Below are 72,089 nucleotides of genomic sequence, written 5' to 3' on the forward strand. Positions count from 1 at the left end.
AGAGGGTTTCAAACTTCCATGATTGGAATGTGAAAACCCTCATTAGTGTTTTGCTCGCACCTGTGTTTATTCTGCCTTTTCGACACAAAATGGCCCCCGTGAAAAGGGTCTATTGTAAAAGAGATTTCGTATCTCAATTGTTTTTATCTGGTTAAATAAAGGTTTAAAAAAAATAACATGTTTTTGTTTTTTCATCACTTATTTGTAACAGTGGGTAATTAGTGGCCGGGCCAGCGAAGCGGCAGGGCCACTGCTTGTATTTGCCTGTATTATTCTTCTTCTTCTCCCCAGGAAGTCAGCCTTCCCATGCATGAATATAAACCAAACTTTGCACAAAGGTCCAGTCCCATGCCAAACTAAGTTGACGTGAATTTGGCACCTATAGTCCTGATGGTGGCGCTACAGCGACTGTCTAAAGTTTCAAACTTTGAAAATTCATAACAAATCAGGCATTTGGGCTACGGCTTTGCCACTTTCACCGAAATGTGTGCCCAAATGAGGAGAAACTTTTGTACGCTGCAACCTATGGCCAATTATGAAGTCTAAAGACCGCAAAACTGCAAAAACTAATTAAACCCTACTCCTCCCACATTTTTTCTTCAAACGACACCAAACTCCAGCATCTGCATCGGTGGACTGTCCTCCACAAAAGTATCAAACAGATTTTTGATAGATCAAAAATTGAGCCCACAGTGCATCAAAATGTTTTACTGTAAATGGTACTTTAATGCAAATTCTTGCTAAATAAAGCTTGAATCTCCACTGATCACTGATGATGTCATCAGTGATGTCATCAGTTTTGTGACATCACTGATGATGTCATCTATAAATCGCTCAGCCTTCCTCTCCATAACATCAGCTCTGCCTTCTGCCCCAGCCCTGTCATGAACTGCAGTGTTCTAAGCAGACTGGATTGCATGCAGCAGATGATAGAAAGCTCATCCATAAGAGACTTGAGACTTGACTTGGACTTGTGACTAAAGACTTGAGACGTGACTTGGACTATAGCTAAAAGACTTGAGACTTGCCCGGCCACGACCCATTGCTGCGCAGCAGCTATAATTTTTGTTTGTTTTTCACCAAGATCATGTGATGTCCATGTGACCAGAGCTAGGCTAGGCTATTTAAAGATGGCTCTTTTTTCTTTGTGTCTGTAGAAGAGCAGGAGCTTGAGACGTCACATCTGGGTTGTTGTTTTTTCACCACTTTATTTGGCAATTTTCATAACACCAAAAAACAAAACAAACTCAAAGAAAAGAAAAAGCATAGAGTTTTTCATGACAAAACCTGCAAAAAATAATAATAATAAATAATATAATAAATAAAACATGCAAAGGAAATGCATGTTATGGCAATTTAGCTGACAGGCCTTCTCACAAATGTAAAGATTAATATTTCCAAATAATGTATTCATATTATTATATTCAACAGTAGGTATCAACAACCTTTTAACAACAATAACAATGATTATCTCAAATTCTCAAAAACTTTCCAGGCAGACTTTGAGGCAAATTTGTAGAGCAAGATCAGCTGAACATGTGTAAATGTAACTAAGTAAGGGGTTTAGTATATAGTAAGTCAGTGTAACCCCAGCGTGAAGAAATCAATAATTTGACACAAAATAAGTATTTCAACATGATTTTATTTTTATTTCCTTCAGATTCTATGATCAGAACTGCGTTCATACCGGTCTGTTATTCATAGCAGCCATCAGCATTTCTGTGAAACAGCCGCAGCTCTCATCCTGTGTCACACCTTCTCTGTTTCCCAGCGCTGTGACACAGAGAGGCGTGCATCTAAAAACCTCATCCTGTGTCACACCTCTCACCCAGCGCTGTGAGGCAGAGAGGCGTGATCACGCCTCTGCGTCTAAAAACCTCATCCTGTGTACCAGAGCTCTCTTGTTTCTCAGTATTGCTCAACGTTTCCTGCCTGTCAGTCTCTCTCTCACACACAGTCACATGCAAACATCACACCTGGCTTAAGCATATTTTTTATTTATCATAAGTAGCCTATCTAATCTTGTAATCAATGTAAGTTCAGTAAATGTAAATGTAAGGGGGAGTGTATCTGTATCTGTGCCCGGGTGCCATTTATCTCATAATCTGCCTATATGCTTCTACCATAACTAGAAGTGTAGTTAAAGTTGCTGTAAGTGGTATTAATATAAAACTATAAAATCATGTGTTAAATAGCTCTACTTGTTTTGTCAGTAACATGGGTCCTCTGCTCTGCAGTACAGAAAATACATTTTCCAGGATCCTATCCCACACTCATCCAATCAGGAGAGAGGATTCCACAGATTCCTTTTCTGTTTACTGCAGAGCGGAGGGAGTGGGAGACTTAAGGTTACTGACCAAACACTCTATATCAGTGATGGCTGTCGGAATATAGAGCTGTTTAACAAAACAAAAATAATAATAATAATAATAATAATAATAATAATAATAATAATAATAGTAACAAAATAATAATAATAATAATAATAACAATAATGCTTTCTTTGTTTTTCTGTTTTAATTAAGCAATATTACACGAGAGGGTTTGCTTTACCATCATTATTAGCACAACAGTGATGCCGCAGTGCCGAGGTCCGTACGCTTCAGCGTCCTGAAGGTGTACAGGTCCTGAAGGTGTACAGGTCCTGAAGGTGTACAGGTCCTGACGGTGTACAGGTCCTGAAGGTGTACAGGTCCTGAGGGTGTACAGGTCCTGAAGTGCAGCTGTACCTATACTGCTATTGTAGTGCTAATCTAAGTAGCAGTGAGGGATGTACCGCAGGTCCTGAAGGAATGGTAGGCTGCACCCGACCACCTTTTCAGTTCGGGGGATGATGCGTTGAGAGTGGCAGCAGCGTGCCAGACGGTGATGGAGGAGGTGAGGATGGCCTCGGCAGTGAAGGTGTAGAAGTGCATCATCGTTGCCTTTGTCAGCCGCCGCAGGAAGTACATCCTCTGTTGTGCCTTGTGGTGAGAGCTCTGATGTTCAGCTCCCATTTCAGGTGATGAATGAGCCTGGGAAGCGAAAGGCCTCCACAGTGTTGACTGGGGAGTCACCCAGGCTGTCCTTTGAGCGTTGAGCTCCAGGTTGTTTTGACTGCACCAAGTCATCAGATGGTCAATCTCCTGCCTGTACACAGACTCGTCACCATTAGAGATGAGCCCTATGAGGGTGGTGTCATCTGCAAACTTTAGGAGCTTGAGGGACTGATGGCTGGAGGTGCAGCTGTTGGTGTGTAGGCCTACAGGGAGAATAAGTATGGAGAGAGGATACTCCCCTGCATGTGTAGCTCCAGTGCTGATGGTCTGGGATTCTTCCCCAGCCTTACTTGCTGCTTCCTGTCAGTCAGGAAGTCTGTGGAGCATCTGTAGATGTTGTCGGGCACAGCGAGCTGGGAGAGCTTCTCCTGTAGCAGGGCAGGGATGATGATGATGTTGACGTCTGAGTCCACAAACATGACCGTAGGTTCCTGCAGTGTCCAGGTGCACGGGAATAGTGGAGGTGCATGTTTATGGCATCATCTACAGACCTTTTTTTAAATATAGACGAGCCACACTTCCATAGAAATACTTGCATATTATCACCTGTGTGAGTATGCATATATATATATATATATATATATATATAATTGTATTCTATTTTTGTATTTTTTGTCATACATTATTTAATTATTAATTTAATATATTTTGTTCTTTTTAATTCAGCTCTGTAGCTTTTTTAGTATGAAAAGTGCTATAGAATTTAAATTATTTCTAGTATTGTTGCTGTAATTCTACCACCATAAGTTTGACAAGTGGACAATAATAAATGGATGATGATTCACCAATGAGTGAGAGAAGTGAGAGCAACAAGATGAGACAGTGTTTCTAACGTCGTTCTTGTATTTGGGTTGTTGTGGCAGTTCTGTCAAGATGTGTATCGGTCACTCTCTGTTTCTGTCCTCTCTTGATAGAGTTCATTGTAGAAAATGATGACTCACATACATGAGTACGTGGAGGGGAGCGTTGTGCGGAGGAACATTTGTGATTTCCCCCGCAGGCCATATTGTTCTTGTTTTAGGAGACTTACTTCATTCAGGTTCTGACAGACGAGACAAGGCGAGCTGATGTGATGTGACTGAACAGTGTTTGTTTAGAGGGGGAGAGGGTCATAGCCAGGTCAGTACTTGTGTGTGGGGTGAGGTCAAAAGCAGAGTAGAGCAGCGCAAACAGTATTTTGCATGTTGCGGTCAGGTGCACTGCAATTTTTTTAATGTTTTTATGCCTCCGCCGGCGATAGCCAGGCCGGAGGCATTATGGATCCGGGTTGGCCGTCCATACTGTACGTCCGTCCGTCCGATGTTCGTTAACGCGATATCTGAGGAACGCCTTGACAGAATTTAATCAAATTTGCCTCAAACATCAACTTAGACTCAAGGATGATCTGATTAGATTTTGGTGGTCAAAAGTCAAAGGTCAAGGTCACTGTGACCTCTCGAACGCCATTTTCAAACTTGTTAATGCAATATCTCACGAATGCCTTGACGGAATTTCATCAAATTTGCCTCAAACATCGCCTTGGACTCAAGCATGAACTGGTTAGATTTTGATGGTCAAAGGTCAAAGGCCAAGGTCACTGTGACCTCTCGAAGGCCATTTTCAAGCTTGTTAATGCGATATCTCAGGAATGCCTTGACGGAATTTAATCAAATTTGCCTCAAACATCGACTTGGACTCAAGCATGAACTGATTAGATTTTGGTGGTCAAAGGTCAAGGTCACTGTGACCTCTCGAACGCCATTTTCAAGCTTGTTAACGCGATATCTCAGGAATGCCTTGACGGAGGTTCATCAAATTTCCCTCAAACATCGACTTGGACTCAAGGATGAACTGATTAGATTTTCGTGGTCAAAGGTCAAAGTCACTGTGACCTCACTAATGCCATTCCCAAGTTTGTCAAAGCGATATCTCAAGAACGGCTTGATGGAATTTCTTCCAATTTGGCTCAAACGTTGACTTGGGCGCAAGGATGAATGGATTACATTTTGGTGATCAAAGGTCAAAGTCACTGTGACCTCTCCAACGCCATGTTCAAGCTTGTTAACGCCATATCTCAGGAATGCCTTGACAGAATTTCATCAAATTTGCCTCAAACATTTACTTGGCCTCAAGAATGAACTGATTACATTTTGGTGGTCAAAGTTCAAGGTCACTGTGACCTCACGAACGCCATTCCCAAGTTCGTTAACGCGATATCTCAAGAACGGCTTGATGGAATTTCTTCTGATTTGGCTCAAACATCGACTTGGACTCAAGGATGAACTGATTCGATTTTGGTGGTCAAAGTTCAAGGTTACTGTGACATCACGACCGCTCGTTTCATGCTCGTTAACGTGAGATCTCAGGAACGCTTTGACGGAATTTAATCAAATTTGCCTCAAATGGCGATTTGGACTCAAGAATGAACTAATGGCGGAGGCATAAATTTGAGGTGCGGTCGTTCTAGTTTAATAAATGCCAGCGCGGACCAGGCAGTTGGCCATGCAGCCCGCGGGCCGCTATTTAAGGGACCCTGGCTTATACAATCCAATTGGATGTTTTTAGTGCAGAGTTATGGGGGAAACTCCACGGGAGAACATGCAAACTCCACACAGAAAGACCCTTTCTCACGTGATAACCCACCTGGGCACCAGGCACCGAAGTGTCTATGTGTCCCAAGCAGGAATCGAACCGAGGACCTTCTTGCTGTGAGCCAAGTGTGCCACCTACTACCACCTGACACAAAACCTGTCATTGTAGATGGCCTGCATTTATATAGTGCTTTTATCTAAGGTGCTTTTACAATAAGTACGTAGGCTACATTCACAGACCGAGGGGGGCAGGGTGCTCGGGAGCAATTTGGGGTTCAGTATCTTGCCTAACACTTCGACATGGAGACTGGAGGAGGCGGGGATCGAACCACTGACCTCTGTTATCCATAGTTATTATTAGTGGACGACCGGCTCCACCTCCTGAGCTACAACTCTATCATAAATGTTGCATGCACCTGACAATTTAGAAAATAAAATATTGCGATACCTGGCATTTGTGTGATATGATATATTGCCACACAAACATATTGCGATGCTATGCTGTGTTGACCCCCCCACCCCACCCCTAGCCTCCACCAGCTAGATGGGTTTCCTGTTTGTCGTATATGTAGGCCTATACTGTATATAGCTGAATAACATTGTTTTATTTTATCTTAGCTTTTCAATAAATGTTATTTGATCAACTTTAAAGTCTTTCAGCTATTTATCTGTAAATGTGAATAGTTTAGCTTCAGCTGCATTAATTCCCACAGACCTCTGTTGTACAGTATTAAACTTTGAGGTTGTGAAAACAAAAGACAGACTACTATAGTGATTAGGATTGTGCTGCCATCTTGTGGCTGTCCATGCTACTCATTATGACTGGTGTGTTTTAGATATAAATCATTGACTCTTGTGCCTTGTGTTATGGTCTCTTTAGTCTCTCCCCAGACTCAAATATTATGTTCAATCGCGCTCCGCATACTACATAAATGAGTCTGTGCCACTTCACAGCCACTGCTGGTTTTTGAAGGCGGGTTGAAATTGAATGAATGACAGGTTGTAGCACCGATGAGAGAGCAGTTCGAAAAATGGGCTGCGCCTCCCTGATCACTCACTGATTGCAAAGTCGTTACTGATTGGAGAGGACTGAATCCACCACTGACCAATCACTGGCCAAGTGAGCGGTTCCCTCCCATAATCAGCCGGTGGAGGGAAAGTGTCCCAGACCCAGAGAGAGCTCTGCAGCATGCAGTAACGTAGTGTATCAGCATAAGAACTCTTATGGGTCTGGCGTTGAGACTATGGTCTCTTATGATGGGAGGACTCCTGAGCTATTCTGGATATTGGAGATTCCTCTATATATCTTAGGGACATCCCTTTTTAAATATAGATAGTATAGTATAGTACCTCTATTTAGATTTAGCCATATTGAAGGGATGACGGCTACTGGCCTGATGTCATTGTCTCATGTGCAGTGAGGGCCTTATTGATATTCTGTTGTTTTATATAGCCTATATGTATATATTCTACTCTATCATGCTGCTTTCAGATATACATGTAACTCAGGCTTCAGGACCCATCATTTCACACCGTACAATCTGGTCGGATGGTCCTCCCTTGCTATGAGCAGGATGCAGCATTGGTATTTTTTTATGTATATGGCCATTTTCGGTATTGCCTTTGTATATGCTCTAAGTGTTTTTAACCTGTGTACTGTTTTTACTGCTATTTTAAATTCTATTCGTTTTTACCTATTTTACTAAATACAGAAGGCTATAATGTTGTGCAATCTGGGCAATGTGCAATTCTGTTTTTAGCAAATATATCTTTTAATCTCTTTTATGCATTGGATTGTACTTTTTGGGCAGTGTGCAATTTTGCTAACTGCAATAGTCCTGTTGTATGTGCTGTATGTATTGTCTGTATGTACGTGTTGCCTGCCAAACAGCAGCCATAAGGTGTATGTCCAAGACAAATTTCCTTCGGGACAATAAAAGTCTATCCTATCCTATCCTATCCATTTCACACCGTACAATCTGGTCGGATGGTCCTCCCTTGCTATGAGCAGGATGCAGCATTGGTATTTTTTTATGTATATGGCCATTTTCGGTATTGCCTTTGTATATGCTCTAAGTGTGGGTCTGTTAATAACTCATACAACCTCAGATCTAGCAGTTGGTAACATTTTAAAGTGCCACCTGTGCGGATTGAGGCTGGAAAAAATTATATTTTATTTTGGTCCTTGGTCTTGGAATAATCTCTGGAGACAGACTTTCGACTTGCATCGAAAATCTGTGAACGTGACCGAGAGTCAACCGCTGTGTAGTCAAAACTGACCATTTTCAGAGTATAGCAAGTTGCTACTTGCTTCTAGCAACGAGCTGAGTTGTTATTGTTGTTTCATAGCGATGGAGCGATTTGAGAGCAACACGCAGGGAGGGGAAAGGAAATCCACAAATGGTCAGAGCCGGTCGGTTGGAGCCAATGGCAGAGCTTGCAGGGAGCGGAAAGGGATTTCCTTCCGCTGCCGTGCCGACGGAGCCCCTTGAGTTCCGTTTATTCAGACATTGAAAGGAGCCTGAGGCCCCCAGAGGTTAGATTTTTTTTTTTTTTTTTACCGATGCGTTCCCAGATTGGTCTTGGAATGACCTGCAGACTCGTCTCAAATTGGTCTCCCTCATTCCGTTGTTCAGTTTTAAACAAAAAAAGTCCTCACCACAAGCTGCTCCTGCTGCAATGTATGAATTTTCCCCTTGAATGTCATGCCTTCTGCAACCCTTAAAGGATGGCTTTACCGATTATCAACCCACTTGTATCATATATAATCTCTGTAATATAAGCACATGGGCAGTATTTACCTTCTCTCTCTGTTTACCTCACAGAGAAAAATCCTCCCTTTCTCTGCCTGCAGAAACTCCACCCCCGCCAGCTGCAAGTCATTAAGGCTCATTAAGGTTGTTGATGCGATTATCCGGATTATCCGGATGTGCACGTACTTAAAAAATAAAAATACGGTAAACAACAGCCGCCCTCAGAGCAGATTAACGCGTCTCGAGGAGAACTTCCGCAGCTCCATAGACCCTTTTACAGTTTGTAAACAAACAGCATGACGTATTTCGTGGGCGGAGCTGAATTCATTGCAGAAAGTTACAACTTTAGAGCTAAATATGGAAGATCCTGACGCCTCCTTCACGTATTGTAAAGCTTCACCTGCAACAGACAGGTTATCTTACACAAATAAGCTAACTCTCTCAATGGAGTGAGGTTTCTTGACCTGTACTCACTGCCAGGATGGGTCTAGGATCCACTACATCGCCAAAGTTGCAATGCCGGACATCGTCATATTCCTAGTGGGAATGTCCAGCGTCTCATACGCATACGGCAGAAGACGTCTTTTTCCTGTATTCCGGGATCTCCCTCATTTCGGCTTGAGTTCCGCAGAGTTGTGCATACCGCGATGCGTGCGCAACTAACCCTGTGACCCTGTAAAAGGGTCTATTGTGACGCATTGTGCCGTAAAACGCGTCACAATGCAGCATTTTGCCAGAGGAGGAAATGGGAGATCTCCATGAGGAAAACAGAGAGAGAAGGTAAACACATGTGCTTATATTACTAAAATTATAATGATACAAAGTGGGTTGATGTTTTGTGATTTTATGATTGATGTCACATACTACTTCTTTTGTATGTTTCATACCACTTGTAATGTCACACAGTGTTGATAGTCTTTGCTCTATTTGTATTGCTGCATTATTTGTAAATGGGTCCCAGATAATTCGATTTTTTTTAAGTGAGTTGGTCCTCAGGAACCTGAGTCTCACCATCCGTATAGCAGAGATCATGTCCACCAACTACAGCTGAAAAGAAGGTGGAGAGGGGGACTTCCATTCCTGAGTTTCTTGGCGAGAGCTGTCCCCTGTGTCAGAGACTGTTGCACAGCTGTAGGGAAGTTCAGAGAGGACTCCGAGCAGCCGAAGATGGCAACTTAGACCGATCAAATATTTTGGCCCAGAATCCAGATAGTGAAGGGCAAAACCAAAAAGCATCGGCTAGCATACCCTTTAACACCTGACACCTTGTGCAACCTGGACTTGGAATAATGAAGACGATGAGTGACTTTAAATTGGATCAGCTGCCTGCTGTTAATTGAGTAGAGTTGGACCAGACTCCTGTCCCATATACTTTCAGACAAGTCAACATCAAGTTCCTCCTGCCACGCCTCCCTAATCACCATATTACCATATCCAACATCTAAGACCATAGTCTCATATCACCATATCCACCATCTAAGACCATGTCTAGTCTCATATCACCATATGCAATATTGCATATGCAATATTCCATGCAATATTATTGCATCCAACATCTAAGACTAGTCTCATATCACCATACTGATATAATTTTGATATATTGGGCAGCCCTAACCAGAAGACCAGTCAAGTTTCAACTATTTTATTCATGCAGCAAGTCAAGTCTCAAGCAATTAAAGCTGAATTGAGTCCTCACTCTGAAAATAATAATGAGACGAATAAGAATGATAGTCACTTCCAGGGGTGGCTAACACACTAGGCTACAAGTAACACACATGAGTAATATGAATAACTGTACTCTTATACTGGAGTATATTTTGAGCCAGTAATCTACTTGGTACTTCTCTCCATGTGTCCACTCTGGGTAGCCACATAGAGAAAGAGAAGGGTAGGCTATGTGTGAAGAAGAGCTGGAGAGAGAGAAAGTGTGAGATTGTTCATATCAATTGTAGGCTATTTATTCGTTTGATTAGCCTACCTGCTCTACTTCATTAAAAAGTTTATCAACAAGTGTCGTTCTGTTGTTGTTGTTGTTGTTGTTTTCAGTATTTTTGATTTGCCCACACAAGTTTGAGTAATTTATTTACTCAACTTTTTTTACTTTTGCTTTTGCTAGAGCAGGTTTCTCAAATGGTCATTTTCACTTTTACTTTAATAATTTTTCCATTGGAGTAATAGTACTTGAGTATAGATTTTCAGTACACTATACCAGTGGTTCTCAAATGGGGGTCCGGGGACCCCCAGGGGTCCGTGGCACTTTGCAAGGGGGTCCGCGAAAAGTTTTCAGGAAAATAAAAATAACAACTTTTTTTTTTGCAAAAGCTTTATAGTTCAACGGAAAAACAATTATGCTTAAATCTAAAAGGGTTCATGGATTACATTCTAATCTAATCTAATCAATTTAAAAGTCAAGCATGTTACCATGGAACCAATTAAGCTTAGCTCAAAATCACAAATCAGAATGAGGCGGTCCCCGGTATATTTTTTATCTTGTAAGGGGTCCTTGGCTGAAAAACATTTGAGAACCTCTGCACTATACCACCACTGGTAATTTCAAAACACATCATCCAGGTGGGAGCACTAGATGGCGGTGTTGAGCTAAACATGAAGTGATGGATTTACAGCTCTCATCAGACACACAGCCTGTCATTAAACTACAGTGTGTTTACATCTGCTCAGCCTCTGAGCTGACACAGTGCGAGTTATGTAAGATGTGAGACATCGCTTCTGCTTTACAAGTCTACTGTAGGCTACAGTCTATTCAATGTGTATAATGTGTCCATCTAATAGCAATATAATCCAATCAAACAAATAGCCTACCTGTAATGATAAATGATGTGTATGCTATAAATGTAAGATAAGGGGAAAAGTTGTGATATAAAATAGGCCTAGATATCAAGCTATGTGTGCAATCAACATAATATGAATACCCACAGGCTAATATTGAATAATAATGACATTAATAAGAATAGCCTACATTTTATTTATAGGCTACAGCACTTATCTAACTACCACAATGAATTAACAAAAGAATATGAAAATATATCAGAAGGTAGCTAATAAATAGGAAACATGTAAAATAACCTACATGTAATTAAATGAAGCATAATTATGCCAATAATGTTTCTTGCTGCAGCTGGATGCGCATTAATGTTAAAATGAGTTTGGCTCAGCTCAGAGGGAGCGCGCAGCGGGCCGGCGGGTTTATTCTGGGTGGTTATTCTCTGGATAACGGACCAGCCGCTTCCTGTCTGAGCGGCTGCCCGCTTCAAAGATGGTCTATCGAGAAGAGGAATCACTCGGGAGTTAAACACTGGAACAACTTTCAGTTTGTGGGAATGATAGGGCCAAGAGGACCAAAGCTAAAGGAATAATGCACCCAAAAATGCAAATTCAGTCATCATCCTCATGCAGTTGAACCAGCGTGAGCAGATGTTTTGACAGTATGTGGACAAAATTGTAAGTCACTTTCAGCAGAGTTTTTCAGTTTGTATGACTAGGAGTTTGTAATCAAGAAAATAGAGGAGATTCATGACTGCACACATACAACACCTCCACCTTGACCTTCATGCCAAATTTCAGCCTCCTGCTTCTGCCACCCTGCATTTTGAAATGTGCCCCCCCTTTTAGCAAATTGGCATGAACACAAACACACACCTTTACACACACACACTTGACCTCCAGCTCCATGCCACATTTCAGCCTCGATCCTAGCGGGGAAACTGCGGCCACTAAAGGCTGGTGAACTTTTTGTGGACCGACCAACCAACAGACTTATAGAGCTTCTGGTCGCAGCTAAAAACAGCAACCTGCTCAGCTGACAAACAGAAAGAAATTGAAGTCTCCCCCAGGAAATAATCCTTCCTCAAAACACTTTACTGTCAGGGCATGTATTTTAGGCTATTATTATTATATTATTATTTTTAATGGCAGAACATAGACTATTTAAAATATAATCATACGTGATATTCAATGCAAAATGACTGGAGCAAAGTACCACAAGAGTCCGGAAGACCTGGATGTTAGCACTTCCGGTTCCTATGAGTAAAAGTCAATGGGATTTTTGTATGGGGATTTTGGTTAAATGCTTGACAAAAGGTCTCTTGGTTAGGAAGGTTATGAAACAGCGAAGATTGTTCAGCAAGATCATCTTCAGAAATGAGGACCACTTTTATGATTTTTGAAGGGGAGCCTAAATGCGGTTTTTTTTTAACACGGTTTTCAGAAAACACTTCAAAAGTCAACACAAACCACTTTTTCATAAACTTTTGTTAACCACAGAGCTAATTTCATGCATGTAACCGGAATTCCCATTCAAAAATTCCATTGACTTTTTACGCGTAGGACCTGGGAAGTGCAGGGACCTCTGGGGAAGCCTACAAAAATAGGTCATGCGGCAGCGGTACTCAAATAGACCCTTCTCACGGGGGCCATTTTGTGCCGAAAAGGCAGGTTAAACACAGGTGCAAGCAAAACACTAATGAGGGTTTCCAACTTCCATGATTGGAATGTGGAAACCCTCATTAGTGTTCTGCTTGCACCTGTGTTTGCCCTGCCTTTTCGGCACAAAATGGCCCCCGTGAGAAGGGTCTATTGAAGCAGAGAGCAGGCTCTGGTCCGCCCTCCTTGTGGTACCCTGAAACGGAGGCAGAGTGACGCCTCGTCGCTTTCCCTGCTCTCTGCTCTGCCCATATGTCAAAGTCTTTGTGCTTTTCAAGACAGCGAGGCGACAGAAGAGGAAAAAAAACACACAGCTGGATCCAGACTGTAGCTAGCCTCCAGCTAGCTCAGCTGCTTCTGCTCGACCCTCTGCCTCCGGTAAGAACAACACATCTCCCCCCAGAAACAGCTCTCTGTGTCGGCCTACCTGGCTGTCTGTGTCGGCCTGGAAGACGTTTTGACCTGAGCCGTCTGTTCTCACCGCATTTCGCAACTGGCTGCCTTGCCAGTTAGCTTCCAGCTAGCTTCTCTGTCTGGATGCTGATTAGCCAGCTAGCTTAGCTAATTAGCCTGCTCCAGGGATTAGCGGATTTTTGGCTACATAAAATTATATAGAAGCAGATGATGCTGATGATGATGGTGACAGACACATTTTCTCACTTCACACACCTTTTCTGTGTGAAATAGAGTTTGCCCCTTTATAAACTAATGTAAACATCTATGTCAGATGTCAAGTTCTATCAAACGGATTTAAATAGCATGAAAATGAGAGTGAAATACTCACTGCTGTGTAAATGTAGGCGAAATTAGACATTCAATTGTATTTTGTTTACATTGGTGGTTCTTTTAGTGCTTCCAGATAGTTTGCCCAACTGTTCACCTCTAAATCACTTATTATATCATCAACCATTTTAACGTTACTCTTGTTAATAATATGATAATAATATGACATCAGTTGGAGGCAGTCTAATGTCACACACAGAGAGCTGCAGAGCCACTGTCATCATTAAGGATGAGAGAGAGAGAGACTGTGTGTGTGTGTGAGAGAGATGATTAATTTGGCATGTTGTAGTTTATTTTTATACTTTTTATTGGTTTTGCATATTAGGAACACATACAAAACAACAACAAAAACCTTTCAGGTCCATAGATCCAGGTATTGTAAAAATACGAGCATACAGAGGAAACACATTAAATATTAGGTAAGATACATGACAAGTATTGCACCCACCACCCACCCACTCACACAGGCACACTTTCTCACCTACATGCTCCCGCAGGACCCGCACACACACATACACACACTTGTACATCCACACGCAGGGGGCGCAGACTAAGACAGTACATGACTAACCAGATTACAGATTAATAGAACAATACGTTAAGAATAGTGACATTTCTCAACGTGGTAACAGTCGATGCATCGATATGAAAATCCGCACACTGATTTGCAGCTCCCAGAGTATTTTAATGACTTGAAAACAACGTTTCGTTGCCTGATGAAGACCTGTTGGTCGAAACGTTGTTTTTAAGCCATTAAAATACTCTGGGAGCTGCAAATCAGTGTGCGGATTTTCTTCTTCTTTTTCACTTATGGACTCTATGAAGATCCAGCACCTGGCCTGACAGAGGATTGGATGTGCGCACAACTACTCTGTCTCTCAGTTGTTTATCTGATCTGACCTGACAGCCTCCTTCACATAAACACTTGCAGTTATATTTTCACCAATCAGAAGACGTCTTATTGTTGCAGAACGTTAAGTGGCACGTGGGTCTCGTGACAGACACATTGATGCCAATTGTGTTTTAGAAATATGGATACAATTAAAGGATGACGATGCTTATAGTTATGCTATAGATTGTAGTCAGACCCTTCAGGATTTGAGATTGTTTTTATCTGATTGTTGTCATCAAAAATGCCCCCCCCCTTTCCCCCCCATTTTTTGCAGTAAAATTGGCAAAAATTGCAAGTTGAGGAACCTGTTTTGCCGTTTTGAAGAAAAAAAATGGTTTCATTTTCATGGTTGTGGAGACGGCTCTGGTTACAATAAAAACTAAAAGGCCACTCAGAGAGCGCAGAACTCAGCCAAGACCAACTGCTTGTTGGTGAGTCAGATCCTCTCCTCAATGTAATGGCTTCTTCCTCGGCCCATGATGGTTCCACCAAGTTTCATGAACATCAGCCCAGTAGTTTTTCCATAATCCTGCTGACAGACAGACAGACAGACAGACAGACAGACAGACAGACAGACAGACACTCAGGCAGGCAGGCAGGCAGGCAGGCAGACAGACAGACAGACAGACAGGCAGGCAGGCAGGCAGACAGGCAGACAGACAGACAGACAGGCAGACAGACAGACAGACAGACAGACAGACAGACAGACAGCACCGAAAACATAACCTCTTAATTGGCGGAGGTAATTATAATAATACACTTTATTAGGCTATATACTAGGGGTGGGGGGAAAAATCGATTCACCTAAGTATCGCGATTTTTAATGTCACGATTTTTTGGATCGATCTTTTATTCCAGAATCGATAATCGCAAAAAAAAAAAAAAAAAAAAATTTTTTTTTTTTTTTTTTTGGTGCTTGCAGTGAGGCCACTCACTGAACAGCAGGCCAGGCGCCGCCTACTGGTTTACTAGTGGTTTTATTACTTTATTAGTTAGTCTGAAGTAATAATTACCGTAAATTCCGGACTATAAGCCGCGGCTTTTTTCCCGTTTTTTGGCCCCTGCGGCTTATATAACGGTGCGTCTTATCTATGGATTTTTTCAGAAAAAAAAAAAAAAATACAAATAAAATCTCTCTTTTTTAGCACTCTTTCTAACTATAAATCCACTTCTGTTTTAATTTCCTCTCTTGCCCTCTTTTCACCACACCGCGGACACTGTGTGCACTGTAAAAATAAACAACGGTGGTGTTGTGTTATGTTGTTTTGTTGAAATGTTACGGTAATACGGTAAATGGGAGCTTCCTCAAACAGCCATCTCTTTCCCGACAATCCCCTCTGTGCGTGACCACTTACATATGGTAATTACGGTAAGCAAACGGCCACTCGGCCATCAACTCCCTCCCCCGACTACCAGGAGAAAATCACAAACTTCGGCGAATTCACACAAAGGAAGATCAAGGAATATTCCATCGAACCGGAGCAGATCATAAATATGGATGAAGTGCCTTTGACGTTCGACCTGCCACTCACTCGGACTGTTAACAAGAAGCGCCCTGGAGGATTCTTTCACCAAAAAAAAGCTTTGCTCGTTCTCGACAGCATGAGAACGAGCAGTAGAAGCAACACTCTCACTTACCATGGGGAAGGTACGCAGAAATTCACACGACGCAGCTTTCAAGTTGAAAGCAGTCAATCTCGCATTAAAAGAGGGAAACAGAGCAGCCGCGCGTAACCTGGGCATCGATGAGTCAATGGTGAGGCGTTGGACGGTGCAGCAGGAGGAACTGTCTCAGCACGGAATATTATAGGAGTGTGAAAACATCCACAATCACCAACGGGTTCCAAAACGCTGGACTGCTGCGGGATGAAGAGGATGACGCCGCCACAGCTGGCGCTGAGGGCCGTCAGAGGCTTCAGAGGCTGTTCGATGCCGACAGTGATGAAGAGGAGTTCGTTGGTTTTGAGTGACAATGAAGGAGAGAGGAGAGTGGTTGACGAAGCCACCCTGAACCTGTTCGTTTCCGACACTGAAGATGAGGACTTTGGTGGTTTCAGTACGCAGGAAGAAGAGGAAGACGAGGATTAGTGACTTGACTTCTCTGGTTACAGGTTTGCTGCACATATAGCCTATTGTTGTGTGATTTTGTCTGGGGATTAGTGACCTGACTTTTGTTTTGTTTTGTTGAAATGTTAATAAATGGGAGCTTCCCCAAACAGCCATCGCTTTCCCGACATTCCTCTCTGTGCACGAACCCTTTCATATGGTAATTAAACATCAAAACACCCGCGGCTTATAGACCGGTGCGGCTTATAGAAGAAAAAAATAGTCAATTTTGGTCCCGCGGCTTATAGACCGGTGCGTCTTATAGTCCGGAATTTACGGTACACTTCAGGGTTAAAGTGGGTGCATCTCATTGTAAAATTGGACTTCAAACGGCCCAAATCTGGCTTCAAACGGCCCAAATTTCACGCGCGTTGGCCCATATCGGCCTGGCCTGCTTGGTATCTAATGCCCGGCCTGAATTATGATCCCAGTCCGCCCCTGTTTTTAACTATATCGCCCAGCCCTACTCATGATATATAATATACAGTCTCTAGTGTATGATTCAACTTTTCCCATGTTCTAATCTAGTGTAAAAAAGCAAACAAACTGAAAAAAGAAAAGAAAAAAATAAACAAAAATCGCAATAAATCGTAATATCGAATCGCAATAATCGTAGAATCGCAATACTTAAGAATCGCAATATAAATCGAATCGGCACCCAAGAATCGTGATAGTATCGAATCGGGAGATAAGTGAATCGCCACAGCCCTACTATATACTACCTTTCTTAAGCGGAGTTTACAAGGTGCTTTACAGAATAAACAACAGAATACAGTTGTAAAACAAACATACACTCTACATAAAATTGAATAGTAAAACCACCAGGCATGCAAACTAGTCACCTTTAGGTGACACTGTCTTTTTTATTATTATCCCAAAATAGGGAATGGTTTTGAGTGGTTTTGTCTGCCCTGCTATCTGTCACCTTTTTCACTCTCTGAGTTTGCATCCTGAAATAGTAAAAGAAACGCAAAGGCAACAACGACGGATGATTTCAAACAATCTGTAATTAAAGGAAAATAACATCAATAAATTGTGCAAGAATCACAAAACTCAATACATTAGGCTGCTGATTCAGAGTTTTGAATATGTAAATAACTAGTGCAGTGCCCGTTCCCCCCTTTTGACCACCCCACAGCGAAAAGTTGATGCTAACTTAGCATCATTGTTAGCGGGAGGGAGGATTTACTTACCAGCATTCAGTGATTGCCTGCTTACTGCTGCTTGCTGGTATTGTTAATCCCATGTCAGAAAAAGTCTCCAGATGTGTCGCTAATGTTAGTTTCTTTTGAGAAAGTTTGTCTCCACGGGCATCTGAAAAGTTGTCTCGAGTCAGATGCAGCCATGAGTTGTGATGCAGCCAGTGTTGTATGACTGTGAGCGTCCACGCTAACGTTAATACGTTACACAGCAGCAGCGTCTTGTCTCTAGGACTCCTAGAGACAAGACGGGACCCTCCAGAATGGACGGTTAAAGCATAGACTCTTGCTTTAAAACTTTTCTTATCAACATACATATAACGTAACGTTCGCTCTAGCTGAGGATATCAGACTGGTGTCTCACTGTTATTGTTCCTGGGAACAACATGCACTAGTAGGAACTAACAATCCTATTGTTTACTCTTTTTTTTTTACGGTGTCACCGGTAACACCGGTGTTGTCACGTGTTTATTACCCGGTGGGGAAATGTCCACACCGTGGCGTCCCCACTCTGAGGTGGTGTGGAGTGTCACAAGTTCGATCCCGGTCAGTCAAAGTATCCTGAAGCGAGACACTGAGAGCCAGCCTGCTCCAGGAAGCTGCTCCTCACCTCACCTCACCTCTGACTCCTCTGCTGACACGAGTGGAGGCTGGATTTCTGTTACAACCCCCCCCCCCCCCCCCCCCCCCCACAACCCCCGGCATCGACCTCCAAAACATTTCTGTGATTGTTTTTAGAATAGAATGAACTTTATTCTCCAGCCAAGGCAGGTGAATATTAGGACTGTTGGAACGATTTCTTCTTCTTCTAGGTGTTACGTTGCTGGAGACATAATATTGAATTATCACACAACTCCACACACACTAACATGACTTCTACCTAGGGATGCACGATATATCAGCAATCATATCGGTATCGGCCGATGTTAGTCATTTTTTAACATATCGGTCATATCGGTATCGGTCAGATGTTGCAATGTTAATATCGGTTATCATTATCAGCCAAATTCTTCACATTGATATGAAATAATGCAGTAAATCTATGATTTATGGGCTTTTCCAAAGGCTTTGCAAATAAAGAAATGCATAACTTTTTCAAATTCAGTGTTAACACATTGACTGCCAGCCGTTTTTTTCTTGCTGTAGGTAGCTTCTGCCAAGCCGTTTTTTGAGGATTGTGGCTCATTTTACAAGCGCCGAGGATTATTTTCTGCTTGGAGTTTGTGAACATACAATATCTCAAAAGTACTAATAGAATGTGTACTTTCTCTCTCTAAAAGAGTTAGTTTGTAGAGTTAGTAGTTATGTAAGCATTATCAGTTGAATACAGCATGGTTTTAGCATGAGAAAAAATATTCAGAGATAAACGGCTTTTTGTGAAATTCGATAGAGCTGTCACTTTAACCATTCATTTTTGGCTCTCTCTCTCTCTCTCTCTCCCTCCCCCTCTCGCTCTCTCTCTCTCTCTCTCTCTCTCCCTTCCCCTCGCTCTCCCTCCCTCTCTCTCTCTCTCTCTCTCTCTCTCCCTCCCTCTCGCTCTCCCTCCCTCTCTCTCTCTCTCCCTCCCTCTCGGGAGGGAGACGCACTAGGTTTAATCCTAGTGAGAGGGGGAGAGGGAGAGAGAGAGAGAGAGAGAGAGAGGGAGGGAGGGAGAGAGAGAGAGCGAGAGAGAGAGAGAGAGAGAGAGGGAGAGAGCGAGAGGCAGGTTGCTTCAACTCCTCCCTCTTCTTGGCTGCCGCGGCCGTCACAGTCTCAGTGCTTTTGCTGCTCTCCTGTGCCTGTCTGCAGGCTGCTGTTTGAGGAAGTCGGCATGGACTCGCTCGCTTCTTGGGAGTTTTGGTTGAGAGAAGCTTTTGCGATTCTGGTCATATTTATGCTGCGTGTTTCAAAGTGTGTTCCACCTGTAATGTATTATGTAAATTTGCAATCCCGCATCGCCAGCAATCAGTGCGAAAACGAGAGCGTTTTCCCCCAACCATTTTCATGAGAATGTAATACTGTAAAATCGCCTTGCCATTTCCTTGAATGGCTTGCTCCCTTTTTCTTTGATTTCGCTCGTCTGGGGGAGCACTGTCAACACTTAGTGGGTCGGTAAAATAGATTATACACATTCAATACCTCCAATAATTGTACAGGAGACGTAAAAGGGATTGATCAACGCCCCACCGTCAAAAAAAAAAAAACGTTTTTTTGACGTATCCATACGTCGCTGGCAGTCAAGCGCTGGATTTTTTTTGACGTATGCATACGTCGCTGGCAGTTAACGTGTTAACATGTGTTTTTCAGTATGTACAAAATGTGATGATCATAAAAATGTGGTTTTATACAGATCATATCGACATCGGTAAATATCGGTTATCGGCCATAACAGCAATGTTAATATCGGTTATCGGCATCGGCCAAAATTTTCATATCGGTGCATCCCTACTTCTACCTGCACAGCCTTACCTCTGAAACATACAGAGTACAGAATAGCAGGCATATAAATCACACAGCAGATGAGAGAAATACACACAGTAATCTGGTCAGCAGCAGCCGTGCTCTGAGGGGGGTCTGAAATGCAGGGTGACAGAGGCAGAGTAGGGTGGGCTGTACGGGTGTCAAAAATAATCGATTATAAGATGCATCGCGATGCAGACGTGCACGATTCTGCATCGATTCACAAATGTCAAAAATCAATTATTAAAAAAAATAAAAATAAATAAAATAATAATAATCGAATTAAATATAATGGAAGTACATGCATTTCCTTATTTTAATTATGGATCATAATACAATGCAATTCCAAATGCACTTTTATTTTAAAAGTAGCCACACAGTGAGAAAAAAGAAAGTGAGAAAAGATAAATCATGTATTGGGGAAAAAAAGTGATGCATCGATTTAAGATGCATCGAGATGCATCGATAATCATAATCGAATCATAGCCCTCTGAATCGTAAATCGAATCGTGAGGCCAGTGAAGATTCACAGCCCTAGTGGGCTGCCTCTGCCACCCTGCATTTAGAAGATTTGCATAATGTGGTCGCAGCTATTGCACATTTGAGCTTGTTTTCCTCTCTGTGGTTCAAGGAGGGTGGCGCACTATCGCCCTCTACGCACGTACGCACGCACGCACGCACGCACGCCCGCACGCATGCACGCACGCACGCACGCACGCATCTGATCTGATCTGCTGGCCTTGCTCAAGGGCATTTCAGGGGTGGTAATGAGGGAGGGGCAAGCGCTGCTTTTTCACTTTCCCCACCCAGATTTATCCTGCCGGTCCCGGGGATTGAACTCACGACCTTTAGGCCACCAGTGCCCATTTCGATCCTTTCTATTTTCTATTCTACGGTAGTTTCTATTCTTAACGCTGGGTTTGGAGTGAAGCTGTTGGGAAGTGACTGTTGTTATCAAGGCTACTAGACTCCAGTGTTTGTCAAAGCTGTAATCATGTTTGCTTGAGTTTTTTTGGACCATGTTAATTTTGGGGCTATTACCATACATTCCTGCCGGGTTTGGCTTTTACATGGAAAGTCAAATTTTTGCAACTTTGTGATTCACAACCATCATAAAAACTCTTCCACATGTTTGTCAAAGTGAACACCAGGTGGTAGGGCTGCTCGATTATGGCAAAAATCATAATCACGATTATTTTTGATTGATATTGAGATCACAATTATTTAACACGATTACTCATTGACATTGAGAACATCATGAATTTATTGAACATTGACACTGGCTTTTCTTTTTAACATTGGATGTCTTTGGATTTTAGATATAATTGAAAATAAATAAATAAGTGAAAATAAATAATAAAAGTGCAAAGATTTAGAAATAAAATAATAAATATACAGTATTATGTAGGCCTACTATGTTGCAGTGAACTTCCACAACCAACTGCAACTATTAATCTACATTCAATATGTTGGTAAACATCTGAACTAGTCCTTAAACCTCAAAACTAACCAAATGAGAACGCTATTGAGTAACGTTCGTTTACATTACATTAAATTACTCATTTGGCAGATGCTTTTATCCAAAGCGACTTACGTTTAGGTTCATAATAGGCTATTGTTAATGTTTATCTGTGAGATCGTTAGCTGTTGAATATGCGGTCGCATTGTAAACAGTGTCCTGAATCGATGACTGTATGCGGTGGCAGGAGTAACTAGATGGGGCTTTGTCTTTTTGTTCGTTTAGCGTTATTTCTTGGTCATAGACCACTTTGTGAGTGGATTTCAAGTGATTAAACAAAGAAGGAGAGGTTGTGTTGCGGGGTACAGCCACGACCGCGCATATCTTGACAGGTGGGTCAAAACTCGTTTTGCAATTCCGTGCTGTATATTCGCATCGCTCTTGATGTGTGGACCTTTTAAACTCGGCGAAACCATAGTGTTTCCACCCCACATACGTTGTTTTACCTCTCTTCTCGACCAGCGGCTCTCTTTCTGTGACTTCTGTCATCTTATTCTTGTGTTAACAAGGAAATAAGCGGGGAGGAGAAACGTGCCGTGGCTCTCTGTTCACATGATAGTCATTCACAACTCGAGCTGAAACGCTTTGGGCTTTGGGGGAGGGGCCGAGCAAAGGAAAGGGTGTGCTTGATTTACAACACAAGACAGAACGAGAGTGACAAGAGCCGCAAAATCGTTGTTTGTTGATTATCTTGTTTTCATAATCGTAACAGCCCAAATCGTAATCATGATTAAAATTCGATTAATCGCCCAGCCCTACCTGGTGGTGAGGTGATGTAAGCGGGTCTCATGCAAGACAGAACCCAGAACCCAGAACACCCGGAAACACAATGATTTCTCTATAGGCCTGTTTTACAACATAATTTAGGTCACTGGAATTAGGTCTACTTTTGATTTTGATAATTACTTTGATCAATTTCAGCCAAATTATGTAAAATTCTGCAATATTCCATGTTTTACAGTTGCTTCCATTTTTATTATTACTAAATTCCATGATTCCGGCCGTTTTTTCTGCATCCTATGGTCCTAGTTGTGTCACTTTAAAGCCAGCGACACACTGTTCTCTGGTCAGTCCTGATGATCTGCTGTTTGCTGCCTGTGAGCAGCCCAGCTCAAGGTGACAGTTTGAGACAGCAGCAACTGAGCTGAGCTGCACTGGCTTTACTAACAACAAGCTTGATGCATAAAGCCCACTTTACATCAGTTGGTCGCTGAGAGTGAAGTAATCCTCCTCTATACACCCCCCCCCCCCGTTTTCCGCTTAATTCATGCAGCGTTATCATAGGAAGAAAATAAATCATAAATAAGTTTTCAACAATACTGTGCCCCATTTCCTTCCTGTTGTGTCCCCTGCTGATAATGTCACTATAGCAGTAATTACCCAAACAAGCTTTGTTCATCATCTTTCTGGGTAAAGCTGTGATACGGCTACATAGACGCTACAACAAGCACCATCTGCATCACCGAACAGACACTCAAGTGTTCTGACTGAAATGTTTTCTTACTGCTACTTCAGTAGCTGTAAATTGTCCCTACAATTAAAATATCAAATTTAAATACAGTGTTTTAGTATAATTGTCCACACATCATCACAATATACCAGTGTTTTCCCTACCATTCTACAGGCCGGGCGGGCCCGCCAGGCCAACGGCGCCCCTGCCAGGCCAGAAAAAAAAGCTTATTTTATTTTATTTTATTTTATTTATTTATTTTTAGATTTCAATAAACCTTTATGGCATATTGTTTCAATACAACAATACTGGTGTTGACAGTGTTGACAGTAATAGAAGATGCCAAATCATTCAAAACAATAAGCATTTTGCTTTTAGGAGCATCGTGCCAGCGCGCAGCGGCGGCCCGGCGCTGTTCTAAAACGTGTCAACGTGTGTCGTTGCCTGGGAAACGCACATCCCATAATACAACGGTTCGCATTGCATCCCATAATAGTATGATGATACTTGGGAGGCCATTGCCAACATAGATGCAAACAGATGAGCTAAAACTTAAGCGTCGCCAGCGAGGGCCCCCACCGTTGCAGTCGGGGTACGTTTCGAAATCCCTCCAGGCCTGAAATTCTTTCTAGGGGAAACACTGTATATGATATCCAAACCAGAGCCATTCCTAAACTGCAGCATTTGGATGATGGTGATAAGAATGTGATAAGTTTGTGTCCTGCTCTGGTTCTGCTTCTACAGCTGTGTGAGTCTTCTGTCTGGACATTGTAGATCATCATGTTATGAATAATGTTCTCTGCAGGTGGTGTTGTGGCTGATGATGCTGTGTGAAGATGGAGGCTCCTGAATACCTGGACCTGGATGAGATCGACTTCTCTGATGATTCAGTGGTCAGTAAAACAAGCTAACCCCTGCTACAACCAGCAGATCACTGCATACATTACAGCTACTGACTGACGCTAGATACAATTAGCTAACAGCTACATGAAAGTACCTAATGACTCTGTATAACTACCTAACTGTTAACTACAGCAACTTAACCTACATTTACTTGCTGATACCTATCAGCGCTTCACACTGCTACCTAACCATTGTGTACAACTCAAAGCCCCCATTCAATGTATGGCGATAGCCAGGCTGGAGGCATTATGGATTCGGGTTGTCCGTCCGTACGTCCATCCGATGTTCGTTAACGCGATATCTGAGGAACGCCTTGACGGAATTTCATCAAATGTGCCTCAAACGTCCACTTGGACTCAAGGATGATCTGATTACATTTTGGTGGTCAAAGGTCAAGGTCACTTTGACCTCACGAATGCCATTTTCAAGCTTGGTAACCTTAACAGAATTTCTTCACATTTGGTTCAAACGTTAAAGTCTGGACAGACATGCATGTCGACTGCTCACTTGTTGGCAGAGGCGTATATCCGCGGTGCGGTCGTTTAAGATAGTTTAAGATATTTTACGTCGTTTCCTGATAATATTGATTAGCCATACTGTTTGCCAAATATTTTTTCCAAATAACTTAATTTTGTGCTCAAGTCCGTTGCTAAAATGGTTACGTACGACTATTAGTGGAACTATAGTTACACATATGACAATTCGGCTGCTGTAGCTCATGAGGTAGAGCGGGTCATCCACTCATGCTTTGGATAAAAGAGATCGGTGGTTCGATCCCCGTCTCCTCCAGTCTGCATGTCAGTGTCCTTGGGCAAGATACTGAACCCCGAAGTCCTCCTGATGGCTGTGCCAGCACCCTGCGTGGTAGCTTGCCTCCATCTTTGTATGAATGTGTGTGTGTGAGTCGGTGAATGTACCCACACAGTGTAAACTGTTTTGGATAAAAGGGCTATATAAATACAGGCCATTTAACATTTACAATTCCATTCTGACTCAGGAGGAGCTGGCATGTTAGCTAGCTAGCTAACTGTTAGCTACATTAGCTAAGCCTGCTGCTTGCTGTACTAAGCTACACCACCAGGCTCAAAACGACCACTGAGTGACCAAAACGCTAGCTAGCAAGTACAAGTCCCGTTGATTTGAATGGTACAATCGGTTTTGAAATCTGTTGCTTGGTCATTGCGAAATCTCCAAGCTAATGCAGTGAATGTGGTTAAGCTGCAGAGGAACATCTGAATACGGTTTCATACGCTTTAGCTTAGCGTAGCACAGAATCTGATTACGTACGACTATTAACCACGTGCCCACAGAGTTTTTGAAAAAGAACATAAATAACCATTAAACAGGTAGTAACACTGACTGGATTTAAATGCTACCTGCAATGATCTAGCTAGCTGCTACACCTGCCTAACCACTCTCTCTCTCACTCCCTCTCTGTCTCTCTCCCTCCCCCTCTCTCTGTCTCCCTCTCTCTTACACTCCCTCTCTCTCCCTCTCCCTCTCTCTGTCTCTCTTACTCTCTCTTCCTCTCTCTCCTTCATCCCGCAGTATTCTGTGACATCCCTGAAGAACATCCCAGAGCTTTCCAGGAGGAGCGATGGCCAGGGAGAGGAGAGACCAGGTACTGTCATGTCCGCCTCCTGCTGCTGAAGCTACACTCAATTAAACCAGAGAGCTTTATTAGATAGAGACACCCCACTCCAGGCTCTGCTTATTGTAAGAAATGGTAGTCTTCCAGTCTCCTAAATGGATGTGGTTATCAGCCTGTGATTGGGTGTCTGTCAATGGTATGAAACTTCATTGGCTGACCAGTCTCCTAAGGGGGCGTGGCAGTGGCGAAAAATCTGGGGCATAGATACAGGAAGTAACTGGAAGATGGGGTGTCTCTCTATATTAAAGGTCTCGCTCAAGCTTTTTGAGTGTAGATGCTCTTAATGTAATTTGTAAAAACTGAAAACTGAAATCTCCTCTACTATCTCTACTGTTTTCTTTAATTATTTCAGAGTAGAAGTCAACTAAAATGATCCTGTTTGAAGGAGAACTGTGATGTCATTCCTGCACAAATGACATCATTGGTCCACACCTTAACTCAAATCAACTCTCAATAACTGTCAAACTGTTTTGTTTTGTTTTGTTAATGTTTTCGGTTGGAAACTAAATTAACAAAACTCAGATAATCAGTTGCATCCCTCTACCTCCTCCAGCTCCAGCCATCAACTGGAGTCGCAGTGTGTCGTCCCACAGCGGAGGGGGGATCAAACCCACGGGGCTCGCCGAGGTGCACAGCAAGTTCCGTCCGGTGAAGAGGGTTTCTCCTCTCAAACACCAGCCGGAGACCACCGACTCAGACTCAGATGGCAAAGCCCAGGGTCATGGTCCGGGGCCGGGCCTGGGAGAACCAGGGGAGGGCAGCAAGGAGGACCCTGGCTCCGACAAACCTGCCCAGGCCTCCACCTCCTCCGACGGGCCGGGGGGGAAGGCCAAGGGCCTTGGCAGTGTTGGTAACAACCCCCAGGTAGGGGTGCGAGATATGGCCCTAAAATAATATCACAATATTTCAGGGTATTTCTGCGATAATTATATTCTTTGACGATATACCAAAATACGAAAACATATTTTATTATTAATTTCAATAACATACAATTGCAACAAAATAAGTGTTATAGTTTTGTGTCAGCATAAACGTAAATGTTTGCCTTCAGATATTCAAATACTGCATGCCTTCAAATATTACCATGGTTTGTTCCATGCTCCTACACTACTGAAGCCACTCCCCCTTTTGGAATTAACTCCTCCCCCGTGAGGCTGCTTTCAGCCATGCTTGTTGTTGCTGTGCGTACGTCACAGCGTAACAGTGTGACGTCTTTACATCAACAAGTGCGAATATTGCCATGATCACGATAATCACGATATGGCTTTTTAACGGTATGATAGTGAACTGTAAGGATATATCGATAATGATCCCGATATGGCACACCCCCACCCCCCAGGCTCTGTTCGGGGAGCTGGAGCACTACGATCTGGACATGGACGAGATCCTGGATGTGCCTTATATCAAGTCCAGCCAGCAGATGTCCACGCTGCCTCGCGTCCCCCACGACAAGCGCTCGGTGACGGGGAGCAACCTGGGGGGAGGGACCCTGGAGAGGCCCCGCGGCGGCGGGCTGAAGGCCTCGACTTTAGCCCACAACGAGCCCCTGAGCCTGGCCAGCAGCAGCTCACAGACACCGGTAGGGCTGCAACTAACCAGTATTATCATTAATGTTGATTCATCTGTTGGTTTTGTCGATTAATCGATTAGTTGTTTGGTCTATAAAATGTCAGAAGATGGTGAAAAATGTCGGTCAGTGTTTCCCAAGGCCCAAAATGACGTCCTCAAATGTCTTGTTTTGTCCAAACCCAAAGATATTCAGTTTACTGTCATAGAGGAGTAAAGACACCAGGAAATATTCACATTTAACAATCTGAATGTTTCCTTCATATAGGAACCCTTCACGAAAACATGCAATATCCTCTGGTTGCTGATGTGGTTCCTCCTCTGGTCGTTAGGGCCGCCTGTTCAGAGGGAGGGGAACTGGTTGGAATAGCGTGATCCTCCCACGTGCTATGTCCTACCGGTGAAGCTTCCTCTGTCAGGTGAAAAGAAGCGGCTGGCTAACTGCCCATGTCTCGGAGGAAGCATGGAGCCAGTTTCGGCTCTCCCCAGATCGGCAGAGGGTGGAGCAGCAACCAGGATAAATAAATTAAATTAGCACTAATTGATTATCAAAATAGTTGGCAATTTAATAGTTTACAACTAATCGAGTAATCAATGATTCCAGCTCTAGACCCATGCAGGTTAATCTGCTTCTCAACCCAGTTTGGTTTTGGATTCATTTGCAGCTTATCACAGTGGCCTTGTGGTTTGAGTGTCCGCCCTGAGACTGGGAGGTTGTGAGTTCGATCCCCGGTCGAGTCATACCAAAGACTATAAAAATTGGACCCATTGCCTCCCTGCTTGGCACTCAGCATCAAAGGGTTGGAATTGGGGGGTTAGATCACATATGATTCCCGAGCGCGGCACTGCTGCTGCTCACCGCTCCCGCAGGGGATGGGTCAAATGCGGAGAACAAATTTCGCACACTCAGGTGTGTGACAATCGTTGGGACTTTACCTTTTTTACCTTACATGGTCCTCATGTTGTGTGTGTGTGTGTGTTGTGCAGTACTGTGTGCTGTCTCCAGTGAAGTGGTCGGACCTGAGGAAGTCGAAGTCGATGGATCCGGACCTCCAGCTGCTGCACCGCTCCCCGGCCGGAGGAGGCTTCCAGCAGGAGGCGCTCTCTTCCGGGCTGCTCAGCTGCTCTGCCTCTCTCTCCTCTTTCTCTGATACAGGTAAGCATTCTAAAGGTTTCGCTGACGTCACACAAGCAAGGGGGGTAGGAAGGAACCCGGAACTGGGGGTAACCCACGAGGGCAGGGACGTCCGGGTAGTGCAGCGGTAGATTCCCTGCCTACCAACATGAGGGTTGCAGGTTCGAGCACCTGCGTTACGTCCGGCTTTGTCGGGCGTCCATACAGGCACAAGTCTGCTACAGCACGCTCCTGTAGGTTCTCTCTCTACAACATCCGCAAAATCCGTCCCTTTCTCACAAGAGAAGCGACTCAACTCCTGGTCCAGTCTCTTGTCTCCTCCCGCCTGGACTACTGCAACGTGCTCCTGGCCGGCCTACCTGCCACCGACATCCGACCGCTTCAGCTCATTCAGAACGCTGCAGCCCGTCTCGTATTCAACCAACCCAAATTCTCTCACGTCACTCCCCTCTTCCAGCAGCTCCACCGGCTTCCCATCTCGGCCCGCATCAAATTCAAGACACTGGTACTGGCCTACCGGGCAGTACACCAGTCAGCTCCCCTGTACCTGCAATCTATGGTCAGGTTCCAAACCTCTCAGCGCTCCCTTCGCTCCTCCACCAGTGCAGGTCGCCTCGCCCCTCCTTCGCTACGGGGGCTCAAAAGTCGCTCATCCCGATCTCGACTCTTCTCGTCCCTGGCACCTCAATGGTGGAACGAGCTTCCACCTTCGGTCAGGACGGCTGAATCACTGCCGATCTTTCGGAAAAGACTAAAGACGCACCTTTTCAGGCTCCATCTGGGCCCTTCTTGATCTAACTTCGTTCTCTCTCTTTCACCTCAAAAAAAAAAAAAAAACTAACCTTAACTTGTACCACTAACCTAAACTTGTACCACTGTTCCTTCAGAAGTTGTAGTTATCACAGACTGTGCTCCATAGTAGATTGCTCTATTGCTGACAAAAATGTGTTATTGTAAGTCGCTTTGGATAAAAGCGTCTGCCAAATGACGTAATGTAATGTAATGTAATGTAATGTAATGATTAAGGGTACGTGTGCTGGTCGCTGCACGCGTGCCTCCTCTGGTCGGGCGGGGTGCCTGTTCGGGGGGAGGGGAACTGGGGGGAATAGCGTGATGCTCCCAAGTGCAACGTCCTACCAGTGAAACTCCTCACTGTCAGGTGAAAAGAAGCGGCTGCCGACTCATGCACGTGTATCGGAGGGAGCATGTGTTAGTCTACAACTCTCCCCAGATCGGCAGAGGGGGTGGAGCAACAACAGGGAGAATTGGCCAAGTACAATTCGGGAGAAAATGTGAGGAAAATCTGGAAAAAAAAGAGCGCAGATATGAATTCTGTAAATAAATAAGTACATCAATGACACAGATGTGGTCTGAGCTTTGGTTTTTAGGCCAAATATTACAAAAGACCCCACTGATTCGTAAGAGGTCTAAAGTCATGTTATAGCAGTCGGGCGCACAAGCAAGACAACAGTAAAACGGACAGGTTTTTGTATTAAGTTTGGCGTCAGTAGGTGTAACCCATAGGAGAGCGAGCCCCGTACCCCCAGCGTTGCGTAGCAACAACACCAGAAGTAAGTCCAGCGTGTCGGGCCGGGACGACGTGCTTATCTGCCACGATACTTGGGTGCCGATTTGATATGTACTGCGATTTGATGTTATGATTTATTGCGACTTTTTCAACAATAGACCGTGGGAAAGAGCACTTCTAGAGACTGTATAGAAGTCCAAATGATTTCCAAAAAACAATGCACATCACGGCATTCTTTCTATTTCAGCAGCATCGGCCAATCACAATCACTCTCATCATCATCATCATAACAACCATGCTAATTTCTCCCCCAACACACTCGAAAACAGACAGAAACAAGTCTAGTTTGCTCTCAAAATATATATTAAAATAATTCATTAATTCAATAATTATAAAATAATATAATTCTCGAAGCGTAAATGCAATCGCAAAAAATCGCAATCGCCAGAAAACACTTCCCATTTGTATTTGTATTTTTCATAAAGTCAAGTCAAGTCAAGTCAAATTTTATTTATATAGCACCTTTCATACACAAAGGCAATTCAAGGTGCTTTACAAAAAAATAATCGAAAAAACAAGCAGCAAAGCAATGCACATATAAAAAAACACAGCCGACAGTTTTAGTTAAAATATATACTCAAATTAACAAACATGAAACATTATTTCTGTTTTAAATAAGTTACAAGGCATTCTTCAGTATTATTATTACATGCACAGTCCATTTGTTGGAAATGTACAGGAATCTTTTTTTTTTAAATTACAGGCCGAGAGAGGCAGTAGTTTAGTAGCAGTTAAAAGCAAGAGTAAACATAAAGGTCTTTAGCTTGGATTTAAAAATAGGCAGAGTAGGGGCAGATCTAATGTGTTCAGGGAGTTTGTTCCAGTTATGAGAGGCATAGTGGGAGAACGCGGCTTCACCATGTTTTGATTTGGTCCTCGGGACAATTAGTAGACCAGTGCCTGAAGATCTCAGGGATCTGGATGGTTCATAGTGTAGAAGCATTTCAGAGATGTAGTGTGGGCCTGACCCGTTGAGAGATTTGTAAACTATTAGCAGAATTTTAAAGTCTATTCTAAGATTTACTGGCAGCCAATGCAGGGATTTGAGAACTGGTGTAATGTGTTCAGCTTTCTTGGTTCTTGTTAGAACTCTAGCAGCCGCATTCTGAATGAGCTGTAGTTGTTTAATAGCTTTTTTGGGAAGACCATTGAAAAGACTGTTGCAGTAGTCTAGCCTGCTAGAAATGAAAGCATGAATTAGTTTTTCAAGATCTTGTTTGGACATATAGCCTCTAATCCTTGCTATATTTTTTAGATGATAGAAGGCAGATTTTCTTATAAGCTTGATGTGGGAGTTGAAATTTAGATCAGAGTCAATAATAATGCCAAGATTTTTTACCTGGTCCTCATAACACCCCTCATAAAAGGGGTGTTCATTTGTGAAGATGATCTTGCTGAACACAAAGGTATCAGTTTCATAAACTTGTGTTAACCACAAATCTTATTTCAAACATCTAACCAAAATCCCCATACAAAAACCCTATTGACTTCCAGACAAGGGAACCAGGCGATACTAACTTCCGGCTTTTAGGACTCATTCCTGAGGCACTCTATGGCCCTTTGTCAATATGGATTCTTGTGTTCTTGTTAGGGTTGTCATGGTACACAAAAGTCACGGTTCGGTACGTACCTCGGTTTTGGGGTCACGGTTCAGTACGAATACGGTACGGTACAACGCGGGGGGGGAAAAAAAAAAAAACTTTTCATTTTTTATTTGGAACCTTGGGCATTCATTTTTAACAGGCAGTACTAGTGCTCCACCTAGTGACACAAACTGGTACAGCATGGCCCTGTTTCAAGCAGTAAACGGTACATTAACAGTGAACATACACTCTCTTGCATTAGGTTAGATTTTATGTAGGGCTGTGCTGGGTTTGTATGTAGGGCTCTGCTGGGTTTATGTAACGCTGGGCTGCTACTGCCTCTTGTAGCTTCTCAGCTAGGTGGGCGCTAGTGTGCTGTTCATACACAGGTCTCGTTAGAACAACAGGATTCTTCATTTCCCACTCACTGTTGATGTAGTGTGCGGTCACGGTGAGGTAGCTTCAGTAGCACGGGACGTCCATCCATCAGTTGTTAATGTAACGGCGGGTGCAGTGGACAGGCCGTGCTCAGTCACTGCTCGTGTGCGCGTGTACAGACGTGGGACCACGGTTCCGCTCATGTGTGAACGGCACCTTGTAAGGAGGCTCGAGTACGTTTAATAAATGCCTGAAGCCGGCTTGCTCTACCACTGCATATGGGCGCATATCCATGGAAATGTAGACGCCAATCGCCTCTGTAATCTTCTTGTGTCGGTCTGTGTTGGCATTCAGAGGATGGTTAAAAGCAGCGGGGAGAAGCAGTTGTCCCGTTTCTTGAGCGGTGCATCTGGGTGATGTCGCCTGAGATGCGTTAGCATGTTGGAGGTGTTTCCACAGACGTACCCAACAACTGCCGAACAACGCCGACACACTGTCTTTGTTCGATCAATCTCTCGCACTCCATCGCTGTTGTAGTCGACTGGGAAGCCGAAACTCTCCCACACCGCTGATTTAAAAGAAGGTGGCGGCTCTTCAAGCTCTTGCATCTCGCCTGCCTCGCCTCTCGCCATAGCATTAGTCAAAGTGACTGACAAAATGGACGGCTTTCTCGTGTTGTTTTTGCGTGTCTTCTTCTGTGGCGTTTAATGGCGTTCAAACAGCGTTCGTTTAGGTGCTTTACTGCCACCTTCTGGATTCGGCGTATTCGTCGTGGAGCTCCATGTATTGTACCGTGATGCCCGTACTGTGAACTCATGGGACGAATACATGTACCGTGACACCCCTAGTTCTTGTGAAACGTCGTCAGTCGCAGCCCAAGTAATCTCTCAAGACAGATTTTATTTTATTTATTTATTTTACCGATGCGTTCCCAGATTGTGTTATGTGTGCTTGTGATTTAGCAAGTTCACTCTTCCAAGTACAACTAGCAAAAGCATTCTCCCCAACAACACAAGTCTGTACTTCGCATTCTTGGTATTGAGGAAGGGCCTATTTTTCTTCATGTGTTCTTAACTGGTGTGAACACCACAGAAGAAGAAACAGACATGTCCGTCATGATAGATACAGTTACAGAAACTTTTTCTTTTTCTTTTTGTGTTGCTCCAGCCAGCATCAGCTGGGATCTATTTGACCTGCAACATGTTCAGAGTCTGAACACACACTGCCACAGAGCTTGACGTGATGTGAAACACATGACATGTTGTGATCAATGATTTGCAGACAAGCTGCTGTCAGCCAGAGTCTACCCAGACTCCCAGAGCCAGCCTGCAGGGGGGCCGGGCCTGAAGTTCCCCCTGGCAGGGTGCAGCCTGGGCAGGCAGGACGGCTCCAAGACCTGGGGCCCCGGCGGAGGAGGAGGAGGAGGAGGAGGAGGCTCCAGGACGTACGGAGGAGCGGGAGGGGAGCTGGACGAGGAAACCAAGAAGAACCAGAACATCATCAACATCATCAGAGAGGGACAGATCTCTCTGCTGGTGAGTCAGTGGGACATTTCAACAACACATTTCAACTAGCCTGCTAAACCATCCTGATCTCATGACCTCACATTCTGTTTCAATCAGTCTGGCCTCCAGCCCGCCCCCAGCCAAGTCCACGGGCCAATCATAGAACTGCCTCGTAGTTGACAATGTAACCGGCCAATCAGGGCTTCAGCTGGAAAAACAAGTATGGCGGCTCCCGAAGCAACGTTAACGTTAGTAGAATGAATGAGCAGAAATAGACTCAATAACAGCAATTAAACAATAATAGGAGTATGCACCAGCGGAGTTTCTCTGCGGAAAATATGCCATTTCGCCGTTCTTCAGAGAGGATTTGAGGATTTGACTGGATCTGACACCGATTGGCTGAAGGACTGGATTTGGCAACGCTGATTGGCAGAAGGAGTTGTCTGTCAACACAGGTACACTGACATGACTGTGGACGGCTTGGAGTCCAGACTGATACGTAGAGAGAAACAGGATGTGACATCACGTTCTCCGGATGGTTTTAACCAGGCTACATTTCACCAATGTGTTCTGAAGATATATCCTGAGATATTTTAGGAAGTCCTTAGGAAGGCTCTCAAGTGCAATCCCTCAATATCTTCTTAGTAACGGGGTAATTTCTTAAAATTTCTTATTATCTTATTTCCTACTTAACACGTTCACTGCCGTGGACGAGATATCTCGTCTTAAAAAAAAACGGTTGACTGCCGTTGACGAGATATCTCGTCTTAAAAAAAAAAAAAAAAAATGACGGTGGGACGTGGATCTAACCCTTTTACGTCTCCTATATAAATATGGGAGCCACCGAACGTGTACAACCCATTCCACCGACCCACTAAGTGGCGACAGTGCTCTCCAGAGTAGAAAAAGCCGAAGCCAAAACTGCAGGGGAAAGCGCGAAGGAACCATTCTCATACTGTAAAATGGATTGGCGAAAACGCTTTCGCTTTCGCGCTGACGCACAACGGTGGCGCACAACGGTGGGGGGTTCCAAAAATAGACTGGGTGCACACATTGAAACACGCAGCATAAATAAGACCAGAATCGCAAAAGCTTCATCAAAGCTCTCAACCGAAACCCCAAGAAACGAGCGAGCCCATCCAGACTCGCCCAAAGAGCGGCCGCAGGCAGGCAGGCAGCAGCAGCAGCAGCAGCAGAAACTCGCTTGTGACACGCCCGCTGCATGCAGAGCTACGGAGGGAGGAGAAGAACACACACGGAGAGGGGGGTTTCCTGCTGTTATGGAGGAAATTACTGTTCAAAACTATTGTTTAGATGTCTGACGTCTTACTGATGCGAAAAATAAATGGTTAAAGTGACTGTTCTATCGAATTTCACAAAAAGCCAATTATCTCAGCTTAAATTTTCAGACGCTGAAACCATGCTGTATTCAATTGCTAATGTCTACATAACTACTAACTCTACAAACTAACTCTTTTAGACAGAGAAAGCACACATTCTATTAGTTCTTTTGAGATATTTTGTATTCACAAAATCCTAGCACAAAATAATCCTCGGCTCTAGGAAAGATGAGCCAGAATCCTCAAAAAAACCACTTGGCAGAAGCTACCTACAGTATTGAAAAAACGGCTGGCAGTGAATGTGTTAAGAACTTCTCAAAATTGTGTCTGAATTAATTCTGATTAATCAACTTTAGGCTTACTGCCATTGAGGTTAGGAGGCAAGCAAAGTGCTTCCATCTACAAAACAGTTGGGGGGGGGGACTATTTAGGTCAACTAACGCTAGGTCACAGATTTAAACATTGGTTGCTGTTGGCAAGTGTAAAATACTAAAATTGACCTTATTTTCAACAGACATGGGAGCCTACTTACAATAAAGGTTCATCTTAGGTGTAGGGGAGCCTATGAAGACTTTGAACTAAACCTACTTGTCTAAAATAGGATTAAATATATGATTTAGAGGCTTACCTTTTCAGTTTAGAAATATTGAGACAGGTGAAGCGCTGTGTTAAAGTTTAGAAATAACATCAAGAACAAATGTGAGAACATGAATTTTAAGAATATCATGTATTCCTTTATTGCAGCCCCACCTGGCAGCAGATAACCTGGAGCTGATCCGTGACGAGGAGGGCAACAACCTGCTGCACGTGTCAGCGTGTGCAGGCCACGCCCCCTGCCTGCAGCACCTCACCTCCCTGATGGGCGAGGACGGACTCAACGAGAGGAACGCCCAGCAGCTCACCCCCGCTGGCCTGGGCGTCAAGGTGGGTCACCGTGTGTGAGGAGGGAGGAGTCAAGGTGGGTCACCATGTGTGAGGAGGGAGGAGTCAAGATGGGTCACCGTGTGTGAGGAGGGAGGAGTCAAGATGGGTCACCGTGTGTGAGGAGGGAGGAGTCAAGGTGGGTCACCGTGTGTGGAGGGAGGAGTCAAGTTGGGTCACCGTGTGTGAGGAGGGAGGAGTCAAGATGGGTCACCGTGTGTGAGGAGGGAGGAGTCAAGGTGGGTCACCGTGTGTGGAGGGAGGAGTCAAGTTGGGTCACCGTGTGTGAGGAGGGAGGAGTCAAGGTGGGTCACCGTGTGTGAGGAGGGAGGAGTCAAGGTGGGTCACCACCGTGTGTGAGGAGGGAGGAGTCAAGGTGGGTCACCATGTGTGGAGGGAGGAGTCAAGGTGGGTCACCGTGTGTGAGGAGGGAGGAAAACTTCACTGTTTTGTTGTTTTTTAGGTTTTGGGGAGGGCATTTTTTGTCATTATTTAGATACAGTAGGCAGACAGGAAGGGGGAGAGAGAGAGAGGGGACGACATCCGGCAAAGGACCGTGGGTCGGATTCGATCTCGCGTCGGCCACGTGAAGGACTGAGCCTCCGTCATATGCGTGCTACCAGTTGAGCCACCACGCGCAGGAAGACTTAACTGTTGAAACACATGTTGAAGCTTCTATCATTTTTAGTCAGAAGGCCCAAAACAGACTACTCATGGATACCGGTAAACATGGTTTTATGAGAAAATATCGATTTTTGTCTATTTTGGCGCTTCATCAGTTTTCATTCTTCAGACTTTCATTCTCTTGTAAAGATGATTGGGAAATTCAAACACTAGAAATAGTTTTGAAGCTCATAAATGTAGGTTGACAAGCAGAATGACGAGCTTTTTTGTCACCTGAGCTTCGTCATGTGCAAAGTACTTGGAAGTGTTCTAAATTAGGGCTGGGTATTGGCAAGGATCTCACGATACGATACGTATCACGATACTTGGGTCACGATACGATTGTACCACGATATATTGCGATGCGATACATATTGCGATATATTGCGATATTCTACAGAATTTACTCAAAATTAAATAATAGAGCTAAAGATACAACACACTGTGTACCACCCAGGTAGTGTAATAATATGTACATCACTTTATACTGATAAGTTAGTGGACAAATTTAGTCAAAACTACTGAGTGTTGAGTGTTACTGAACGCATCGATATGGGAAATATCGATACAGTATCGATTAGGGGTGGTAATCACCAGATGCAGAGGCCTGGCATGGCATGGCCTGCAAAAAAAAAATAATATATATATATATATATTTTTTTTTATATCCCGATACTTGGCGTCCAAGTATCGATACAGTATCGGGAAATAAAATATCGCGATATATTGCCGTATCGATTATATTGCCCAGCCCTATTCTAAATGCTTTACTGTAGGACTTAAGAATGCCGCGGCCTACTTTGAAATCTGAAAATCAACACACGCGACTAAGATGATATTTTTCCACGGTGCCCGCGTAGCTGCAGTGTAGACTAACACACGGCAGTGTCAGGTGAGTCAGTCTGGTGGAATGGAAAGGACAGAAAGGTGATGTGTTTCATCACATGTAGCACATCATCTAGACTAAGAGCCTTGGCCTGAGACTACAACCAAGGGGGGCACGGTGGTGCAGTGATAGCGCTGTCGCCTCGCAGCTAGAAGGTCCTGGGTTCGATTCCCACCTTCTATGTGAGCGCTGAGGGAGTGCGTGCCCGTCCGCATGTCCTCGAGTGCCCACCGCCCGCGTGGGGTCGTCAAAAGGGCCTTTCTGTGTGGAGTTTGCATGTTCTCCCCGTGCTCCCTGGGGGTTTCCTTCATATAGGAACCCCACACCAAAACATGCAATATCCTGGTCGCTGATGTGGTGCCTCCTCTGGTCGTTCGGGGCGCCTGTTCGGAGGGAGGCGAACTCGTTGGAATAGCGTGATCGTGGGGCTTTTATTTTGAAAAGAAAATCCACAAGCATTTCACCGGCTACCACCCTCCATATAGGAAAACCATGCACTGCACTTTTCTTTGCTAGCAGCTAGATTTAATTGAAATGAGCCTGACATGGTTTGAAAGCTGACAGGCTGGGCTACATCTTATTAATCACGTTAGTAATGTTTGTTACAATAGCGTTAGCTCAAATGGCCCACATCACTGCTGTAGGACGTAAAATGTTGTTTATCAAGTTTGTCTGTTTTGTATTGTGGAGTTTTGTTTGTGGTTTGTTATTTCGGATTAGTTTTGTTGATCATTGGGGCTGTTTATGGGTTGGGTTTAATTGGCACTGGAGGGTTTAGCTAAGAACTTGTTGCTAAGAACTTGTTGCTAAGAACTTGTTGTGTGTCTGTGTGTGTGTGTGTGTGTGTGTGTGTGTGTGTGTGTCTCTCTCTCTCTCAGAACGGTCATCTGGAGTGTGTGAGGTGGATGGTGAGTGAGACAGAGGCCATCGCAGAGCTGAGCTGCACCAGAGAACACCCCAGTCTGATCCACTACGCTGCTCGCTACGGACAGGTACACACACACACACACACACACACACACACACACACACACACACACACACACACACACACTGATATATTCCGCTATGTACACAAACATACTTACTTACTGTATGTATCCTGAATCTCATCTCACTACCTCCCCCCTCTATCTCTCTCTACCCCCCTCTCTCTCTCTCTATGTCTCTCTCTCTCTCTCTGTGTGTGTTTGTGTGTCTCTCTCTCTCTATGTCTCTCTCTCAGGAGAAGGTGTTGTTGTGGTTGCTTCAGTTCATGCAGGAACAGGCGATCTCTCTGGATGAAGTCGACCAGAACGGAAACACAGCTGTCCATGTAGCAGCTCAGTATGGACACCTCACCTGTATACAGGTAAACACACCTGTCCATGTAGCAGCTCAGTATGGACACCTCACCTGTATACAGGTAAACACAACTGTCCATGTAGTAGCTCAGTATGGACACCTCACCTGTATACAGGTAAACACACCTGTCCATGTAGCAGCTCAGTATGGACACCTCACCTGTATACAGGTAAACACAGCTGTCCATGTAGTAGCTCAGTATGGACACCTCACCTGTATACAGGTAAACACACCTGTCCATGTAGCAGCTCAGTATGGACACCTCACCTGTATACAGGTAAACACACCTGTCCATGTAGTAGCTCAGTATGGACACCTCACCTGTATACAGGTAAACACACCTGTCCATGTAGCAGCTCAGTATGGACACCTCACCTGTATACAGGTAAACACACCTGTCCATGTAGCAGCTCAGTATGGACACCTCACCTGTATACAGGTAAACACACCTGTCCATGTAGCAGCTCAGTATGGACACCTCACCTGTATACAGGTAAACACAACTGTCCATGTAGTAGCTCAGTATGGACACCTCACCTGTATACAGGTAAACACACCTGTCCATGTAGCAGCTCAGTATGGACACCTCACCTGTATACAGGTAAACACAGCTGTCCATGTAGTAGCTCAGTATGGACACCTCACCTGTATACAGGTAAACACACCTGTCCATGTAGCAGCTCAGTATGGACACCTCACCTGTATACAGGTAAACACACCTGTCCATGTAGCAGCTCAGTATGGACACCTCACCTGTATACAGGTAAACACACCTGTCCATGTAGCAGCTCAGTATGGACACCTCACCTGTATACAGGTAAACACACCTGTCCATGTAGCAGCTCAGTATGGACACCTCACCTGTATACAGGTAAACACACCTGTCCATGTAGCAGCTCAGTATGGACACCTCACCTGTATACAGGTAAACACACCTGTCCATGTAGTAGCTCAGTATGGACACCTCACCTGTATACAGGTAAACACACCTGTCCATGTAGCAGCTCAGTATGGACACCTCACCTGTATACAGGTAAACACAACTGTCCATGTAGTAGCTCAGTATGGACACCTCACCTGTATACAGGTAAACACACCTGTCCATGTAGTAGCTCAGTATGGACACCTCACCTGTATACAGGTAAACACACCTGTCCATGTAGCAGCTCAGTATGGACACCTCACCTGTATACAGGTAAACACAGCTGTCCATGTAGCAGCTCAGTATGGACACCTCACCTGTATACAGGTAAACACAGCTGTCCATGTAGTAGCTCAGTATGGACACCTCACCTGTATACAGGTAAACACACCTGTCCATGTAGCAGCTCAGTATGGACACCTCACCTGTATACAGGTAAACACAGCTGTCCATGTAGCAGCTCAGTATGGACACCTCACCTGTATACAGGTAAACACAGCTGTCCATGTAGTAGCTCAGTATGGACACCTCACCTGTATACAGGTAAACACACCTGTCCATGTAGCAGCTCAGTATGGACACCTCACCTGTATACAGGTAAACACAGCTGTCCATGTAGCAGCTCAGTATGGACACCTCACCTGTATACAGGTAAACACAGCTGTCCATGTAGTAGCTCAGTATGGACACCTCACCTGTATACAGGTAAACACACCTGTCCATGTAGCAGCTCAGTATGGACACCTCACCTGTATACAGGTAAACACAGCTGTCCATGTAGTAGCTCAGTATGGACACCTCACCTGTATACAGGTAAACACAGCTGTCCATGTAGTAGCTCAGTATGGACACCTCACCTGTATACAGGTAAACACACCTGTCCATGTAGCAGCTCAGTATGGACACCTCACCTGTATACAGGTAAACACAGCTGTCCATGTAGTAGCTCAGTATGGACACCTCACCTGTATACAGGTAAACACACCTGTCCATGTAGTAGCTCAGTATGGACACCTCACCTGTATACAGGTAAACACACCTGTCCATGTAGTAGCTCAGTATGGACACCTCACCTGTATACAGGTACGGCTACAGGATTCAAAGTTTCCTGCCATGACCGCTTTCCAATAGAAAACACTGTTTTAGATGTTCTAGTTCTCCCTATACATTTATATACATTTATATACATTTGTAGAAAAAGCGCTGCCTCAACCACATTTTGTGCTGCTAATCAAAATCATCACCTGGAACTAGGGCTGCAACTAACGATTATTTTGATAATCGATTAATCAGTAGGGTTAGTTGTCGATTAATCGATTAATCGGATAAAAAAATGCACTGATATTGTTTCCATCCGTTTATTGAAAAACAACTTTTTTTTTGTTAAACAAAAACCCACCTGGGCTTTGCTACATCAAATAGCTTTGACACGGCATGAACGAATACAAAATACATACAAATGTATGGTGTAAGTGCAAAAGATATCTTCATATCTTCTTAAATAAAGTGCTAGGAGGAATTTCAAATCTAGCTACAACCTCCTCCAACCACTCTGCGATGTTGGGAGCTGTATGTCTCTCGTGCAGAGGCATGGTGGTCAGGGAGTTTGCCTGCATGCCCCAATCAACACAGAAAGAGCAGGCCAAGTCGAGAGATCCTCTCCACAACAGAACCTATACGCAACACAGACTAGCCCACAGGATGAGTACAATGTGAGTCTGCTAAATACAGAGACAACCCAGCCCTGTAGACACAAACAGACTGTAGCAGCTATAGTAGACACAAACAGACACACTGTAGCAGCTATAGTAGACACAAACAGACTGTAGCAGCTATAGTAGACACAAGCAGACAGACTGTAGCAGCTGTAGTGTAGCACACACACCAATGAACAAGGGACAACAACCCCTCTTTTAGTTTACATACCAAGTCTGCTCTACCATTAACGTTAGCAAGCTAACGTAACGTTAACTAGCCGGTCGGCTTAACACACCATGCTTGTCGACCTGGGTGCGGGCGCATCAGCTGTTAACGTTAGATAAACGAAACAAACTATCTGAGTTTACATACCACGTCTGCTCTACCACTACGTTAGCAAGCTAACGTAACGTTAACGAGCCGGTCGGCTATAACGTTAACGTTGTCGACCTGGGTGCGGGCGCATCGCCTGTTAACGTTAGATAAACAAAACAAACTATCTGCTGTGAGACGAACATTTCCACTTCAAACAACAATACACATGGGTCTAATAATGTAACATTAGTTTACATGCATATCGAGTTTGTAGTAGTATAACGCTAAGTTAAGTTAACTTACCCGGCTCCTGAGCTCCCTTCACCATCATCCAATGATCCAACATGTTTGTGTTTAAGGTGTTCACGCAGGGCCGTTGTGCTTCCATGCCATGCAAGATCGGCTTTGCACATTTTGCACGTAACAGACTTTTTATTTCCAGTTAATATGAAGTGCTCCCAAACTTGGGAAGTTTTGGGTCGAGCTGCTTTCTCGTTCTCAACTTGTTTGTCGTTTACTGCGCGTGCGCAAGGCGAGTGACGTAGTCGGCTCCGCGACAGCGGGGCCAGGGAGTGACGTAGCCAGCACTGCGCCGCAGCAGCTGCGGTCAGCTGTTGTTAATATCAACAAAACAGATGGCTCTGCGGTCCAACTAATCGCGAGGCAACGAATCGATAATCAAATTCGTTGCCAACGAATTTAATCATCGATTTTAATCGATTTAATCGATTAGTTGTTGCAGCCCTACCTGGAACCCCCTCAAGCAGCCCTGGTGGTGCCTGGACCCTCTGTTGAGAACCACTGTTCTAAACTGTCAGTTGCCTTCATACAAAAGTCGCCTCCTTCTGTTTGTTGTGATTGGTTGGTTGCCTTGTCTTCATTGTGATTGGTTGTCTGGTTGCTCCATCTCTTTGAAGGAGAATTCTGTTTTTTTACAACCTGGACCTTATTTCCAGCTTTAATTATGATTTTTAACTCACCCTGATTTTTTTTTATTGCTGGATCCACCACAACGTTATTACGCGCCAAGCAGCGGCCTGGAAACAAGGAATATGGAGCATGTATTTACGTCCTGTAAATAGCTTATTTTCTGACCCGCAGTGGCTCATATCCTTATTATATGATACTGATATGAATGTGACCCGCTGCATTTACCTCTGCCAACTATCCATTGCTCTGTTTTCCATCCGGGGACTCCGAGCTCAGGCTCATTGAAGAGCTCAGAGCACTCGATGGATAAACAGTGTAGGATGGATATTTATCTGATTTCGATAGATGATGCATTTGAATTTGATGGCCGCCTGTATTTATTTGAGCCAGTTTGGACTAACGTCAGGATTATAAACGGAACGAGGGGAACAGGAGCTTCTATCTCTCAATGTGACGGACAGCAGACAGAGACTGGATGAACACGCTGCACCGATCGTTCATTTTCTCATTGTCTCTATGATATAATAAGGATTTGAGCCGCTGCGTATCAGAAAATAAGATATTTACAGGACGTACTGTAAATACACACGTTACACATGCCCCGTATTCCTCGTTTCCAGGCCGCTGCTCGACACGTGTACGTGTAAAATAAATAAATCGATAACGTTGTGGTGGATCCAGTAAAAAAAAAAAAAGTTATCAGGGTGAGTTAAAAATCATAATTAAAGCTGGAAATAAGGTCCAGGTTGTAAAAAAAGCTGAATTGTCCGTTAACCAGCAGCCTGAGCCAACTAGAACTGCAATGATTAGTCAATTAGTTGATCATCAGAAAATTAATTGCCAACTATTTTTTTTAATAATCTAATCTATTAATTTAAAAAAACAAAAAAATAAAACAAAAATAGTGTTGACTTGTTACAGCTTCTTAAATGTAAATATATTTTTTATTATCAACTATTATCTTTGGGTTGTGGACTGTTGATCAGGACAAAAGAAGACATTTGACGATGTCATCTTGGGCTTTGGGCAAGAAGTGATCAACATTTTTCAACATTTTGTGATATTTGATTACTTGAGAAAATAATCCACAGATTAATCGATAAAGAAAATAATGGTTAGTTGCAGCCCCCGAGCCCAGTAATAACAAAAGCGATTTAATGTCACATTCTAAATGTGATGAACCTTTATCCATCCAGGTGGTGTGACTTGAGACTTCTTCAGGTCCACACATCATGACGGCACATTCATTCATTATAAGAAAAGAGTTTAGTTAGACTTGGAAGCAGGTTTGCCTCCAGTGAACGCCTGCTGTGTTTTTCTGCTGGCTGGCACACCCAGCTGACGGAGAGGCGGATGTTATCAGTCCTGTCTGTTTCCTGTTGGCCAGCCTGGCCGCCAATCAAAACACTCTGATGTTAATGATGTCTTTCAGATAACATAGCTGCTTTTCCTCAACACGGCCAAGTAGAGCTTTCCTGGGCCAGGCCTCAACTCAGCGATTGTTTCGCACAGTTGTTGTAATAATGTTATTATATTAATAATGATATATGTGTCTTAAGCCTAAGCTGAGGACCTGGGATTATAAAGTCTGTGAAATAGCAAGGGGCCAGGACTGTTTTGCAGTCAGTAAGTTGTAAATAGCTCTGAGACATCCAGTATTTGATATCATGGAGGCAAAGTCAGATTTTAATACGTTTTACAAAGCGCTTGACAAGAAGAGGCTAAAAAAAAAGACATGGAAGATATAATGCTAAATATAGCTGTTTATCATCAGTTTAGAAATTCCTATAGATCACATGGCACAGGGGGGCAGGAACAGTGAGGAAACAATTAAATTGGGATCAAAAACTAACGTTATTCTCTAGGGATGCACCGATATGAAAATTTTGGCCGATGCCGATAACCGATATTAACATTGCTGTTATGGCCGATAACCGATATTTACCGATGTCGATATGATCTGTATAAAACCACATTTTTATGATCATCACATTTTGTACATACTGAAAAACACATGTTAACACTGAATTTGAAAAACTTATGCATTTCTTTATTTGCAAAGCCTTTGGAAAAGCCCATAAATCATAGATTTACTGCATTATTTCATATCAATTTGAAGAATTTGGCTGATAATGATAACCGATATTAACATTGCAACATCTGACCGATACCGATATGACCGATATGTTAAAAAATGACCAACATTGGCCGATACCGATATGATTGCCGATATATCGTGCATCCCTATTATTCTCCGTTCATCGCCATTCATCATTTTTTCAGCGCTGGTACAGGGATGAAAGCCCACCTTTACTACAGTATGAATGTTTTTAAACTAGGACAACATTCTGGGACACATGTACACATTTCAGCATTAATGTGCCTGAAGCTGTTCAACAGGGAAAGTAAGTACAGAAGCTCCTGTTTGGTCGGCCCTCTGGCCAAAACCAGGCTCTTGATTGGCTGCCAAACAGGAAGTGTGTTATATAGAGACAAGCAGGGTGGGAGTAAGCTCATCTGTCATTGGCTCTTATCTTCATGCCTCTGTTTATACCAGATTAACAGGTTGACAGATTTTCAGCCACCTGGTCCTTAATAAAACACATTACTTGTGTGTGTGTGTGTGTGTGGGTGTGTGTGCGTGTGTTTAAAGTGATAATACAGAAGATTTCAGTTTTCTTGTCTCTGACAACACCTGTGGCCATGAGCAGTAAGTGCAGATGAGATCCACACAGTGGCGCATATGTGAGGTGAAGGTTTTTCTTCTTCTTAATACATTCAAGTTGGCCAGTGGGGGGCGGTAATGCAGCGCTTGGACGCCGACCGCGCGCACATCTCAGAAGAAGAAGTTGCTCTATTATGGATCCCACTGGAGATCGCTATGACACTCATGGCTGGGCAGGGTGTGTGTGTGGGGGGGGGGAGATTTGAGCTGTCAAAAGGGAACAAAAGGCTCACTCCGGGTCAATCCTGGAGCTTGACTGCTGCGTAGGCGGGCGCAGGCAGGGTGTGTTCTGCCCAAATCTCCAGTGGGATCATAATAACGTGGAAACAACAGCAAGTTGCATCGACTCCACCTACCCTCTCTGGCGGGTGCTGGGTGATGGGAAACACATCAAGAACTGTGCGCCACTTGTGATATATTTTTGTTTTGTTTTTAGTTTGGGGGGCGGGGAAAGTGACACAGACACAAGTTCATAAATGTTGCAATACAGAGAGATGCAAGGGCTTTCATCAATGGGTCATAGGCTCAATAACAATTGTGTTAACTCAGTTCGCATTATAGTATAATATATATATATATATATATATATATATATATATATATATATATATATATATATATATATATATATATATATATATATACAGTATATATATATATATATGAAAGAGTATCTTCACCCCAATCTGAGCCTAGTCTGACTACTTGGAAGCAGGCAAGTGTCCAAATCCCTTTCCGCTCCCTGCAAGCTCTGCTATTGGCTTCGACCCGCAATGACTAACCGGCTGCGACCATTTATGGATTTCCTTTGCGCTCCCTGCGTGCCCAATCTGTCGATATCAAATGCCTCCGCTGCTGTGAAACATAACGCTAGCTCGTTGCTACACGCTGGAAATGGCAAGTTTTGACGAAGATTTGGATTGTGCAATAAAACAGGCCTGCGTGGTACTTTCAGTGGATGGTTGTAAAGATAACGGAGACTTTTTTCCCGCTGTACCAGAGTGAGAGTAACAGCAGCCAGACTCTCCTGTGCTGGTACAGCGTGAAACAGAGAGAGAGTCTAGCAAGCGAGACTAATCTGAGGCAATATTTGTTCTACTGTTTACTAACCCTGTTTCCCGACGCGTAGTCATGTTATAATAATAGACATTTTAAGGGCCATGGTGATGGTGAAAGGAATATTGTAAGAATATGTCTCTCTCTGTACAGACTGTAATAGTGTACAGTAATAATAACAGTAATTGTAATATCAGTAGTAATTGTGTGTATATGCGTGTCTGTGTGTGCGTGTGTGTGTGTGTGTCTGTGTGTGTGTGCAGACCCTGGTGGAGTACGGCTCCAATGTGACTGTTCACAACCAGCAGGGGGAGCGGCCTTCCCAGAGTGCCGAGCGGCAGGGACACACCACCTGCGCCCGCTACCTGGTCGTCGTGGAAACCTGCATGTCGCTGGCATCGCAGGTTGTTAAACTCACCAAACAGCTCAACGAGTAAGTTCCAATACGCTAAGTTACTGATGACTGTCAACTGTACTTTAGTGTTAGTGGGTGAGTTCCATTTCTCTTTTTGTTGTTCTCTTCTTACAGTTGCTGTCATTATTACAGTTGCCAATTTATAGTTTATAGTTGTGATATCATCAGTGATGTCACTCGAGAAACTGTGATGTCATTAGTGATGTCACTCGAGCAGTTGTGATCACTCAAGCAACTGATGTCATAAGTGATCTCACTCGAGCAGTTGTGATGTCATTAATGATGTAATAAGCTACTGTGATGTCATCAGTGATGGCACTCGAGCAACTGTGATGTCATCGGTGATGTCACTTGAGCCACTGTGATGTCATCGGTGATGTCACTCGAGCCACTGTGATGTCATTGGTGATGCCATAGACCATAGGATTCAGCAGGTAGGACGAAACTTTGATAACTAGTTAATTAGCATTTCACCTCAGATAAGGACACTGCTTTCAAGTCTAGCTAGATTTGCTCAAAAGATGAACATTTCAGCTTTTCGCCAACTAGGGCGCTGCTTAATGACATCACTAGGGGGCTGTACAGTAGAGTAGTAAGGAATTTTAACCTTTTGATGAATCAAAACAACCACAATCCAAGTCAGAAAAACAACAGCTGCTGTGAGCCTGTTAGAATTCAAAATACTTAATACAACATGTAACTAGCCTGTCACTCTATACTGTACTGTACAGCCACCCTAGTGATGTCATAAAGCAGCACCCCAGTTGGCGAATAGGTGATTGTTGAACTTTGTAGCCAATCAAAGTCATTTTCCGACTTGAAAGCAGTGACCTGTCTTTTTTTAGGTGAAATGCAAATGAACTAGAGTCATATGATTTAAATATTTCATGTCCTCTATCCTACTGTCCCTGTCTCTAGCACATACTCTCCTACTGTCCCTGTCTCTAGCACATACTCTCCTACTGTCCCTGTCTCTAGCACATACTCTCCTACTGTCCCTGTCTCTAGCACATACTCTCCTACTGTCACTGTCTCTAGCACATACTCTCCTACTGTCTCTGTCTCTAGCACATACTCTCCTACTGTCCCTGTCTCTAGCACATACTCTCCTACTGTCACTGTCTCTAGCACATACTCTCCTACTGTCTCTGTCTCTAGCACATACTCTCCTACTGTCTCTGTCTCTAGCACATACTCTCCTACTGTCCCTGTCTCTAGCACATACTCTCCTACTGTCCCTAGCACATACTCTCCTACTGTCTCTGTCTCTAGCACATACTCTCCTACTGTCCCTGTCTCTAGCACATACTCTCCTACTGTCCCTGTCTCTAGCACATACTCTCCTACTGTCCCTGTCTCTAGCACATACTCTCCTACTGTCCCTGTCTCTAGCACATACTGGTACGTAGAGGGACTGGGCTCTGTGGGTTGCCACCCGGCCGGGCTCCTCCCTCGTCTCACCAGGTCTAGGACCTGTGCGCTGCACCAGACTCCCCCGCTCCAAACATCTCATTCCGAGGTGATGGTATCTTGGTGGATACCATGCAGTACCAGTACTTGGTGGCACTGCAGTCTCCACTTGCGGCTTGAATGGCCCTCCTAAAAGGCCTCTCGTGGGTTGTTGGGCTTCTTCCTCACGGAAGACGCAGGCTGGGGAGCTAACCCATACTGCTACCCGGGTGCCGTCCCTGTTCCGGCTGTCAACTGACTCTCCAGTAGTCACTAGTCTTTCCTGGTTGTCACATAGTCTATTCCTATGAGTCACTGGCTAAGCCAGGCTAACTAATAAAGAAAAAACATCGCATGGATGCATAACAAATCATAAAGGCAGTATGGATTATACCGGACATATTGGAAATAGCTGGTAAGTCACTTTACTTGCTGTAAGTTACTGTCTGTGTCTGATAGCAGAGCTATCCAGCTGGTTAGTGAGCTAGCAGCTGCTAAAAGCTAATTAACGTACATCAGCTGACGAGTCTCGGCCAGAAAGACTGCTGTTCGCCTCCCGTGTGAAACTGGCGGTTTCGTTAGGTTCACTACAAAATGTTTGCACTGCAGATTAACGGTTATTATATATATGCGGTTCCGGATCGGAGCGCGGGTCTCATGTCTGCGGGGCGGGGTGGGTTGCGGTACTGATTGATCATATGAGCGGGTTCGCGGAGCGGGGTCGGTACTGCACGTCGCGGGGCCGGGCGGAACCGGGTCTTGAAAATCAGACCCGCGCAGGACTCTGCGCTCCGTGCAGACTTCTCCTCTGACAACGCCCCGTGCAGACTACGGCGACATATGCTTGGGATACATGGCGACGTGAACGTGATCCAATACAAATGAATGCTGCTGTCTGCAGGCAGGCAGTGGGAAACAGCATTTCTCGCTTAGGCTTTCTCCGGAGTAGGGATATAAATAGGGATGCAACGGTATGAGTTTTTGACGATATGATAACCTTGGACAAAAATACCACGGTTCTTCCTTATTCATGTAAACGATTTAATCTAATTAATTTGATGTGAAACTAAAACATAATAATATCAAATACACGCTTCTCTTTTGTAATGGGTGAACACTGGACACAAATAATTATTGTTTCCTCACACATACAGTACACCCCCACTCTGTCTCAGACATAGGACACACACACACACACACACACACAGCCTCTGTCCCATGCGCTGTCCCTGTTTCTGTCTCTCTCACACACACACACACACACACACACAAAATTTGTGCATAATTTTCCACTGCCAGGTTGGAGGAGTCTTTCGTCATTATCTAATGTTACTTCTCTTCAGTGCAATACGTTTTGATAACGACCTGCTGTACAGCGCCGTTCGCTCAGTCAACTAACGTGTCGTTAACGTTAGTGGAGAAAGATAGCTGGTGTTAGGTAGCTAATTAGCCATGTTAGCTGCCTCAGTGGGTAACATTAGCCTAGAGAGAGTATTTATCTGACGTTTATGTTAGCTACTCCTCAAACCTGCAGGTGGAAATGGTTTATGCGATGCATGTATGTTGAAGCAAGACAAAGTTTTAATGTACCTTGAATTTGACAAATAATAACGATGGGTTATTACTCACGCAGACCTAAGCCCTGGCCACCTTAGCCTCAACGCGAGACTCATCAGTCCTGATGAGTCCTGATGAGTCTCGCGTTGAGGCTGCGGCCATCTGTGATTTTACAATAGCCAAAATATTCCCATACAGCCGACGTTGTCTTTTTAGATGGGGGGGAAAGTTCAGGGGTGTCCTTGCTTTCTCCTGCTTTATCACACACACGGTTATAAACACACAGGGACAGCTCCTCACTGCTGTGCGTCTAGGTAGGCATGCAGCAAGGGGGAGGGGCCACGTAAACTGCACACTAGAGGTCTTCACGGGTCCAAAATCACGGACCCGGACCCTAATGGACCCGGGACATTTGTGCCCGGACCCGGAGTGGACCCGTCTATTATTAGAAATCTGAGACCCGGTCCCGTTCAGAACCGATAAATGTCGGACCCGGACCCGGAGTGGACCCGTCTATTATTAGAAATCTGAGACCCGTGCAGATCCGAGAAATACCGAGGCAGAGACTAGTGGTGCCGACGTCAAAGTTGCTTGTTAACTGCTACAAGTTGTAGGCTATATCAAATGAAACTTTGGGCATCTTTATTAGCTAACGTTATTCTCCCCTGGTTGACGCTGTCGAGCTGCTGCCCCGGACACTGCCTGACCGTGACGTAATGCATATTATCCATTCATCCCTGCCAAGAAATGTGTAATAAAAAAATAAATCCACGTTTTCTGTTATTCTTCTTGCTGACTGAAAAGCCACATGGCTAATGTTAAATGTGAAGGGACACGCCACCAACATCTTCACTGTGCGTGCATTAGAAAGTGCGTTTCACAGTGAAACATGGGGGCTGCTACTGTTAACGCTAGTTAGATAGTAGCCTACTACAGTGGCAGTCTCTAATATGCTACCGCCGTTCATTTGCCCAAAAACACACAACAGCGCTAGAAACAATCACATACATGTTGTGACTTGTGTACTCACCATGCGATCATCAAATAATAATCCAAAGTACGGGAAACTGTCATTTTCAAAGTAAATCCATAGCGAGAGGAACCAGAAAGAGGGTTACCTCTCTGCAACGAAAATCACTTCCTTGTTTGCCTGAGACGCATGTGTACCCATGCGCTCACAATACATGCGCCTCATGTAAACGAGGAAGTAATGTAATTTTCGTTGCAGATGGAACGCTCTTTGCTAGTTATTTTCTCTATGGATTTACTTGCAGTTTGTGACAACAAGCCTCACGTGCGCTGTTTTGATGCGTTTCTCTCGTGATCAGCGCTGATCACGGGTCTTCTCGGATCCACTCGGGTATTACACATAAGGATAAATAGACCCGGACCCGTGGGGACCTTAATTGACCATAAGAAATATGGACCCGGCCCCGTACGGGTCTCGGGTCGGGTCCCGGGTCCTAGGGTCCGAGTAGACCCGTTGAAAAAGACTGTGATTGGTGGGGTAGTTAGATTTCAAAGATGTTGGTTGAGGAAAATGGGTTGTGGATCAGAGAGCCTCTGACTGGTGTGCACATTAAAACACAAGGATCCAAGTGCCGTTTAACCATTTATTTTGTAGTAGGTTCGGCGTAGGTTGATTGGATGGATGAATGGATGTACGGATGGATGATTTCTGTACAATAATAAACAACAAAGGATTAGTACATTGATGTGCCCACCAGAACTAACTAAAAATAACAAAAGGAATATAAGCTTACATTTGTTATGCATCCACTAAATTAAGGTCAAAATAGGTTTCACACCGGTTGGTGTGTGGCTCCACTGGTCGGACAGGGCCTGTTCATAGGCAAGATAAGCATAACTCAGATGCATGACATCAGGTAAAGATAAATCAAACATAACATAAAAAGGTACACAGTTAACATAAAAAGGTACATAGTTGTCTACTTACTGGTGGGCATCACCTTGCGGTTTTCACAGGTTCAATACTAACAAAGAGATGCAAACATTTGCTTGTTTGGTGCTGCACAATGGTGGCAGGCCAGCTCTCAACTGGGGGTGAAACTGACTGAGGGTTTAAAGGGAGTGTGCAGGGTGATTAGGTAATTGTGAGCAGCTGGGTGAGGTGCAAGAGGAACAGGTGAGGGAGTGATGCATTATGGTAAATGAAGTCCAGAAATCAAGCTTGGGATTTTTAACAGCCGCCCCTTCAAATATGGGGTATTTGAATTGTTCTTGAATCTCAAGCTTTGGGTGTGGTGTGGTGAGTTAAAGTGGTGTCCATTACCACAAGAGTTATACGGTGGCTTCCGGTTGAAAGTCCCACTTACTATTGGTGGCAACTTCTGTGGTATGGACTCTTGTCTCCTGGGGTAGAGGATGACTGCAGGTTGTGCAGGGGCCACTTTGACTGAAGGCGGCACGTGGGGTGCCTGGACCTGAGGGGGGGCAGAGGGTACCTTGACTGGAGGGGGCACCTGGACCAGAGGAGGTGTGGGGAAACCCTTGACTGGGGGAGCTTGGTGTTTGGTTCCATCCACCTCATTCCTATAGGGAAGGATATCCACATCACACTTTAGCTCATTATAGCAGCTTGATATGGAGGTGAATAGACAATGTGGGTTGTCTTGTCGTCCAGATAGGAACGTAGGCCCTTGGAGGGCCCAGCCGAGTCTAGTGTGTACTGCTACGGGTCCCCTTTGCGAACCAGATGGGAAACGAACAGGTTCTGGGGCTGTACATTGGAAAATGCTTCCACAGGTACACCATATAAATGATGATAGCGTTGCTTCAGCTTATGGACGGGGTATGTCTGCTCTACTAGTGAGAGTCGATCTGATGTGAACGCCCCTTCAATAGTATATTTTGAGTTGGCTGCTCCAGAAATGTTTATGGTGACTGACCTGCCCTGCATGGACTCTGTTTCTTGACTGACAGTGCGGAGGTGAAGTTTCTCGGCCGCCCCATTTAGACCGAGGTACTCAGCGGCTGAAGGCAGCAACATGGTGCGCTCTGAGCCATCGTCCAGGATAGCATAAGTTTCAAGGGTTCGATTGCCATGGAATAATTTAACTTTAACTACTTTTAGGAGAATTTGGGGGGAGTTACTTTGTGGGTTCATGTACAGTACCTTGGATGTAGGGGGTGGTTGGTTCACGTCATGCAGTATACCCAAATGCTTGCCATTGCACTTAGGGCAGGGTTTCTTCAGGTCACAGGTTGCTGCCATATGTAACCTCCCACATCTCCAGCATCTTCTTTGCTCTTTAATCCATTTAGCCACTTCATCTGTACTCAGGGCTCTCAAGTTTTCACAGAAAGTCAGGTAATGATCAGTGCACTTGCAGTAGGGACATGGGAACCTGTGTCTTGGTCTGGCTTTAGGAAACGTGCCTTGGGTCGCTTCAGTGGTGCTGTGGAGTATGGTAGTTGGTCTTGGGTTGTACTCACTTCTTGGGGATTGGGAGGTGCCTGTTTGGAGGTTGGCGACCTGGGCTGCTAGCGCTTGGCACTGTGCTTCTCCTTGAAGCCAGGCAGAGAAGTCAATTAAATTGTAATGTCCATCTGGGTGAACGGTATGGACATGCCGGGCAAAGTTGGCCACGAATTCAGCTGGTAATTTGCTTAGCAGGCGGTGTACATGTGATGCACATGCCAGTTCTGCCGCCCCGTGCTGTCCTAGTGACTGCAACATACCCACCATTGATCTGACCCTTACCGCAAATCGATGGAAACTGTCGGCGTTCCCGGGAGGGACGTTAGGGAGGTTTAGTATGGCCTGTATTTCTCCAAGTGCTAAATGATGGGGTTGGCCATACTGTTGGTCTAGTGCTGCTAAAGCTGTGGTATAAGGGAATGGGTCATAGGCGTAGGAAAGTGCTATGTGTCGGGCCGTGCTCAGATGAAGGTGGTCTAGTAAGATGTGATATTTGTAGGTTTCTGGTTCTTCAGGGGGTAGGAGATTCTTGAGTGCCATTTTTAGCATGGCAAACTCATGGGGGTCGTCGTGGGTGAAGTTGGGAAATGAAGGGGCTTCTAGACGAGAAAATCTGGGTCGGGCGTAGTTGATGGCTTGTGGTGGCCATACTGGAGCTGCGGGGAGTTGTGCTTGATGGTAGGGGTACAACAGGTCAACGGGCGGAAGAGGAGCAGGTTGAGGTGGAAAAACAGGCTGATGTGGAAAGGCAGGCTGTGGTGGATAGGCAGGCTGGGGGGGATAGGCAGGCTGGGGTGGATAGGCAGGCTGGGGTGGATAGGCAGGCTGTGGTAGATAGGCAGGCTGGGGTAGATAGGCAGGCTGGGGTAGATAGGCAGGCTGGGGTAGATAGGCAGGCTGGGGTAGATAGGCAGGCTGGGGTAGATAGGCAGGCTGGGGTGGATAGGCAGGCTGGGGTAGATGCACCTGCATTGGAGGAGCCGCATAGGCATGCTGCAATGGGGGGAGCGCTGGAGGTGCCTGCATTGGCGGGGGCACATAGGCCTGCTGTAATGGGGAATGGGCTGGAGGTACATGGAGTGGAGGAGGCATATAGGCCTGCTGTACTGGGGAATGGGCTGGAGGTACATGGAGTGGAGGAGGCATATAGGCCTGCTGTACTGGGGAATGGGCTGGAGGTACATGGAGTGGAGGAGGCATATAGGCCTGCTGTACTGGGGAATGGGCTGGAGGTACATGGAGTGGAGGAGGCACATAGGCTTGCTGTAATGGGGAATGGGCTGGAGGTACATGGAGTGGAGGAGGCATATAGGCCTGCTGTACTGGGGAATGGGCTGGAGGTACATGGAGTGGAGGAGGCACATAGGCTTGCTGTAATGGGGAATGGGCTGGAGGTACATGGAGTGGAGGAGGCACATAGGCTTGCTGTAATGGGGAATGGGCTGGAGGTACATGGAGTGGAGGAGGCACATAGGCTTGCTGTAATGGGGAATGGGCTGGAGGTACATGGAGTGGAGGAGGCACATAGGCTTGCTGCAAAGGGGGTAGTGCCGGGTGCACATGGAGTGGAGGAGGCACATAGGCTTGCTGTAATGGGGAATGGGCTGGAGGTACATGGAGTGGAGGAGGCGTAGGGAATGCCTGTATTAGAGACGATGCAGGGGATGCCTGTACTGGAGGAGGCATAGGGGATGCCTGTGATGGAGTAGACGTAGGGGATGACTGTAATGGAGTAGACATAGGGGATGCCTGTACTGGAGGGGAATGAGTCTCGTGGCATGGGAGCGTTTGCATCGACTGCGTAATTCTACCTGTTTCTTCATATACAGTCTGTGCATAGGCCGGCTCGGAGTGCGATTCACTAATGGTAGTGTATTGGTCTTGGTCACCAGGCTGGATATAGTGATGATGATAGGGGATGCCTGTGCTGGAGGAGGCATAGGGTTGACTTGCTGCTCCTTCCATGTGGCCGTAGAATTCGGTTCTGTAGTCCTGGAGGTATGGTGGTGGCCTCCTCTCTCTACTTGGTCTCATGCTTGCTTCCGTCTCAGGCTGTAGTTCGGCCCTTGGATCCATATCCAGTCAGAGGCTCAATCCGGCTGCTCGAAGGACCATGAAAAAGACTGTGATTGGTGGGGTAGTTAGATTTCAAAGATGTTGGTTGAGGAAAATGGGTTGTGGATCAGAGAGCCTCTGACTGGTGTGCACATTAAAACACAAGGATCCAAGGGCCGTTTAACCATTTATTTTGTAGTAGGTTCGGCGTAGGTTGATTGGATGGATGAATGGATGTACGGATGGATGATTTCTGTACAATAATAAACAACAAAGGATTAGTACATTGATGTGCCCACCAGAACTAACTAAAAATAACAAAAGGAATATAAGATTTGTTATGCATCCACTAAATTAAGGTCAAAATAGGTTTCACACCGGTTGGTGTGTGGCTCCACTGGTCGGACAGGGCCTGTTCATAGGCAAGATAAGCATAACTCAGATGCATGACATCAGGTAAAGATAAATCAAACATAACATAAAAAGGTACACAGTTAACATAAAAAGGTACATAGTTGTCTACTTACTGGTGGGCATCACCTTGCGGTTTTCACAGGTTCAATACTAACAAAGAGATGCAAACATTTGCTTGTTTGGTGCTGCACAATGGTGGCAGGCCAGCTCTCAACTGGGGGTGAAACTGACTGAGGTTTTGAAGGGAGTGTGCAGGGTGATTAGGTAATTGTGAGCAGCTGGGTGAGGTGCAAGAGGAACAGGTGAGGGAGTGATGCATTATGGTAAATGAAGTCCAGAAATCAAGCTTGGGATTTTTAACACCCGTGAAGACCTCTACTGCACAGCACTCTGCAAGCGACCTGGCCACGTTGTTTTGGGGAAACAGCTGATACCGTGGGGAAGGTATGACGGCAAATCTTAGTGGTTTTGATACCGTGACTTTTTCAAACCGCGGTATACCTTCAAACCGGAAACCGCTGCATCCCTAGTCTCAAACCTCTCCAGTAAAAACATGTGTGTCTGTCTGTCCGTCCGTGCAGACAGGCCACAGAGAGGATGGCTCTACAGAACCAGCTGCAGATACTGCTGGACCCCAGTAAAGCAGAGGGGACGCCTTCTAGATCCCCCAGGTAACACACACACACACACACACACACTGGATCCATGTTTAAAGCCCCCGCCAGTCAGTGTTTCTACCTGTTTAACGGTTCATGATCTTTCTCAAACATTCTATGTTCTGGATGGCTCGGCCACCTTCGGCCGGCACGAAGTAAAACGAGTCAAAATTCTCTGATTCCAGCTTCTTAAATGTGAATATTTTCTGGTTTCTTCACTCCTCTATGAGAGTAAACTGAATATCTTTGGGTTGTGGACAAAACAAGACATTTGAGGACATCATCTTGGACTTTGGAAAACACTGATCCACGTTTTTTCACAATTTTCTGACATTTTATAGAACAAACTAATCGATTAATCGAGAAAATAATTGACAGATTATTACAGATTGATCGACAATGAAAATAATCGGTAGTTGCAGCCCTAATCCTGAGCCTTGGTGTTTCTTCCAATTTTTCAACTCTTGATAGGCCAAATAAACTGGCTATGTTTGTCATAGTGGTCCATGCCATAGCAGTGGCAGCAGTACTGCAAGGTGTAAACAACATGTGTACCGACAGTAAGTTTACTTTCTCTCTCCTCTGGACTACAGTTCCCATCAGGCCTCAGTGGAGGCGTGGCCGGAGATGACGCTGACGGCGGAGGGGACTCCCAGTGACGGGCACTGGGTGGTGCGTCAGGGGGGCGTGGCTACAGGGCAGGCGGGCGTGGCTCCAGACTCGGTGCTGCGGCAGCTCCTGGGGAAGGAGGCATCTGAGCCGCTCTGTCCCAGAGAGAGGCTGCCTCCCACGGGCGGCCTGGCCCGGGACGCCCCCCGCAAGGCGGGGCTGGTGGAGCGGAGAGAGCTCAAACTGGCCAGACTCAAACAGATCATGCAGCGCTCTCTCAGCGAATCGGATTCAGATGTTTATCCGGCGGAGGAAGGTAAGAACCACGCCGCCCCGCCTACGACTGCGACGGGGCCGCGACCCGATAGGCCCACGCACCTGCCCGTCACCCAGGAGGAGCCCGCCTCCGACCACCTCCACCCGGTGACGAGGAAGCACGTCCCCTCCTCCTCCACTGCTGAGCGGAAGCTGGCGTTTGCCCAGAGCGGCTCCAAATCCGTGGACGCCGCAGGTTACAGCCCCTCCCCCACCTCCAGCGACCCCGAGGCCCCTGATGGAAAACCGCTAGACGCCGCCGCCGATTCCCACGACCCGGCCAATGGGCAGAAGCCGGCTACCAGCCCCAAGAGTGCTCTGAAGTCGCCGTCCTCCCGCAGAAAGACCTCCCACAACCTCAAACTCAGAGTCACCTTCGACGAGCAGGTGCACAAAAGCTCGGGCCAGGAGGCGGAGTCTGCCAAAGGCCATCAGGGGAAGGAGAGGACTCCCACAGGCTCCGAGAGCAAGCGTCCGTTTGGGACGTTCCGCTCCATCATGGAGTCGCTGAGTGGCAACACCAACCACAACAACAACAACAACGGGGGCGGCGGCGGCGGCGGCAGCCAATCAGGCGCCGCCGTCAAATCCTCCAGCTGTCAGAACTTAGCAGGCAAGAAGTGGGCGGAGAGTAAAGCGGGAGGGGGAGGAGCCAAGACCAAGAGCAAAACCAGCAACGTTTAGATGCAGTGCCTCCTGAAGAGCAGGGAGGTGACCTCGTACTGAACAGCTGCCAGGTCACACGAGGCAGCGTTCATGAGAGGAATGTGTGAGCCAATAGAGGACTTCCTGTTCCCTCATCTCAAAGTCAATGGGATTTTTGTCTGGGGATTTCGGTTAAATGTCTGAAATAAAGTCTGCAGTTAACAAAGGTTTATGAAACGGCAAACTTTGTGTTCAGCAAGGTAATCTTCACAAATGAAGACCACTTTTAGGGATTTTTGAAGCGTAAATGTGATTCTTAAAAATTGCCATTCTCAGGAAATGCGCCAATAATCCCATTGACTTTTAGCCGAGGGAACCGGAGGTGCATTGACTTAAGGGTTGGCCTACAAAAATACATCATCCCTGCGGTACTCTACATTATATCACCATGGCAACAGGTCAGGGGTCACATTGATCAAACTGTGCGTAGGAACCCTAGTAAGGATGAACTAAAAGACCGACTGACCTATCCAGTGACTGTGCACACGCCTGCATGCAATGTCCCTGTTCAATTAATCAAGTGCATTTATATGCATCACGTTGTAATTGGCATTGACCATTTATGGTTGGATTGGGGCGGGTCCACATGTGGAATGTCCCGATTGGCCTTTTTCACAGCTGCCATTTTGTGTCTAAAAGGCAGGGTAAACACAGGTGCAACCAACTCACTAATTAGGGCCACAGCACTGGAACACCTAAATGGACTGGAAGTTTGGAAACCCTAATGAATGTTTTGGTGCACCTGTGCTACTTCCTGCCTTTTAGACACAAAATGGCTGCTGTGAAAAAGGCCTGTTGGACTGTGATTGATAAATTGCCCGCAGCAGGTGTAGGCACTTGTCTACCAAAATGTGCTTAAGCAAGACTCAAATTATTGGCCTAAGTTGTCTTGTTTACTTTATAACTTATTTTTTTCCTCTTATTTTTTTGCATCACTACTTTTGCGTGGGATACCTTTGCAAGACGACACTACATTGTGAATCACAGATTGGATGGCGTAGAGTCACTGGACAAGTTAGTCATAGTTTTAGTAGTTTTAGGATTCTAGGCACCTGTTGATAAATGAGGCCTCAGGACACTGGTAGTCTGTCCACAGTGGCATCCCAACATTCACCAGGCACTTTCAGTATTTTACTCTTTTAACTTAACAAGATGTTTCAAATAGAATAGGACTCTAAAATAGGGCTGGGCGATATGGTTGAATCCAGGGTCCAAAACACAATGTTTCTCATGTCCGCTGCCTCAGAAAGTTGCTCCGTTATCACCACTAGACTGTTTTCAGACTGTTTAGACTGTGTTTTCAGACGGTTTAACAAACAAACACTTTGAAAAGACACATGTGTCTCTCCACTCTGTTACTGGGCTGTTATTGGTGAAATGTGTTTGATACCATGATTCAGATCCAGTGCTGGTTTTCCTCTGAACCCGACCATGATTCAGATCCAGTGCTGGTTTTCCTCTGAACTCGACCAGGGGAGAAAAGACGCTGTCATGTGACTTGAGACTGAAGCGTTTGTTTTATAGAGCACCATAGGAATGAGTCCGGAAGTATACTTCCGGGTTCGTCAGGGGAAAAGTGAATGGGGTTTAGAATGGGGATTTCACTTAAATGCATAAAATAAGGTCTGTCGTGAACAAAAGTTTATGGGAGTGCGAATTTGGGTTCAGCAGGATCATCTTCGCAAACACGAATAACTTTTATGACTTTTATGAACATAAATGTTTTTTTAGCGCAATTTTTACAAAACGCTTCCTTTTCCACTGACGAACCAAAATGGCGGCGATTTCTGGTTAAGCCGACAAAAAATGTCATCCCTGTGGTACTGTATTGACCAACTGAAGGATTTGTTCCTGTTTCCTGCAGAAACCTCATATCTCCAAAATATCAAGTTTCCTTCATTAACAACCTTTTTTTTGTAACTTCACATTATATATAATTTATATATATTGTTTTGTTTTACTACGTTTTCTTCTTTTTTCTGACTCCCCCCACTGCCCCACTTTCTCCCCAATTGTACTTGGCCAATTCACCCTGCTGCCGTTGCTCCGCCTCCTCTGCTGATCTGGGGAGAGTTGTAGACTAGCACCATGCTTCCTCCGATACATGTGCAGTCGCCAGCCGCTACTTTTCACCTGACAGCGTGGAGTTTCACCGGCAGGATGTAGCACGCGGGAGGATCACACTATGTTTAAAATGGAGATGTAAGGTTTCTGCAAACTCTGCCACTCTGTTACTGTAACTCCATATTGGACCATGTCCTCTCTACACTAAAGATGAAGTTATGAAATATTTATGTTTATGCACACAGTTATATGATTTGAAGTTTAAAAAGCAATGTGGCTATGTTCACGCACGTAGTTAACGTGCACCAGCACAACCAATATATTTGAAACCACTGTATATATAACGGTATTTAATTTTGTTTTTTTTCACATCATATCCCACTATTTGTATTTTTTTCCTGTATCTATGCAGTATTTTTGGCATGAAGTAGACGTTAGTTGTGTGTTTGATTTAAGATGCACCTTCTATCACAAGCAGGTGGATTTATAGCAACCGTGTCGACGAGACCGTCCGTCCAGAAATTACGCACAATCTGTAGACATCGTTCACTTTCCTGCATTCAGCTCAGTTCAGAAGTCTCGCGTTTGTTTTGCTCTTCAGGCTTCAGGAGGATTTGTCTCATGTTTGAGGGATTGAAGCTCGTTGAGATCTGCTGGATCCACGACTCTGTCACTGAGTTTGACTCATTCACTGTTTTAAAGACCCCCCTAAAGGCATGGTTTAAAGCGATGCTCTCAAAGATTTTCACGTAAATAAATATCTAGTTAATACGATGGTGATTGAGCCTATGGCACAATGATGGAAGCCTTTGCATTTTCACTATTGCAGCATTTATGAACTTGGTGTCTGTGGAGACTAGGGATGTTCCGACATGAAGATTTTGGCCGATACGATAACTGATATTAACATTGCTGTTATGGCCGATAACCAATATTCACCGATGTCGATATGATCTAAAAAAACACACACAAAAAACATTTCTATGATAATCCAATTTTTGTACATACTGAAAAACATGTAAACACTGTGGCTTTGACAAAGTAATGCATTTCTTTATTTCCAAAACATATCGACATTGTTTCCTCTCAATGTGAACGTTTTGACTGATACCGATAACCGATATTAACATTGCCACATCGTGCCGATATGTTAAAAAATGACATCGGCCGATACCGATATGATTGCAGATATATCATGCATCTCTAGTGGAGACATCCAGAGAGGGTGGGCATAGCTAACACAATACACTCACTCTGTAGGTTACTGTAGGTTCACAGGGTGGGCGGAGCTAACACAATAGACTCACTCTGTAGGTTACTGTAGGTTCACAGGGTGGGTGGAGCTAACACAATAGACTCACTCTGTAGGTTACTCTAGGTTCACAGGGTAGGCGTAGCTAACACAATACACTCTGTAGGTTACTGTAGGTTCACAGGGTGGGCGGAGCTAACACAACAGACTCACTCTGTAGGTTACTGTAGGTTCACAGGGTGGGCAGAGCTAACACAATAGACTCACTCTGTAGGTTACTCTAGGTTCACAGGGTGGGTGGAGCTAACACAATCGACTCACTCTAGGTTACTGTAGGTTCACAGGGTGGGCGGAGCTAACACAATAGACTCACTCTGTAGGTTACTGTAGGTTCACAGGGTGGGCGGAGCTAACACAATAGACTCACTCTGTAGGTTACTGTAGGTTCCCCACAACTCTTGTGTGAAGTAGGATAACAAGCTGCTTTTTTCCCGTCTGCTAGCATTACAGCTGGTTACTATGGCCGAACAAACGCACTACATTATGCAACACTGTTTGGATCTCACCTGCAATTACTGCTCATCGCCATAGGTGTCGGTAAAGAAAACGACACGAAAATCTTTGCGATTATCACTTTAAGATTTATATAAAATACTCTACTTTGAATAATAATTTCTGTCCCCCCCAAAAAAAATCCCTTAAAATGACATCTACTCCTTCTCATTTAAAGTCCCTGGAAACCAGAAATATTTCTTTATTATTTAGCATTTTGAGTTCATCACATCACAGGACCCTATGTTAATAAGCCACCAGCCAAATTTGAACGATGATGAACGTCGCAAAGTACCGGTATATAAATTTAGGTTTGACAGTCGTGGCAAAACTCACCTCGCGCACTGCTCTCTTCAATGAAGAAGTACTTTGTAGAATCTTGTAGAAAAGTGTCGATTTTAAGGCTTTGGGTTGAAAGTAATGTATAATAATTTCGGAGGCACAAAATTACTAACATAAGACCCTAAATAACATACCGTAGTTAGAACGTTTTTGTGGATTTTGGTTTCCAGGGACTTTAAGAAGTCCAGAGTCTATGAATATGCAAATATATTTCATCTCAAATTTTTCTTTCTGGACACAAGATGTCTCCTACTTCCATTCTCAGTGTGTGTGCACTGGAGGCTTGAAGTTTCCAGATCACACTTTGTTAGTTGAATACTGGACAGGGATTGGCTTCCAAAACTATTTGTGATGTCACAAATCATGCTCGTAGGCCCGCCCCCTAAAAAACAGGTTTTTAATGAGCTCAGAGAAACTTGACGAATGTGAAAACCGCCTTCAGTGTCAAACTCTGCACAAACGTAATTTTGCACAGTGACGCTCAAATCATAAAATCTCAAATCTAACTGAAGGAACATGAAGAAAAATGACTTTAGGGGGTCTTTAAACATCCCAGAATAGACTACCTCAGGAATGAGCCGTGAAGACCTGGATGTTGGCATGTCTAAAAGTCAATAGGATTTATTTTACGGCGATTTTGATATAAAATGCCTCAAGGGCGGTGATGAACAAAAGTTTATGAAACAGCAAACTTTGTGTTCAGCAAGATAATCTTCACAAATAAGGACCACTTTTATTATTTTTTTATGTTTAAAATGTGTTTTTTTATCGTGATTTTCAGAAAACACTTCAGTGGTCGTCATTTGTGAAGATGATTTTGCTGAACACAAAGTTTGCTTGTTTGCTGTGCCATAAACTTTTGTTAACCACCAACGTTATTTCAAGCACTGAACCAAAAAACCCCATACAAAACTCCCTTTGACTTTTAGACTTAGACACTAGCTGAGTTGGCTTACAAAAACATGTCATTCCTTAGGTAGTCTATTTCATGAAAATATAGATTGTGGTGATCGAGTTTAAACAAGAACCTCAGTGGGAAATATTACCTCAAGGCTTCCATTATGATGTCACCTCCAGCCAGGAGGAAGATTGACAAGCGGCACAAATCAATGCAGATAATGTAATAATAACTTTACTTAGATCACTGCTGTAAAGAAATGTTACAAAGTTCACTTTGACGTAGGCCACATTTGGCTGTTAAAAACCATCTTGAGATTCTGAAAGACTTCTACAGTACCTTGTTAAACACTAAGAGTTGCCGGTGAAATTGCCCGCCTGCATTGGCTCAAATCCGTCTGTCATTGCGTTAAAGGAACAGTTCCCCCAAAAATTGGAATTTCAGTCATTCTGTAGTTTATCACAGCAAAACACTGCTGCAGAAATCTCTGAAAAAACGAAAGTGAATGTGACCAACTTTCAAACGTAAAAAGAAAAAAACAAGGGCAACTTCGGCCCAGGACCACGTGCCTCCAGGTGTGCAACTCAAGCCCATTCGAGGAAACAACATATTTCAACAGCCCAAGTTTGGCACTGATGACATCATCACCGTTATCCATTCCTGACTGAATGAATGAATGCCTTACCGCATCTTGACCGCACGCTACGCACATGGTAAAATAAAGCCTCCATACTGCTTGCCTGCTTCCAATGTTTTTTGTTTTGTTTTTTATGTTTGGAAGTTGGTCACCTTCAATGTTTTAGGAGAATCATGTAACTCTGTTTCAGTGGAAAACTCCAGGAATGTTTTGTGGACTAAGCCCATGTTCACACCATACGCTGAAGCCACGCAGTTTCATTTCGGCGTCATGCCAGGCATGAAGTCAATGGAAGTTGTGGGCGGGGTCAAGGCGCTGAGGAAAAGAGAGTGCTTCTTGTGTGACCGGTTTAGTTTGAGCTCAGCTTCAGCGTGGCTTTAGCTTTGCTTCGGCGTATGGTGTGAACAAAGCGTAAGAAACTTCACCCCACCTTCCACCGGCATGAGGGTGGGTGAGTAGATAATGACTGAATTTTACATTTTTGGGTGAACTTCTCCATTAAGAGCAGAATAAGCAGCGTTGTCTGTCAGTGAATTGTATTGATGGGATAGTTTTGAAATGCAGTTTGTTTTATTTCCAGTGTCTTTATGGGAAGCACTCCCACAGGTGTACAGCGTCCCAGCTGTTTGAATGAACTCTGACCACGGACAATGTTGGTTGCAGCAGCGACTCAGATGTTTACTCTCAATGCAAAAACGTTATCAGACGCAATATGTAGTCATGAATGTTGAAATGGAGTTTTCCTCTCAAGTCTTAATTCATTTTGTATTCTTACCTGCAGTGTTCAGAGACACAGTGCTCTTCTGTTGTTTCACTTGTTGAGGCTGAGACTAAACTGAATAAACAGCGACTTGGTTTCTGCCTGGCTCCTGCTTGTTTCTGGATGTACAGATGATGGAACTTCACATTTGTTCAGGTTTAGGTAAATAGAATATTAAGCAGAGCCTGACCGATATATCGCTCGGCCGATATTGGCCGATCTCCGATGTATTGGTATCAGCCAATATGTTGTCGATATTATTTTATTTATTTATTTTAATTTATAGACCGCATGTTGTGTATGTTCAAAAAAAGGTGAAAGGGCACATCTCAGTTTTCAAAGTCAAGGAGGACAAAATACTCACATTTCACTTGATTTATTGGCTCACATCACAAGAAAACAAAACGCTTACGTGTTTCGGCAAAGAGCCTTCTTCAGAGCGTTTCAATAGTACAAATTCATTCTGTTAATATAACAAGGGCAGAGATTACACACAGCTGGAAGTTGGACCCAATGATTTAGGAGCCAATCACCTTCACCCATGGATCTAGGTATAGGGAGGACAAATCACAGCTTGAAGCATCACAGAACATTATACTCTGGATGAAGAAGGAAAATAAAAATAAAGGGGGGGGGGGGTAGCATGTTGTGTATATTTGACCCTTTTTCTTAACTCAAGTTCTATGTATTTGTTGTATTTGTGTTTTTGTATTTCTAGTTATTTATCATTATTAAATTCCCAGTGAAGTTTACTGTTTCAGTGCACTGATGTCATTTTGGACAATAAGGTTTATTGTTAAAGTGTAAAATATCCTGCCTACATTACATATCTCAAGTCAAGGCATATCTTTGTGAAGTGTTTTATATTTGATGGATCTTGGCGTATTTTTGTTGTTGTAATATAATGTAATGCAAGAATATCGGCCGATATATCGATATAAAAAAAATGCACTCCCTAATATCGGCATCGTCCCCAAAAATCCAGTATCGGTTGGGCTCTAATTCTGAATTACAGCTGAAGAGTTATGGTAAAAACCTAATTGAGAAACACTTTTCTTAGGAACAGTGACTCTGGCTCAGAGTTTATTAGCTGCCCACCAGTTTGGAGCTGGTGGGTTCCAACCTCAGTGGAAGTTTGGATTTTGAAGAATGACTTCCCAAGTGGACTGAAAAGCTCTTGACATAAATGACTTGACCTTGTAAGACTGAAGTGGCTCGCAGAGTTTTACAGCTGCATGAAAGTTTGGTGGTTGTGGGTTCGAGCCTCAGTCAGTCATGAGTTTTGAAAGTGACACACAGACAAAAGACTGAAAAGCAATGAGAAAAACATGTTACGAAATATGACCCAGTGGCTCAGAGAGTTTGATTGCTGCGCAGTGGGTTTGAACCTCAGTCACCTTTGAGGTTGTGGGTTCGATCCTCAGTCAGTTTTGAACGGCGACAACCAGAGGAAAGAGATGAAAGCGCACAGAGAAGAGGTTTGAGAGCGAAGGTGAGCTGGTGGCGCGATGGAGTTGTCGGCCACATAGAGATGCGGGTGGCCGTTTCGATTCCTGCTCCACCATCACTACCTGGAGCTTGCGTGGGGGCTGCCCCCCCCTGCACATGGGATAAGTTAGCCCTGAAGCCTTTCTTTAACAGGGGGTCCACAGAGGTACTGCTGGGGTCTGCACATTTCTGTCAACGTAGTTTGTGAAAAATTTAAAAAAAAAATTACACCATAATTAATATTGAGTAAACTCCAAGCAATAGTTAATAAGCAGCCACTTTTGAGAAAAACGTATTTACAAAACGAATCTGATGAAGCACTATGTGAAACACATTGTTTATTTAGTCCATGTAGCTAATCTATTAATAAAAAGAAGTGTCAAGATATCCTGGTGTGCGCTTGATTATAAATGTTATTATACTGTAAGCCAAAATTAATTATAAGCTTAAAATGCAACACAAGTTTATTGTATTTTGTAATCATCAGGGGTCCCTGCTCTGTTTCTCTAGCAACCAAGGGGTCCTTGTGCTGAAAAAGGTTGAAGACCCCTGCTGTTGGAATACATTTTAAAAGTAACGCTTCCAAAACTGTCGCTAGAGCGTCTCTTGAGGTCACAGAGAGTGAGGTTTACGCACAGCACCACCCGCTGGCCACACATGGAGTTGCAGTCTTTCAATTCTGAACTGGACCACATGTACCAGCTAGGATCAGATCCTGAGGTGTGAGACCTACATGAGACCAGGGGTTTAGTGGTAAATAAAGAGGTAACTATCCAAGGTGAGTCGTTTGCCCTCATTGATTGATATAGTTGATCTGAAAATAGGTGAGTAAACACTCTGCCTCATTTCAAAGAGGTGGGTAAAGTGCGTTGACTTGCGTTTAGCCTCCACTACACCCCTATATGAGACTTGTATCTGAAGAATTTGTCAGGGTTACCATGATGCCAGGTCTGTGGTTTTCCTGCAGAGTTTGACTTTTGAAGTGTTGCCGCGGTTAAAGTATGCTGCACAAACAGGATACAGAACACCTGTTGCATTCAGTTAAGAACAAACATCCCTTTAAAATGATATACTGTCACTTTTTTCTCTCAGCTTGTCTGAAATGTTTGATTTTTTATGAAAATGACCAACATTCAAGTGTTGATAAAAAAAAAAGAATGAATTCACCTAGAATAAAAGCTATATCCTTTCTTTTGATATAATTCACTGTTTGCAACAGCCATTTCCAAGCTGTGGTCCGCTTTGGTATGGTAAAGGTTCATAATGCAGCTGCCAAGTTTGAAGTCGATCGGACCAAGAGTGATTTATGACCCCATCATTGATGTCATAGCAACGCGAGCTGTGATTGGTCTATGTACAATATTGCTGTATAGCGCCCCGGTGCTTTTTTTTCCTCACACTGCACTCCGTCATGTCCCACTAAGTGCACTCCCCAAGTTTGAAGTCGCGAAGGACAGACAGACATACATACAGAGACAGTCCTGGAATATATATTTATATATATATTTATTTTATTCTTTGTCTACTGTGATTGTCTTTACTGTTTACCATTGTCTGTTTGTCTTGCATGTACAGTATGGTGGCACTCAGTTTTCCCCCCTGGGGGATTAATAAAGTATTTCGTATCGTATCGTATCGTATCGTATCGTATCGTATCGTATCGTATACATATACATACAGTGCACTCTTATAGTGATCACCTTAGGATGGGTCAAATTGATCACTATAAGCAGATGATCATTATAACCGATTTTTCTCTTTTTCTTTATCTCTCATGCAGATTACCATCTAATTGACATTTGTATAGTATTACATGAATACAGTAGCCTACATATAAAGTAAAGTAATGTTATTGACTTTAAAATCCATGCAGTAAGTTAGGCCTCCAGCTGTTTCAAACACAGCGGTCTCACGTAGACAGAGACGCTACATCTCTCCACAGACAGAGATGCTGTGATCTCTCCATATACAGACAGTATCTCTGCTGTATCTCGTTGGCTCATTTTTGGCAGTTTGTAAGTAAAAAAATATTTTAGTAATTTTAGTAAACGTTTTAATCGCTAGGCATCTCGCGTGCTACGCATGCTCGATTCCTAGCAGCTCGCCTACGCAGCTCAGCCACTGCACGGCCTCGCCCACAGCTCGGCTGCTGTGTGGCCTTGCCTGCCCTATTGGCGCACGCGCAATGTCTCCCCCTCTCTCTCCCTCAGTCTCTCCCCCTCTCTCCCTTGCCTCTCTCCCCCTCTCCCTCAGTCTCTCCCCATCTCTCTCCCTCAGTCTCTCTCGTGTGTGTGTGTCACTGATGACATCAGTGATGTCACAATGATGTCACAATGCCTATGTATTACATCATCACTGATGACATCATCACTGATGCCATCAAGATATAAGGGCAGCCGCAATCACAGACTCCACCACCTTTGCAGACACTCTGAACACCTTCTACACACGGTTTGATACCCTTGACCACTCTGCTGCCCATGGGCGTCGTTAGGCCTGGGTATTGGGAGCTAATAGCCCCGAATGTTGTATGAATAGCTCCGGATCTAAAAATAATAATAACAATAATAATATTTTAAAAAAAAAATAGCCCTGCCCCCAAGATCTATTCATCTGTCATTCATGCTTTAAAGCCCTCCAATCTAACAAACATAATATGATATAGACCTAGTTGATCATAAATGCAATAATTTGCTTCCTCTCTGTGACAAGTGACCTATAGAGGGAAGAGACATCAGTCTCATCACAGCGTTCACATTTTGCATTGAGGACAAACTTTGGGGACAGGTGTATTGAAGTGAATGGGGCAGGCATGGAAAGTCCCACTATAAACCATCATACAGTATCTGTGTTGTTTCACCTTTGATTGGAAAATGTTTCCACAGATTGCAAAATTTGAACGCTGTGATGTGAGTGATGTCTTTTCTTTCTTTATAGGTTCCTTGTCTGTCAATCAAGGCTAATTAACAATTCATGAATTTGCTATGGGGACTGCCTGGAACCCTCTCAAGGACCCTGGTGGTCTCCGGACCTGCACTTTGAGAATCACTGATCTATTCGGGGCCATTTGTCTGTTTGTTAGCAGGGGGAAGAACCTCTGCATGGGCCAATTTCCATGAAACTTGGTGGAAGGGTGTCACATGGTGTGGGTGATGTCACATGGGCCGAGGAAGAACCCATTACTTTTGGCAGCGGATCCGATCTGGGTTCAGTCAAGAGAGGGGGCGGGGCTAAGGAAAGGGGCCGTAACGAGGGATATGAGTCAGTCTGAGTCAGGGTCCGAGGGGGGGGGTGGGCGGAGTGGCTAGGTGTATCCGGGTGATGGGAGGGGGTGTGGTCAGGAAAGGGGCGGGGTTAGGGAAGGGGTCCGCAACTAGGGATATGAAGGTCATAGAGGGTCAGGGTTCGATTTTATTTGATTAGATTCTATTATGGATATTAAAAAAAACAATACAATCCAAGGGATAGCATGTGAAAGTGCAAACACTTATTTCCAACATGGTCTCTCTGTTGTTAAAAACAGGACATACAATACACCCAACATATAATGCACATTACAGGTTAATTAGGAAATAAACAATAGAAAGAAAAACAATAGATTTACAGTAAGTGCACAATTTCGTGGACAGGAGAGCCTCGCCAACTATTGTAGCTTACTCTGCAAGAATTTGTTCAGGAGGTTTTTAAAACCACTCAGAGAACTCGCCGTCTTCACTTCGTTGATCCGTCTCACAAAATTTGCATATCACAGCAGACTGGAGTATTGGCCTTTGGTGGAGGTCTGCTCTCTCTGAGTGCACTTGTAGTTTTCACTCTGAGACCCCCTCAGGCCCTCTGCAGGTCTGAGAGCCCCTCAGGCCTGCTACAGGCCACAGGCCCTCTGCAGGTCCTCTCAGGCCTGCCACAGGCCCTCTGCAGGTCCCTGGACCCCCTCAGGCCTGCCACAGGCCCTCTGCAGGTCCCTGGACCCCCTCAGGCCTGCCACAGGCCCTCTGCAGGTCCCTGGACCCCCTCAGGCCTGCCACAGGCCACAGGCCCTCTGCAGGTCCCCTCAGGCCTGCCACAGGCCCTCTGCAGGTCCCTGGACCCCCTCAGGCCTGCCACAGGCCCTCTGCAGGTCCCTGGACCCCCTCAGGCCTGCCACAGGCCCTCTGCAGGTCCCCTCAGGCCTGCCACAGGCCCTCTGCAGGTCCCTCGACCCCCTCAGGCCTGCCACAGGCCACAGGCCCTCTGCAGGTCCCTGGACCCCCTCAGGCCTGCCACAGGCCCTCTGCAGGTCCCTGGACCCCCTCAGGCCTGCCACAGGCCCTCTGCAGGTCCCTGGACCCCCTCAGGCCTGCCACAGGCCCTCTGCAGGTCCCTGGACCCCCTCAGGTCTGCCACAGGGCCCTCTGCAGGTCCCTGGACCCCACTTTGGCCAGCGCCGATGGAGATGGATGTGGCGTGTGAATTGCGCTCTCTGCTAACTTAATGGACAATACATAACGGAGCGTAGATTTACTCCGGCGAGCTTCAGTGGCATCAAAAACAGTCACTTAACGGGGCAGATTTATGGTGTTTGGGTAGCAAATTGGCCGGTGATGGTTCCCAGGCAGGACGTCCGGCTCCCTGCGGGGCGAGGGGCCGCGCTCTAATAGCGTCGCTCAATCACAGGCAGGAATATGAAGCATGGCCGCTCCGCCTGACAATTAGCAAAACAACACTGAGATATGAGAAGGGGGCTGAGGAACGCAGGGTTTAACACACATGCACACACACACATACACACACACACACACACACACACACACACAGGCAGCTCAGACATTTTCCACGCCACAGCAACAACCACTCCTCCCCAGTTCATGTAACAAAAAACAAGACCTATTCGTTTTCTTTTCACTCTCTCTCTCTCCCTACCTCTCCCTCCCTCCATCCCTCTCTCTCTCTCTCTCTTCTCACAACCTCTCCTCCTTTTCTTGGGGGGTGAAGTTAAACTGATAAATTAGACCTCATTTATTGGACAACAGTTTGAGTCGATACTCAGGAGCCTCCGCTGTGCAGCGGGCCCGGGCTCCAGAGCCGCTAATTGGTTCACTCTGTGTGGATGAGGGAAGGGGGGGGGGGGGGGGGGGGGGTGCTGGGAGGGGTGTGTTTAGGTGCCAGCAGCGGGGCGGGCGGGGCAGCAGCCAGCCCGGGCAGGCGGGCGGTGCGTTCGGCATGGCGGACAGTCAGCCGCACGCCAAAACGAAAACGGACGAGACAAGCGCTTGATTTGACAGCTGGGATGGGGTGGAGGGGTGGGAACGGGGGGGGGAGTCATGTATAGATTTTTGTGTCTGTTGTTTTGGCTTATTTGTGTGCTTCTTTTACTCAGTCAATCACATTTAATTGACACCGCTGGGCTGCCGGCGGCTCGCTGCATGACAGGCCGTTAATGCCAGAGGAGAGGAGAGAGAGGAGAGGAGGTTCTTCTGCCTGTGAAGGATGGAGAGGCTGGGGGGGGGGGGGGGGGAGGCGACGGTGGGAGGGGGGGGAGGACCGGGTGACAATTCCTCCGCCCGTCAACAGCATTAATTGATGTAACGACAGCGATGATGGATCCTAATAAAAACAACCTTTAAGAAAAAAGCTAATTAGATTGCGTCCTGCGCTTCCCGCGCGCCGATAAACACCATTCGTCTTCCTGCCGCCGCTTCGTCAGCCGCCGCCGCCATCAGCTGACATCACATGCAGATCAAACTCAAACGCTCATTTGCATTTTTGTCGGAGCGAAAAGATGCAGAGTTCTACAGAGGGCCCGGGAAGGACACTGGGAGAGGAAACAGTTATATTGAATCCACGATTTACTGTAACATGCGCACGTTTTAGTCCATTCGTGCACACGAGATACAATTTCAAAGTCGATTTCGTTAAACTGTGCAGTTTCAGAAAAAAATTCACAAAACATCTTTAAAATGTTAGAAAGTAAAGTTTGTTTGGGGCCATAACGTTTGTTTGGGACAATAGAGGTTGCATAAAACAGCTTTAAAATGTTAGAAAGTAACGTTTGTTTGTGGCGATAATGTTTGTTTGGGACGATAGAGGTTGCCTAAAGCAGCTTTAAAATGTTAGAAAGTAACGTTTGTTTGGGGCGATAACGTTTGTTTGGGGTGATAGAGGTTGCATAAAACAGCTTTAAAATGTTAGAAAGTAACGTTTG

The 72,089-nt window shown here is 44.7% G+C and overlaps 1 protein-coding gene across 1 annotated transcript; it reads left to right on the forward strand.

Annotated features, from left to right (window-relative positions):
* Window positions 1–24,025: 24,025 nt before the first annotated feature.
* On the forward strand, window positions 24,026–57,894 carry sncaip (synuclein, alpha interacting protein; the record flags this gene model as incomplete). Its single annotated transcript, XM_083644239.1, has 12 exons — window positions 24,026–24,082; window positions 25,641–25,713; window positions 26,297–26,607; window positions 27,083–27,322; window positions 28,297–28,465; window positions 33,275–33,528; window positions 35,583–35,762; window positions 38,187–38,300; window positions 38,534–38,659; window positions 46,562–46,731; window positions 56,212–56,301; window positions 56,880–57,894. 12 exons carry the CDS (start codon window positions 24,026–24,028, stop codon window positions 57,892–57,894), a joined length of 2,799 nt encoding a protein of 932 aa, XP_083500365.1.
* Between the last annotated feature and the right edge of the window lie 14,195 nt (window positions 57,895–72,089).

The sequence above is a fragment of the Poromitra crassiceps genome (assembly GCF_964638095.1).
Source record: "Poromitra crassiceps genome assembly, chromosome: 10".
NCBI classification, from domain to species: Eukaryota; Metazoa; Chordata; class Actinopteri; order Beryciformes; family Melamphaidae; genus Poromitra; species Poromitra crassiceps.